Raw genomic sequence first — 72,089 nt, 5'->3', positions numbered from 1 at the left:
AGACACTACCAGAGATAATGTTTTACCATCTATCTGGGCATCCCTTACCTCAACCAAGTTGACACAAAAAATTTACCACCATACTACCTATGTAACATATGTAGGTAATTATAAAGAAATGTGTGTGTGTGTGTGTGTGTGTATGGCATTCCTTTATTTTTTCTTTAATTTCATTTAAAAATCATATGTTTAACAGAAAAGAAAGCAGTAAAAGGGAAACAGAGGAATAGCAAATATGTGAAACATAGGAAACAAATAGCAAAATGAAGGACATTGATTCTTCATATCAGTAATTACATTAAGAGTTAATGGATTCAATGATCTGATTAAAAGAGGGAGATTACCAGATTGGATTTTAAAAAAAAAAGATCCAGCTATATTTTATCTATAGGAGACAAAGACATAGATCAAAGGGAATCAAGGACATAAATACTTGTACAGTAAAAGGTTGTAAATAACTAAACCATGCAAACAGAGAGAGCTGAAGTGGCTATACAGTTGACACTTGAACAAAATGGGTTCAAATTCTGTGGGCCCACATATACATGGAATTTTTTTCTGTATTCCAATAAAAATATTGTGAAGTTATTTGGAGATTTGTGGCAACTTGAAAAAGTGGACTAACCATGTGGCCTACAAATATCAAAATAATTAAGAAAAAGTTAATTATGTCATCAATGCATAAAGCATGTAAAGGCTGGTTTATCACTTACTACCATGAAATATACATGAACCTATTATAGAAAGTTAAAATGCATCAGAAACTGCCATTTGCAGTTGCAAGAAATATAAACAAATGAAAATATACAGTAGTAAATCATAGCTGTATAAAATGAACCATAGTACCTACTGTATATTGTAATAATTTCATAGCCACCTCCTGTTGCTTTGTGGTGAGCTCAAGTGTTGCAAGTATCTGCTTAAACTGCCCCATGAAACTGATGGTCTCCAGATGAGCAGTTCATTTCTCCAGTAAACCGTGTAACACAGTAAAGAATAGACTCTGGTGGTTCTTATGTATTTTTCACCATATTTGGTGTAATATAGTTAATCATGGGACCCATACAAAGTGACACTAGTAATGCTAAATGTGCTCACAAGAAACAGAAAAGTCCCAGCATTACAAGAAAAGGTTGAACAGTTGAACGCGTACTTTAGATGGAGTCTGCAGCTGTGGTTGCCCACCATTTCGATATAAATGAATCCAGTGTAAGGACTGTTGTAACAGAAGGAAATTAGTGAAACCACCATTACAGCTTCACCAGCAGCTGTGAAAATCTTGCACATTTCGCAAAATATCTTTTTATTTCATTCAAAATGCAGCTTTTAAGAAATTGCAGGATTTGCTACTATAATTGAGGCATACCTATGAACTCTAATACAATTTGAGAAAAAGCAAAGTCATTATATGACAACTTAAAGGAGGAGGAAGGTGAAGATCTAAAATTGGGGAATTTAATGCCAGCAAAGGATGTTATGATACTTTTAGAAAGAAGTTTGGGGCTGGGCGTGGCTCATACCTATAATCCCAGCACTTTGGGAGGCCAAGGCAGGCAGATCACAAGGTCAGGAGATTGAGCCATCCTGACCAACATGGTGAAACACCGTCTCTACTAAAAATACAAAAATTAGCTGTGTATGGTGGTGCGTACCTGTAATCCCAGCTACTCGGGAGGCTGAGGCACGAGAATTGCTTGAACCCAGGAGGCAGAGGTTGCAGTGAGCTGAGATCACGCCACTGCACTCCAGCCTGGTGACAGAGTGACATTCCATCACACACACACAAAAAAAGCTTGACTTAAAAAATGTCAAGACAAGAGGAAAACCAGCTTCTGCCAACAAAGAGGCAGCAGACAATTTCCCCGATGCTATTGAGAAAATAATTATTTTGAGTAGAAAGGATACCTTCCAGAAGAGGTTTTTAATGTAGGTAAAGGTACCCTATTCTGAAAAAAAGGTCACAAATTACATTTATTAGTAAGAAAGAGAACGCTAAGTTTTAAGGCAGGAAGAGATAAGCATATTCTAATTTTTTGTGCATATGCAATTGAGTTTATAATCAGGACTGCCTTTCTCTATTAAAGCTTGCTAGCTTCCGAGACTTGGGGAAAAAATAAATACCAGCTGCCAGTCATTGGATTGTATAACAAGAAGGTCCAGACAAAACCCCTCTTTCTGGATTGGTTCCATTGTTGCTTTGTCTCTGAAGTCAGTATGTACCTTGCCAGTGAGGAACTGCCTTTTGAAATTCTTTGATGTTGGACAATTTCCCTAGCCACTCAGAACGCCATGAGTTCAACGCAAAAGGCATACAAGTGGTCAACTTGCAACCAAATACAGTATCTCTAATTCAGCCTCTAGCCTCTAGATCAGGGGGTCATAAGAACATTTAAGGCTCACTACATGCAGTGTTCTGTGAAAAAGATTTTCGATGCTGTGGGAGAGGGCCACAATATAGAGTACGCCATGAAAGCCTGTTAGGCGTACACCATCGGAGATAGCATCATTGTTACAGAAAACGCCATGAAAGCCCATCAAGACTGAAACAATACATTTCTGCAAGGGAAAATTGTATCCAGATGATGTACATGACTTCACGGGATTTATGACAGAGCCAATCAAGAAAATCATGAAACAGATTGTGGATATGGAAAAATAAAAAAGGTACAGGGTGAAGGGTTTCAAGATATGGATCTCAGAGGAATTCAAGAGCTAATAGACACATATCAGAGGAATTAATGGAATTAATGTCTTCCATTAAGAAGACAACTTAATAGAGATAAGTGTTTTGGAACCAGTGCCAGTCAATGAGGATGAAGTCGTGGAAGAATGTGTAGAGGAATTAGTGCCAGAAAACATATTGACATTAGCCAATCTGGCAGAAGGGTTCTGATGATTCAATCTTGCTTTTGTGTTTTTTTTTGCAACATGGATAACGGAGCCTTGAAATTAAAGGGAAGGTGAAAGAAGAATTGATACCATATAGAAACATTTTTAGAGAAATAAATAAAGCAGAAGTGTCAGAAAAATTACAATGTATTTCTGTCAAGTTACAGTGTGTGCCTGCCTATCTTGCCTTTCTTTCTACTTCATGAATGTCATTTGCCTTTGCCACCCTTGAGACAGCAAGACCAATCCCTCCTCTCCTCCTCAGCCTAATCAACATGAAGGAAAAGGTGAAGACCTTAATGATGATCCACTTCCACTTAATAATAAATACATTTTCTCTACTTTATGATTTTCTTAATATTGTCTTATCTCTAGTTTAACTCTGATGTAAGAATATGGTAATACATATGACATCCAAAATATGTGTTAATCAACCGCTTATATCATTGGTAAAACTTCCAGTCCACAGTAGGCTATTAGCAGTTAAGTTTTGGGGAGTCAGAAGTTACACTCAAGGTTTTGACTGTGCAGCTGTTGATGCCCCTACCCCTCATATTGTTCGAGGGTCAACTATATTAACACCAAACAAAAATAGACTTTCAGATATGGAATATTACAAGGCAAAGAAATAAGGCCAGGTGCAGTGGCTCATGACTCCAATCCCAGCACTTTGGGAGGCCGAGGCAGGTGGATCACTTGAGGTCAGGAGTTTGAGACCAGCTCGGCCAACATGGTGAAACCCAGTCTCTACTATAAATACAAAACTTAGCCAGGCACGGTGGCATGTGCGTGTAATCCCAGATATTCAAGAGGCTGAGACAGGAGAACCCCTTGAACCTAGGAAGCAGAGGGTGCAGTGAGTGGAGATCACACCACTGCACTCCAGTCTGGGTGACAGAGAGATACTCTGTAGGGGGGAAAAAAAAGAGAAAGGAAGGAAGGAAGGAAGGAAGGGAGGGAGGGAGGGAGGGAGGGAGGAAGAAGACAAAGAAATATATTTTGGTGTGATAAAAGAGTCAACATGTTAGAAAAATATACAATTAATAAGTGTATATATACCTGAGAATAGAGCCCCAAATTCAAGAAGCAAAAAGTACAGATTAGAAAGGAGAAATAGACAAATCAATAATTATACTTAAAGATTTCAGTGATTCTATTTCAGTAATTTGTAGAACAAGAAAAAGTCTGTAAGGATATAGAAAACTTAAACACTGTGAATCATCCAGATCTGATATTTATTAAAGACGCCATTAAAGAAAGAGAGAATACATTCTCTTTTCAAGTATATGTTGAATATTCTCTAAGCAATACCATATGTCAGGCCACAAAATAAGCCTAAATACATTTTTATCTTTTTGTCTTATATTATTGTAAAATAGCAGCCTTCTTTTGGTAGTATTCACATGATATATTTTTCCATTCTTTTGTATTTTTTATTTAAATTTATTTAAATTTTGGGATACATGTGCAGGATGTGCAGGTCTATTATATAGGTAAACATGTGCCATGGTGATTTGCTGCCCCTATCAACCCATCGCCTATGTATTAAGTCCAGCATGCGTTAGCTATTCTTCCTGATGCTGTCCCTCCCCCCTGCACCCCACCTCCCATCATGCCCTAGTGTGAGTTGTTCCCCTCCCTGTATCCATGTGTTCTTATTGTTCAGGTACCACTTGTAAGTGAGAACATGCAGTGTTTGGTTTTCTGTTCTTGTGCTAGTTTGCTGAGGATAGTGGCTTTCAGCTCCATCCATACCCATGCAAAAGACATGATCTCATTTCTTTTTATGGCTGCATAGTATTCCATGGTGTATATGTACCACATTTTCTTTATTTGGTCTATCATTGATAGACATTTGGGTTGATTTTGTGTCTTTGCTATTGTGAATAGTGCTGCAGTAAACATATGTGTGCATGAATAATTATATAATAGAATGATTTATATTCTTTGGGGCATATAACCAGTAATGGGATTGCTGGGTCAAATGATATTTCTGGTTCTAGGTCTTTGAGGAATTGCCATACTGTCTTCCACAATGTTTGAACTAATTTACATTCCCACCAGCAGTGTAAAATTGTTGCTATTTTTTTCACAGCCTTGCTAGCATATGTTGTTTCTTAACTTTTTTTTTTTTGAAACAAATTTTGTTCTTTTTGCCCAGGCTGGAGTGCAATGGAACAGTGTTGGCTCACTGCAACCTCTGCCTCCTGGCTTCAAGTGATTCTCCTGCCTCAGCCTCCCAAGTAGCTGGGATTATAGGCACCCACCACCATGTCTGGCTAAATATTTTGTGTTTTTAGTAGAGATGGGGTTTCACCATGTTGGCCAGGCTGGTCTCGAACTCCTGATCTCAGGTGATCCACCTGCCTCAGCCTCCCAAAGTGCTGAGATTACAGGTGTGAGCCGCCACACCCAGCCTGTTTCTTGACTTTTTAATAATCGCCATTTTGACTGATGTGAGATGGTATTTTACTGTGGTTTTGATTTGCATTTCTCTAAAGATCAGTGATGTTGAGCTTTCTTTCATATGTTTATTGGCCACGTAAATATCTTCTTTTGAGGAGTGTCTGTTCCTGTCCTTTGCCCACTTTTTAATGGGGTTGTTTGGTTTTTTTTCTTGTAAATTTAAGTTTCTTGTAGATTCTGGATATTAGACATTTGTCATATGAATAGATTGCAAAAATTATCTCCTCTGCTGTAGGTTGTCTGTTCACTCTGATGATAGTTTCTTTTACTGTGCAGAAGCTCTTTAGTTTAATTAGATCCTAGATCTCATTTGTCAGTTTTTGCTTTTGTTCTAATTCTTTTGACATTTTCATCATGAAATTATTGCCCATGCCCATGTGCTGAATGATACTGCCTAGCTTTTCTTCTAGGGCTTTTATAATTTTGAGTTTTACATTGAAGTCTTTAAGCCATCTTGAGTTAATTTTTTCCAGTTTTAGTTTTCTGCATTTGGCTAGCTAGTTCCCCATGCACCATTTATTAATCAGGGAATCCTTTCCCCATTGCTTGTATTTGTCAGGTTTGTCAAAAATCAGATGGTTGTAGATGTGTGGTCTTATTTCTGAGTTATTTATTCTGTTCCATTGGTCAGTGTGTCTGTTTTCATACTGATATCATGCTGTTTTGGTTGCTGTACCCTTGTAGTTTGATTTAAAGTCAGGTAGTGTGACACTTCTGAGTTTGTTCTTTTTACTTAGGATTTTCTTGGCTATACAGGCTCTTTTTTGTTTTCACATGGATTTTAAAGTAGTTTTTTCTAATTTTATGAATAATTGCAATGGTAATTTAATGGGAATAGCACTGAATTTATAAATTACTTTGGACAGTGTAGCCATTTTCACAATACTGATTCTTCCTATCCATGAGCATGGAATGTTTTTACGTTTGTTTGTGTCCTCTCTGATTTTGTTGAACAGCGATTTGTAGTTCTCCTTGAAGAAGTCCTTCACTTCACCCTGGACAGAAATTCCAACACTATGTTGAATAGGAATGGTGAGAGAGGTATGCTTGTCTTGTGCTGGCTTTCAAGGGGAATGCTTCCAGCTTTTGCCCATTCAGTATAATATTGGCTGTGGGTTTGTCATAAATGTATCTGATTATTTTGAGGTATGTTCCATCAATACCTGGTTTATTGAGAGTTTTTAACATGCAGGGATGTTGAATTTTATTGAAGTCCTTTTCCGCATCTATTGAGATAATCATGTGGTTTTTGTCTTTAGTCCTGTTTATATGATGAATTACATTTATTGATTTGCATATGTTGAACCAGTCTTGCATCCCAGAGATGAAGCCAACTTTCTCATGGTGAATAAGCTTTTTGATGTGCTGCTGGATTCAGTTTTCCAGAATTTCATTGAGGATTATTGCCTCAATGTTCATCAGGGATATGGCCTGAAGTTTTGTTTTTTTGTTGTATTTCTGCCAGATTTTGGTATCAGGATGACACTGGCCTCATAAAATGAGTTCAGGAAATTCCCTCCTTTTCAATTGTTTGGAATAGTTTCAGAAAAAAATGGTACCAATTCCTCTTTGTTCCACTGGTAGAAGTCAGCTGCAAATTGTCTGGTCCTGGACTTTTTTTTTTTTTTTTTTTTCTGGTTGATAGGCTATTTATTGCTGCCACAATTTCAGAACTTGTTATTGGTTTATTCAGGGATTCAGCTTTTTCCTTTTTCAGTCTTGGGTTAGTGCATGTGTCCAGGAATTTATCCATTTCTTCTAGATTTACTAGTTTATTTGCATATAGGTGTCTATAGTATACTCTGAGGGATATTGCCTTTCTCATTTTTTTATTGTATCTATTTGATTCTTCTCTCTTCTTTATTAGTTTAGTTAGTGGTCTATTTTATTAATTTATTTCAAAAAACTAGCTTCCATTCTTTTTTTAACCTTTCTGTATGTTGATAATTAATATGCGTCTCTTGTAAACATTTTTTCCTATTCAGTCTGAAGCTCTGTTTACTAACTGTATTATTATTCCTTTTACAGTCATTACATATCATGAAATCACTGACACATTTGGACTTAAATGTATTGTGTTAGGATTTGTTTTCTTTTTCTCTTATTTTTTACATACCTCCCTTCTCATCTTTTTGCTTTATTTTAGATTAAATGTTTTTATTTTTCATTTTTTTGTCAATTTGTTACATATACATAATCTTAATGATTATTTTAGACGTTATAGTTCAAAGAAAATGTAAAGACTGTATAAAATTTTAATTGATCTTTGTTTTAATGTTTTTATTGTTATGTATTTTAATTTATAAATGTTTTAAATACATAGACATTATGGTTGTTAGTGTGAACAATATAAATTATTAATGTACTTGCCCATGTTTTTATCTTTTCTGGTTTTTTAAAATGTTTAAAATTTCTGTTTCTATCTAGGATGAATTTCTCTTCTACCTACCTAACTCCTTTTTATTTAATTCATTTCTTTTAATTCAGGTGTGCTTGTGACAAATTCTTTCTTTTTTGCATTTCTAAAACCATTACTGTTTCTGCCTTCTTTTTGAAAGGATATTTTCCCTGATGAAAGAATTTTACCTTGGCATTTGTTTCCTTTCAATATGTTGAAGGTATCTTTCCATTAATTTCTATTTTCCTGCTGCTAAGCAATCAATCACTAGTCTTATTGCTAGTCCTTGAAAATAATGTATCTTTTTACTCAAACTCCTTTTAAGACTTTTTCTTTATATCTTTCTTTTTCTGTTGTTTTATTTAATATGCCTACATGCATTTTATGTATCAGTGAATATGTATTTTTACTGTTGGTAGGTAACTCAGGGTGATTCTTGAATTTTTGTCTTGATGTTTTCTTGAAGTTTGAAAAATTCATGGCCACTACTTCTTTGTATATTGCTTCTGATACATTCTCTTTCTTCTATTAATCTGATACTCTAATTATACATATGCTACACCTTTTAACAGGGTTTTATATGCTTCTTATGCTCTTTTATACATATTACACTACTTTGTTCTCTCTGTGTTTCAATCTAGATATTTTTTACTGATATGTCTTCCAATTCACTGATTTTATCTCCAGTTATTTCTAATGTGGTGTTAAAACATGTATTAAGTTCTTAGTTTCACTTACTATATTTTATACTTCTAGTGTTTTCACTTTATTTTTAAATAATATTTCTCATTCTCTGCTGTGATTTGAAAATTTGTCATCTATTTTATTGATATAATAACTATAGTCCTTTTTATTGCTGCATAACAAATGAACATATTTAGTAGCTTTAAATGCCACACAATTTCCATTGGGCAGGTCTTCTAGGCATGGCTTAGCTGGGTTCTCTGCTCAGAATCTCACAAACCAGCAATTAAAGCAACAGCAGAGCTGTGTTTCTTCCTGGAGTTTGGCATCCATTTCGAAACTCATGTTATTGTTAGCAGAATTTAGTCCCTTGTGGTTATAGGACTGAGGTGTTTTCTCTCTGGCTGGCAACTAAAACTACTCTTAGTTCCTAGATGTTGCCTATATTCCTTGCTACATGACCCTGTTACAAATTTTCTTAAAATATGGCTGCTTAATTCTTTAAAGCCAGCAACAAAGTATTCTTGCTCCATTCTGTTATGATAAATTCTTATATAATGTTATGTAAACATAGGAGTGAGACATATCATCATCATCATCTTTGCCATATTCTACTGAACAGAGGCAAGTCAGTTCTGCCCACATTCAGAGGAAGAGAATACATGGGCGTGACTCATTGTGGGTCACCTTAGAATATGTCTGCCACAGTCATATTTATCTTAAATTTGTATCTTATAACTTTAATATAATTATTTTATGGGCTTTTTTTTTCATTGAGTGCTTTTTAAAAAACAATTTCTTGAGTCTTAGATCTTTGGTCTTTTATCCTGGTATGTCTGGTGCATTTTTGTTACATTTTGGACACTATGTCAGAAATCCTCACATTTTCCTTAAAAGGGCCAGGTAATAAATAATTTAGGGTTTGTGGGTCATACATAAGTCCCTGTTGCAACTATTAAATTCTGCCATAGTAACACAAAAAAGCCATAGATTATACATAAGTGAATGAGTGAGGTTGTGGTTCAAAAAAATTGCTTTTTTGTGTGTGTGCTTACTGATATTTGAATTTTACATAATTTTCACACGTCACAAAAATTTTTTTAAATTTGTTTTCAATTATTTAAAATAGTAAAAACTATTATACCCCTTATAGCCTATGCAAAAACATGTAGTAGACTCATGGGCTGTAATTTTCCTAGTCCTGTACTATATGAAAACATTATAAAGACAAATTGATACTCCATATTATCTTCCTCTAGAGAATATTTTATTTTGCTTCCTGACAGGTAATTAGGTGCAAGATCATATTGATTTAACTAGAAATTAAATTAATTTGAAGTTTTATTCTTTGTGAGGGGTTCATTTATTTCCACTTTACCTTTTCACATAGAGTATAACCCTTAAGCATATGGAAATTTCCAGATACTCTGCTCAGTTTATTAGTTCTTTGGCCAAAGACTACAAATAACAAATTACAATTCCTCAAGGAAACTGCAAAGAAGTGAGTGTCAAGCTAACATTTCCATATATTCTTTCTTTCTAGAATCTTGGCTCCTCAACTATTCACTGACTTAGTAGCTCCATCCATGTATTATGGTCATTATAGCATTATTCCAGAGGTGTAGGAAAACTAATTCTATCCTGCGATTTTGTAGGGATATGAATAGTAGCAGAATGAAAAGAATGCTGGTAAGGAGTCACTTATTCCAGTTCTCTCACTTGTCTTCAGTTTCTTCGCTTGTAAAATAGGGATAATAGTGTTGATGTATATGTCTACTTTATCATGTTATTGTGAGGTAACAAAACGAAGTGAAGGCTGCAGAGTAGGAGGCAAAATCTGGTAGATCAGCCGCAGCAGCAGCAGCAGCAGCGCCACCACTACCACAGTATTATATCATCACTCATAGATGAACACACCAAGGCCCAGATAAGTGTCAGTCTAAATTCTTGAAAAGTTAGTCACAACTGTGGAACTAAAACCTGGGTAAGCCAAATAACTAATCTTATGCTTTTTTCATCATTGCCAACATGTTTTTTCAGGTTGCTATCACTTGCAGTACCATCCCTGAACACAAATACAAATGAAATTCAATATTATCAGTATAGCCCAACTTATGAGGCCAGGTTTCATTGGTTTTAGTCCTAGTTTCCCATTTATCAGCTCAGTGTCCTGGGAGAAATTATATGACATCTCTGCATCTGTTTTCATCTAAAAAATAGTACAATTGTTCTATCTTGTAGCTTCATTGTTAGGATTAAATGAGTTAATATGTGTGCATTGCATAGTTTAGTACCTAGCATATAATAACATGTAATCAGTATTTTTTTTAGAAGTAGCAGTTCTAGGTTCACTGAGAGAACAAAAGATGGATGACTAAAAGTCTCGATATCTAAGGAGCTGACAATTGAGTTAGCGACCTAAGACCAATGCAAAGATATAATTAGTTAAAAATGTGGGACAACTGAGTGCCAACTTTTACATATCTTTCAACTATAGACACTCATTACCATCTATTTGGGCTCTGGATAATGAGATGGATTTAATATGCAGAAGGTTATCTGGCAAGGCTGAGGCCTTGGGACAAACTGAGCTGAGGGCTCCTCAATGAATGGATATGTGGCAAGCAGTGCAGAGATGAGAAAGATCGGCTTAAAAGTATGAAAGCTCATACAATAGAATTGAGAGACTTTAAACTACTTCTAGCATCAGACTCTATGAAGGTCAGCCCTCTCTATGAGGCTCCATGTGTAAACCCTGCTTGTTAATTGTTGCTTCTATGTTCTCATGTGTGAAGAGTTACTCCATAGGCCTTAAGCTTCCCTCCCTTGGCACCAGAGAAATGGACAAAAAAAAAATAACATGAATGTTAGCAGGACTATGACCCACACTAATAAGGGAAATAAGCTTTTTCATCCCAGAGACTGTCCCTAAGAGCCAAGCCAACTCTGTTCTTCAAAGTGTAATTCTCAGGATTAGAAAATGAGCTGCCTTAGTAATGAGGTCTCCAGGCGCTCTGCTGTTTGTATTGTGTCTTCTGCCATTATCACTTGGGAATAGTAAGTGTTGTTTTGGAGACAGAGATATCTAGCATTGGGGACAGACAATTTGTACCTTATTAAAAAACACCTAAGCCAAAGTTAATGCTTTGTAAGCCAAAGTTAATGCTTTGTGACCCAAAGATGAAATTCTTCCAGGGGATGGGCTTGTGAGAATCTGGGGGAACTTAATGTGACTTCATGACTGGGATCAGGCACAGCAAGACTGAGATAGGCATTATTTCCTTCCTCTCTAAAGTTTCTTGAGTTATCACATTCTTGGTACTATCTAAAGATTAGCCAACAAAGGAGGAAGAACTATAACTCTGCTCAGTATGACATTGGTGACCCTCTGCTAAGGAAATTCATAGGCTCTTCAGTACATTAACGTGATTCTATAAAGTAATTGTTAGTAAAGTAACTGATGGGTTTTAAATAATTTTAGAAAGGGCATTGACAAAAATCTGAGAAACATTGTATAACTATCGGTTAAAAAAAATCCTTAACCTATGATTGCAGGAAGTCAAATTTCCAGAGTGGTGGATATCATTCAGGCACAAGCACAACTCTCTAGAAGACTCAAGAAACAGGCTACGTGGTAAGTTTCGCTTGCTTAACTGCTGGAATGGGGAACGTTTATTATAGTGCATACTGTTACCCTACTCAGTGGGGAACATGGACTCTCATAAGAAAGAATGTGATTTCCAAGAAGTTGGAAATGTAGATGAATAGACTGATGTAGAGAAGGGGGTCATAAAGCCCTTGGAAGGCTGTAACTGGATCCTCTACCAAAGGCCATTCAGGAGTCTAAGCTTTATGAGAAAAAAGACCATCTTGGGTCATCTTCTTTTCCTTAGCACTAGCGCAGTACTTACACTTTGGGACTTCCCTACACATTGAACTCTTGAAGAAATTGTTTTGCTTGGCAAAACCAACAACGATTTTAGTTTAAGCAAATTGAAATACACAGGAGACTTGGTTTAGAGTTCAGTGTTTGCTTTATTAATATATAATTTTGTGTATTTATATGGTACATGTGATTGTTTTGATATATACAATGTGTAATTATAAAACCAAAATAATTAGAATGTCTATCACCTCAAACATGTATCATTTCTTTGTATTGGGAACACTTCTAATCTTCTCTTTTAGAAATTTTGAAATATGAAACACATTATTATTGCCTCCTGTACCATCGAGCATCAGAATGGATTCCTTCTATCTAACTATTTGTCTGTACCTGCTAACCAACCTCTCTTCATCCACAACCTCACCATTTTCAGCTTCTAGTAACCATCATTCTCTTCTCTACCTCCATGAGATCAACTTTTTAAGCTCTTGCATGTAAGTGAGAACATATGATATTTTTCTTTCTGTGCCTGGCTTATTTTGTTTTAAAAATTTATACATAATAGTTGTATGTATTTACAGGGTACATGTATTTTGGTACATGTATAGAATAAAAATGTATGGGAGATTTTTTAAAATTCAGGAAACAAGAGGATAAGTAAGTTTTCTTCTCCAAAGAAAAAATGTAAACAGTACACTCATCTGGGATTGGGTCAGGAACAGGACTGTTTCACATTTTTTTGTAATTTATTTGAAAGTGAGGAAAGGCAATACAAATTTCAAAGTCAATGAGATTACCTGAATTTTGAGGTTTCGGTCTCTCTGTACCCTCTCTACATTTTTATCTCTCATTTTTCCCTCCTCACTACTCTCCTAGACCTTAGATAAGTGACCCCATCCTTGACTACATTTTAAACTTCCCCATTCCACTCTACATCCCTTTACTGATTATTCTCTTGGATGGAGCTGGGATAGCATTTTTGGGGGGTGTTACCGGTTTAACTAATGATCTGGAGAAGAGGGAAGCAAATATTCGAGGCCACAGACATGAATAAGATCTTCTAGTTGGTCAAATGAAATTATATTTTGAAAATAATGTGAACTAATTTTACTGTATGCAAGTATAAAGAAACTGTGATTTCACAATGATGGGCTCCACACTATCAATTACAACCCAGGCAAGGGATCTAGATGTCACTGCAGATTGTTTCTAGACATATTAGTTGGATGAACTACTATGACTCGAGGGAGAAGTAAAGTATTGGGCATCGTCAAGAAAGGGATTAGAGGATTAGAGGCAAAACTGAAAATTATATTCAATTTAATCCACACCTGTGTTAGGATAATACATGCAGCAGTGCGTGGATTTGGTCAACACACTTCAAGAAAGATTTTAAAAGAGCATAAAAATGTCCATATGAACAACTGGAAGGGAAATTATAACAATTATAAAGTTAAGACTAGAATAATCACATATTTGTTTATAAATCCAGAAATATTAGATTGAAAACCCTTCACCCCTACCCCTGATCGTCTTAGAAATTTAAGCTTGCTAATTGGGGGAAAACAAAAAAGAAATAACCGTGACTTCTAATAACACTGGTATTTATTGAGAGTTTTCTATATGTCAAATCCTAGGTCAAACTCTTCAAACAAGTAACCCATTTAGTTTTCATGGCAACTGTGTGAAATATTAAAATACTCAATTAACAAATGAGTTAAATATTAGGGTTAAGATTCCAAGGAGCTATTGAGGAATGTATGCAGGAGAGCTCTATGAACAGGGTTTTGAAAAAAGTGTAATGTCAACATCCGGGAAAAAGACTAATATCAACCAAAATGAGACCGATTCGTTGGGAGGCCATTGTGGTGATCATAGAGGATGGTGATGGCAGTCAGTAGCTGGGTGTTGGTGAAAAGCATGAAAAGGAGGGGACAGGAAGAGAGAATTTCAGGAGGCACTGTCTTTGTGTGGAAAAGGGAAGGGTGGTAATCAGGACAGTCCTCAGCTTTCTGATTGGACATAATGGTTAAACATGGTGAGTTTTATTAGGAGTACATGTGGGCTTAAGGAGCAAGGTTAATCTGTTCCAGTATAATCTCTCATGCTGGGTCTACTTGAGATAAGACAAAAAGAAGGTGGATCAGCTTATTTCTATCCCCAGCACAGCTTGGAATATGCATGATTGAAGCGAAAATAGGGTGATTTGTCCTTCTCTGATTAAATGAATATTGTCTTTGCTCTCATACTAGAAAAACCTATTCCCACGCTCAGATGCATTTGCCAGCTTTTCTACCTATGGTTAGAATTCAAGGAGACAATCTAAATAGTGCAGTGCTATATCAAACCATTTTTCATGATTCTAGAAGATATTTGTTGCAAGGTCTCTAGAAAAAAAAAATCAGTAGAAGTGTTCCCTTTTCTACTCTTTGATGGTCATCACTGGGAATGTTAGATGCAGGGCTTAGATAAACAAAGACCGGGACCTAGGGTTCTGGGAAGGAGAAGCACTCAGGACTCTCATGGAGCATTTGGCACTGAAAACTGCTGACGGTGTTAAAAGGATATCAGTCTCACATATTTTATCCTTCACTATTCCTCATTGGATCTTTGGGAATTCAGGAGTGTGCTGAGAAGGAACTCTAGAGCTGGGCACATTTGATGTATTGCCTGCTTCTTCCTGGACCTCGACCCACTTCTTCAATGGCTGGGTAGTTGTTTGTTTCTTTTTTTAAACAGTTTTATTGAAGTACGATGGATGTATAATATACTTCATATATTTAATGTATACAACTTAGTGAGCTTGGCAATATACATACACCCATGAAACCATCATCATAATTAGGGTAATAAACACATCTGTCACCTTTAAACACTTCCTTGTGTCCCATAGTTTTTTGTTTTGTTTTGTGGTAAGACACTTAACATGAGATTTGTTAAGATGCTGTCATCTTAACAAATTTTTAAGTGCATATTACAATATTGTTGACTATAGGAATTATGCTGTACAGCAGCCCTTTAGAATTAATTCATCTTGCCTAATTGAAATTTTACATGAATTGAACAACCCCCCAATTCCCCTTTCCTGTTTCCCAGTAACCACCATTCTATTACCTGCTCCTATGACTTTGACTATTTTAGATACCTCATATAAGTGGAATCATGCAATATTTGTCCTCCTGTGACTGGCTTATAACACTTCACGTCCTCCAGGTTCATTTCTGTTGTTGCAAAGAACAGAACAGTTCTTTTTTTTTTAAGGCTGAATTCATTCATCTGTCAGTGGACACCTGGGTTGTTTCCACAACTTGGCTATTGTGAATGGTGCTGTAATGAATGGAAATGCAAATATCTCCTATAGATTATGATTTTAATTCAGGTACATGAGAAGATTTTCAGCGTCACTAATCATCAGGGAAATGCAAATCATCGCCACAATGCATTATCACCACAATGCGTTTTCACCACATAACAGGGTGGCCAGTATTTAAAAAACAACTATTATCAAAAGATAGCAAGTGTTGGTGAGGATGTTGAGAAATTAGAACCCTTGTGTACAGTTGCTGGGAAGGTAAAGTAATGTAGCCGCTATGGAAAACAGTATGGATGCTCCTCTGACCTCCATATGATCACACTTCAGAGGAAGCACACCTCTGGATCATATACCTCTGCATATATGATAAAAAAAAAAAAAACAAAAATAGAACCAGGGAGCTGTTTCTACAGACCTCTTTTAGTTTGTTACTGCTTTCTGACCTCTATCTCTGCTCTCAATCCTACGGTCCTACAGTAGCCTTCTATGCTTCCGAAGAAGAAGGTGGGCACAGATGATTATTCTGAGCAAATGGCCAACAACAGCTCTAGGGCATTGCTCACAGGATGGACATGTTCTTCAATGAATGCCTTGGCCCAGCCTGCTCTGTTTCATGGTTAACTCATCACACCTTTCTTTCCTCTGCCCAGCTCTTTCACACCTAGACCTACCTCAATGGCAAAGCCGAATTCTACTTTTGTGACTGAGTTCCTTTTTGAAGGTTTCTCCAACTTCAGGTGGCAGCACAGACTTGCCTTCTTTGCCGTCTTTCTAACTTTGTACCTGCTGACTCTCTCTGGCAACGTGATCATCGTGACGATTATTTGCCTGGACCATCATCTCCACACACCCATGTACTTCTTCCTGAGTATGCTGTCCATCTCTGAGACCTGCTACACGGTGGCTATCATTCCCCGTATGCTTTCTGGTCTCTTGAATCCTTACCAGCCCATTGCCATCCAAGGCTGTGCCACTCAGCTCTTCTTCTATCTCACTTTTGCCATCAACAACTGCTTCCTTCTCACAGTCATGGGGTATGACCGCTATGTGGCCATCTGCAACCCCCTACGGTATTCCGTCATCATGGGTAAGAGGCTCTGTGTCCAGTTGGCATCTGGGTCACTGGGGATTGGCCTGGGCATGGCCATTGTCCAGGTAACATCTGTGTTTGGCCTGCCCTTCTGTGATGCCTTTGTCATCTCCCACTTCTTCTGTGATGTGAGACCCCTGCTGAAGCTGGCCTGCACAGACACCACTGTCAATGAGATCATCAACTTTGTTGTCAGCATCTGCGTCCTCGTGCTACCTATGGGCTTGGTCTTTATCTCCTATGTCCTCATCATCTCCACCATTCTTAAGATCGCCTCAGCTGAGGGTTGGAAGAAGGCTTTTGCCACCTGTGCCTCCCATCTCATAGTGGTCATCATCCACTATGGCTGCGCCTCCACCATCTACCTGAAGCCTAAATCCCAGAGTTCCCTGGGACAGGACAGACTCATCTCAGTGACCTACACTGTCATCACTCCCCTGCTGAACCCCGTTGTGTACAGCCTGAGGAACAAGGAGGTCAAAGATGCTCTGCGCAGGGCTGTGGGGCAAAATGAGGAGAGGTTGTAAAGGCTTTTTCTTTGAGTTTATACATATGTGTTAATATTTCATGCTCGTTCAATAATGCCCTGATGTATTGGATCAGGAAGATTAGACTAAATTGAACCGAGTGCTAAAATTGGAAGTTTCTGTTTGAGGTTATCATGATCTTCTACGCTCTGCTCTAGAACAGTTGGAAAATAGTTCGGCATACACTTATGAATGTAGATAAAAATGCAAGCCTGGATTGTGCATACCTGATGCACTCTCGTACACATAAACACAGCGACACATACCCTGAGAATATTTCAAGTTATGTAACTCCATTAACACATTAAGTCCAGCAGGGTTCTAAAAAGCTAATGAGCAAAATGTTTAGAAACCACTTCAGAAAGATTTTCTAGTTGACTGTTAAGGGTGTCAGAATAATTTATGCCACATTTTTAGCAAATAAGTTAGAAGATACACACATGTATGCATTTCTGTGAACATTGAAGGCTTTCTTGTAAATAAAAAAAACAAGCATACCTAAAAAAGCTAGAGACAGACCTTCCAAGTTGATGGAACTGCTCCAACTGACCCGGTAGTAAAGAGTGTAGGCCGGGCACGGTGGCTCACGCCTGTAATCCCAGCACTTTGGGAGGCCAAGGCAGGTGGATCACGAGGTCAACAGATCGAGACCATCCTGGTCAACATGGTGAAACCCTGTCTCTACTAAACATACAAAAAAATTAGCTGGGCACGGTGGTGCGTGCCTGTAATCCCAGCTACTCGGGAGGCTGAGGCAGGAGAATTGCCTGAACCCAGGAGGCGGAGGTTGTGGTGAGCCGAGATCACGCCATTGCACTCCAGCCTGGGTAACAAGAGCGAAATTCCGTCTCAAAAAAAAAAAAAAAAAAAGAGTGTAGTTGTAGGAAAGGCAAAAAGCATCAACTACAGAGAACACAGACTTGAACTGTCCATACTCCTGAGATGCCCAGATCAGAAAACTCAGACAGAAAAGAAGAACTTGCTGAAAAGGTTAACACTTTTCATACATTCAACACAAGAGTTAAAAGGATGGAGGTTGAAAGGTTCAGCAAAAGTATAGTTCATTTTGCCAGGTTGACATAAAACTCTCTGTAATAGTGTTATAAACATAAGTACTTTAACTACAGCTTCTGAAAAGAATTATTAATGAACAGAAATCTGATGCATGACTTAAAATTTTTCCAGTGAGCTCCTAAGCCTGCAGGGGTAAATTTTCAGAAGTTTTTTCTTTTATACTCCCAACTTTAAACCTGAGTTATAAACAGCATTTTATGTCTGAGCATCACAGAAAGTGAAAATATATGTTCTGGTGAAAGGAAGGATATTCTGTCTCTCATCTTTCTACTGCACTCTGGCCTTCTATACTGAAGAACATGCGTACCCTGACTTTCAAATACACTCCTCCAGGATCCAGAATCCATCTAATCCGATGGAGTCACCCTGCAGAGGCAAGGTATCACTTCTGATAGTATGGTAAAGTCTGCAGGATGCTGAAAATGGGACAATTCATTTGAAATAAATTCTTTAAGTTAACATGTCTTGCTTTGCCAAAAAATTGTCATGTGAAGTCTGACTGGGGATAAAAGATATCTTTGTTTTAGTGTCCAGATTTCTAGAAATGATATAATTCATTTCTTAGTAGTTCATGCTTAGTAGTTCTGCTTAATGTAATTAGCAGCCACTGGGTAAAGGTCTGCTGGCCAGTGCCACACTGTCTTCTATCTGAAGTTGTGTTTGGTGAATGCTGTAGCACATCACCTGGATTGCACTCCTTCAGAATCCACACAATCATTCCTCCAGCTGCTGGGAGTACCTTGCACTAATGGCTGTCAGTTGAGTTCCTCTTCAAAATTGTCCTTGTTTTATTTTATTTATTTCTTTTTTGAGATGGAGTCTCGCTCTGTCACCCAGGCTGTAGCGCAGTGGCACGATCTCGGCTCACTGCAACCTCCACCTCCCGGGTTTGAACAATTCTCCTGCCTCAGCCTCCTGAGTAGCTGGAATTACAGGCACCTGCCACCACACTTGGCTAATTTTTGTATTTTTAGTAGAAACAGGGTTTCACCATGTGAGCCAGCCTGGTCCCGAACTCCTGACCTCAGGCAATCCACCCAGCTTGTTAAACAGCCGCTTCTTCCAAGGTCATGCTCCCTTCTTAGGGATACACTACCTCCAGTAGTTTGTCTATTTAGGGTATTGCTTGGCCTTAAGACAACCAGAAAGGGCTCTCTCAGCTCCAGAGGTTTTTGCTTGACTACATCACATTTCAACGTTTTAATTTTTGCCCAGTACTGTTTTCTTCACTTCTTCACAAGTATAGATGCTGAGAGCTAATAAACCTGCTGTGTTCAAATCTCTGTCTCGGTGTCTGTTTTCTGAGGACCTCACCCTGCAACGTTTTAGGATCTCATTTCTAAAACCGCCATTAATGCAAGTGAAGAATTCAAATTTTTCAGTCTTGATATATTCAAGTAAAGGCAGATCAGTAACCCCTATATTTTAATTTAAAATCATTTTATTCTATTTATTGTACTATATTTACTGTGATTCAATTTAGTTGGCAGCAGTGCAGGATTATCTTCTTGGAAACGGGTTAAAAAATTAAAATCTGAACTTTTCTCAGAATCCATAGGAAGTCATTCTTTCATCTTCAAAAAATTATCTGTGAGCAGTTTCCATTTCATTGCAGCCTGCTGCTGCTTCTTTGCAGAGAGATTGCTGGCTGTTGTCAATGATACTTGAAAATTGAAAATAACAGGAAAGACTTAAAGCGGACTTATGTCATTCAATTTTCGAGAAGGGGAAGAGTGTCATTGTCATAAGTAAAATATATAAGTGAGTTTGATTGTTGTGCTGAGCACATTAATAGGGTAAAAGGTTTGTGGTGGGAATGTTGTAGTGGTCGAGGAAGTTCCAGATAGACACTGGGCTTGGTAAGTAGCTGTCCAGAGCTGGGCAGATCAGCTACAGCAGGAAAACAGCCCCACTCTCTGAGATTATCTAGAGTCCTAGGCTGGCAGGTGCCTCTGCTATCCTCAGTGTAACACTTTCATCTCTGGATTGTCACTATTTCCCATTTAATGAGAAGAGGGAAAGAGCAGAATTGTCTTCAAGTACTCAACTCACCAACATGCTGACAAGATATGTCATTTGTCTGAGTCTCCGCTCTGAGAGTGCTCACAGGGGATTGTCTTCCATTGGCCACCAGTGGGGAGGTACTGACTTGCTTTTCAAAAAATTAGCCCCTAACTGTTGTGAGTTCATGACGATTCTTGTCTACCAGTTTGGAACAGTGATCCATGGGAGAGCAAATTTTACTCTATGAACTGGTCTTAACCAATTTGGTAAGAGACAGGAGGTGACAGAGGGGGCAACAAGGGTGAATCTAGAGTGAATTATTTCTATTCCAATCATCTTTATGACATATGTACTCCATCTCTGGGATAGCAGAAAATATTTCATGTGTAAAGGCATCTTTATAAATGCCATAATTGAGGGGTTCACAAAATACTCAAGCCCTGACTCTATGTTCCAGATTCCCTCTGGAGCAAGATCAATGACTATCAAGAAGAAAATGGGTACAGATTAATGTGTAGGTCTGGTACAAATGTGGGATTTAGATTCTGTACATAGAAGAGCACAGCAAAAAAAGAGACCAATGTGTGGAGGATGAAAGAAAAAATTACACTGGAGCTTCTCAGGGAGTGTATTCTAAGCCTTAGTGCCTGGATAATTGCTACATATGAACTTAAATTAATGAATTAAAAAATATCTTGGCTCCAAGGGACCTTCGAGACCACCTCCACCAGACTCCCAGTTTTAACAAAGAAGAAATAGAATCTCAGAGACTGGCAAGTAACTTGGCCCAGTCACAGCTAGTTAGCAGCTTGAGTATCCAAATCTGTGTTTTGTCCATAGTCCCCTCAATCTTGCAGTGAGGAAAAAGGAGAAATAAAAGTGAATTGTGATTCTCAAGAACCTAGAAAATCTCTCAGAAAATGTGTCTCAAGCTGATTAATCCTGGACTTTCTATCCATATCAAATATCTCTCATTTTTTAACTCTGAATCATTGGCCTCAATCCCTTCTCTGAAATAAAGGAGTAAATTGCTGTTTAGCCTGTTGCCTGGAATGCTGATGTGCTATGTAGACCATTGGGGAGAAAGGTGTGGTGGAAAGGCTGGTCCCAAAGCTAAAACCTAAGATAGACCTTGTGGAGGTGGCAGCAGAAGCATCCTGAAGCGACACCAGGGAATCTCCTAGGAAAACTTTGCCTGGCCTGTTGTAGGAGAGATCTCCTCTCCATTGGCCAGACTTAGTTACTACATGAGGCCAAGTGACAAGGGTATTCACAGGGAATCTGGCCATTTCTTGCCTCTCTGAAATGATTTTTTTTTTAAGTGTAGGAGAGTTTGAAGAAAGGTAATACCAGATCCCTATTCAAAGTTTTTAAAAGAACAGGAAAACGTTTCAGTCATTTCCCTCTTTTTTGTGGCCCAGAAACATTCCTTGGAAAAAATGGGACTTGTGGGTCTCATGGATATTTCAATGTTTCTCCGTAGACACTCACCCTCATACTATTAATTGTTCTAAGGCACAGGTAACCTACAGGAATTCTGATCTCTCACTGATTTTCATGAATCCAGGGCCAGCACTAACAATATGCTGCCCACCTTCCTTAGTATAAATCTTTATACTAAGTAAAAAAAACTAAGCCCTGAGTATAATATTTCTGTGGGCAGGCTCATGGGGGTAGGGGGTAGTGGTGGCAAAAACTAGTCTCATGTAGGTGCTGAAAGTTCCTAAATTTGTATATATCTTTGCAATTAACAAAAAACTTTCAAATAAGCTTCTTATTTGATTCTCAGAACTCTAAGAGGTGGAAAGGATGATTATTATCATTTTTTTTCACAAATGAAATACCATGGATGTGTAAGAAGATTTTCCCAAATTACAAATCTGTAAAGTAGAAGAGTCAGGATTTGAATTTATGTCTTTTTCTGTATGGTTTAGTCTCTTTCTAATGGATGGCTTTGTAGTAGGCAGACAGTTGGCCAGGTGCAGTGGCTTACACCTTTAATCCCATACTTTGTGAGGCTGAGGTGGGAGGATGGCTTGAGGCTAAGAGTTTGCAACCAGCCTGGGCACCATAGCAAGACCCCACCTCTACAAAAAATTAAAAAACAAATCATAGGTAGAAACTTAATTCCATTTATCCCATGATAGAAGACTGAGCCTCCAATGAATGTGACGAGGACAAAAAATGAAAGGGAAAATAAACCAAAACTGTCTAGTTTTTTTGCCCAAAATCTTATTCAGTCCTGGACTGTTTTCAGAGCTGAGGGTTTTGGTTATTATTATTTGCTGGAATTTACCCAAAATGCTTGGTTCGGGTGCTATATAAAGATACAAGATGTAAGTTCAAGATATAAATTTGGGAGGGGCAAAACAATCAGAGAGGAATCCTGGACTCTACTTTATCCTGAGAGACCAATGTCTTGAGATTGTCCCTGATTTTGCCAAGAACTGAAAGTTCGTACACAGTAAGTTTAAGAGAAAGCACTCACTGGCATCCTACTATGTCTTTCCATTCCTGGATCAAACTTACAACAGTCAAGAGAGGACATTTCTAATCTAGAACTTCACGGTTCTTGCCTTTAGAAGAAAACAAACAAATCAGCAAGGTTTGAATACTTAGAAGCATTTTGTCACATGGCTTTATTTTATTGAAATTGAATTTCTCGTTTACAAATGCTAGTAAATGAATCTATTCGTTCTCTCATTTATTCTACCAATGTTAATTGAGCACTTTCTGTTACGTGCCACTTAACCAGTTTCAGTCAGTTTAATGAAGCATTTCTATAAATCCATGAGCACAGACATTTCTATGAATATTGTAAGCTGTGTTTAACAATTAAGTAGTAATTGCTGATGCTGGAAAAAAATAATGTTGCAAATATTTCTTGAGTGATTATATCAGTTGTTTATGGGGTTTGGCTTAGGATGTGGGCTCAGAAGTTTGAAGCCTTTCCTGTTTCTCTTAATCTTCAAGAGAAATGTGACCTGCTGCTGAGTCGAGATAAATAATCCCGTGTCCACAACAAACAGAATCGCCACCAACAATGGTATAAAAAATTGTAGCCAGTACTTGTCACGTTGAACTGTAGTAGAACACAGATGCAATGAGAAACGTAATTCATATTGGGAACTGAAGAATGAGGTTCAGAGGTTCACCTCCCTAAGAGAAGGACCTTCATTTTTAGCATGAGGTGGCATCCAGAAGCACAAAGAAAACACTCAGATGAACACTAGGTTGAGTTGCTCTGTTGGTGCTCCCTGGAGCCATAGAGGGTCCTGAGCACTTCCTCATAACGCCTATCTAACAGTTACTGTAGCCAGTGTGCCCAAGGGGGAAGATCATAGGAAAGACATCCCCTTTTGGAACTGACAAGACCAGCATTCACATAAAATTAGGGGTGGAAAGGAGATAAAGTGAGGGCAGGGGTCATCGGTGCCTATTACTCAATTAACTAATCATCATTTCTTACATGCTTGTTAGACAAAATGAAGAAATTGCACTAAATTGCCTTCCAATTCTATTATTTTGTGGTTCTGTTAGTCTGTTTATATACTGTACTAATTTTTGTGATTATTTTCAAATTATGGAGCCTCAGAGTAATACAGCCAAAAATCACTTAAAGATCACCTAGACCAGTGATTCTCAACATTGGCTACACATTTCCATTTTGTGAAAGATCTTTGAAAAATACTGACACCCAGGCTGCACTCCAAACCAATTAAATCAGAATCTCAAGAGATGAGACATGATCATCAATACATTTTTTTAAGTTCTCAAATGGTTATAATGTACTTTAGACCAAATCTTGTGTTTTACAGATGAAGATACTGGAATCCTAGATAAAAGTACATAGCACTTTGGTCTCAAAATAGTTAACAGAGAACTGCTAGGGCTTAATTCTGTATTTTGACCTCATGCTTTTTTTTAGATATTAGTATGTACAAAGTGTGTGAAGAAAAAGTCTAATTTTTTCCTTGCAAGGAGAATATTTCAAAGGTTCCCTCTTATACAGAGTTTGCAGTCCACCTGCCTACCCTCTCCATATCAATTCCATTCCCTCCTCCCTCAATACAAAGGCACACAGCTTACTAACTTGCTGGTTTTCTTTCCCAGCCCCCCTATGCTGGAATGAACTCCTCATGCTCTTTACATCCTTTTTTCATTCAACTTTGAAACTTTTTTCCAATTTGATAAATATATAAGTATTCTCCCCAGGAGCAACAGATGACTTTGAGATCAAAATAGTAGTTACAATCTGTTATGCTTGGGTAGCACTTAACAGTTTACAAAGGCATTTCACAAATATTACCACATTAGTCTTCATAAAAATTCCATGGTGTAAGCAGGTATTACTATCACCATTTAACAAGTCAGGACTTAGAAACAGACATTTAGATATATACTATCACCCATATCTCCTCATTGTAATTCTAGTAGCCTTTCCAGTGTATCACAGGTGCCCCCCCTTCTACAAGCTGCAACCACTCAGGCTCACATGTCCTCTCTTCCTTCCCCACTATGGATGTCTTTCCTTTCCTTTACCAACTCACCTTTTATTACAGTAATGTTGAGGGGCTCAGAGGTATGGTCCAGCTGCCACATTTTGCCCACACAGTAGTACATGCCACTGTCTTCAACTGTGGCATTTGTAATGGAGATATTGTGGTTCTCATACCAGTACTTGAGAACTTCGCCATTTTTGTAGTAGATCACCTTGGACACATCCCAGTTTCTCCAACCATGGCACCTGATGAAGAGGGACTGACCCTCCATCACCATCTGAGCAGAGGTCTGAAGGAGCAACCAGTCTGAAGAACATTTATTATGTTATTTATTTAACAGTAAATGAATGAATGGATAGATCAAAGGGAGCCATGCGTAGATCATGTGTCAGAAACTACAAGTTATCATTAACCCACTTTTTGGCTCATAAAGTGAATTTTTAAAAGGCACAAAATAGTGCTTAGAGCCTGTCTTCTATATTGATAAAGCCTTTCTCCTCCTGAAAAGTCAGTCTGGGGCCACAGAGCCTCTCAGACCTCCCTGCTGAGTCTGTACATGGAACGCTTGAAAGCCAGAATTCTTTTCATATCTGTTGTTGCTAGTTCTAGTTAGTTAGGTGGAAATAAACAGTCTTTTTCAGAGATTGTGGCTTAGGAGAGTATCTATTTTGTCCTCTCTTACCTTATAGAAACTTCCCAGTTCTAGTTTTAATTATAGTTATCACAAAAACTTCTTCAGAACATGAACAATTTAATTGTTTGTGTAATTCTTTATTTAATGTCCTCTTCCCATATAGCTATATGCTCTAGGAGGTCAGGGGCCCTGTCTAGTTCTGTGTACTATTCCCAGTGCAACACAATACTTGTTGGTAGGTACTCAACAAATATTTGTCCGTAATGAGTCAGTAAAAGACAAGAATCACATTCTATGGTTAATGCTTTTGTAAAAATTGAAAAGCATGAACTAAAGGAGAATTTTGAAAGAAAATATCGCTAGCATAACAAGCACATTTAATTTAAAACCAATCCTTGGACTTCTCGAGAACCTACTCAAAGAAATAAGCTATTCCACATTGCTTTAGTTTGTGTCTGGAACTTACATAGAGAGGTTGAAATATCTCTTTTCACCCGAGAAAATAATATAGAGTCTAAAAATGACCTACTGGTCACTATTCGAAATAATTAGTTTGTTTACTCAACATTTGCTGATTAAACCACATGTGCCTAAGCATGCTATACTAACTGTTGGCAGGAGGAGAGTGATAAAGATGAAACAAGCGTGAAATATGTTCTTTCTTTTGAGACGGAGTTTCCCTGTTGTTACCCAGGCTGGAGTGCAATGGCACCATCTCGGCTCATTGCAACCTCTGCCTCCTGGTTCAGGCAGTTCTCCTGCCTCAGCCTCCTGAGTAGCTGGGATTACAGGTGGCACCACCATGCCCAGCTAATTTTTGTATTTTTAGTAGAGACGGGGCTTCACCTTGTTGACCAGGATGGTCTCGATCTCTTGACCTCATGATCCACCCGCCTTGGCCTCCCTAAGTGCTGGGATTATAGGCGTGAGCCACCACGCCCAGCCAAAATATGTTCTTAAGTAACACTAGAGGACATGAGGAATGTATCCAGGTATGTTTCATAACGAAGAATACAACCTCATATTCCGGTCATGGCATATGAATTATGCAGAGCAAAACTTTAAGTTAAACATTTTGATGCTATTCCAGATATATATACAGCTTTTTGAAATGTTCACATATATGTCATGCTGTTTGACCACATAATATATACCTGAATCTAGGCAGAAAAGATAGAGGAAAATAGGGTGGAGGGACAGTATTGAGAGATGACTAAAATATTGAAAGAAGGCATATGGGTAATCAAAAGGAAAGTGGGTAGAAGAAGAGAGATGCAGGGGTCCTAAGTGAGAGGCCTTGAATCCCACTCTGGTGTCCTAACCTTTGGAATAAGTTGTTTTTCCCCATCTTTAGATGGGCCATTCCTCATTTCCATATCCCTGGCACTTACCACTGAAGACTCCCAGGTACACCGGTTCGCTCTCATTAGATTTTGGACTCTGACATTTGTATTGTCCACTGTCCTCAAAGTCAGCATTTACGATATTCAAACCTGAAGTTGTCACATCTAAAAAACTGCCATTGTGGATCCATTTTGTGGAATTGACTTCATAGAGATTGTTCCCCTTACATGTAAGAGTCACATTCTCTCCTTTAAATATCCTATTCCATGGAGGGTTCAAGGAGACCGTAGGTTTCTGAAGGGCTTCAATAAGATAAAAATATGAAGAGATATAGAGAGAAAAAGTCATTGAAAACTGTCCAGGCTTAAAAGTACAAATGTAGTAGTATTCAGACAACCAGTGGTCAGTCTGTCCTTGTACTGTTGGTGATAGGACCCTGTTTTGATTTTTAAGAGAAGGATTAAAGAACTGAGAAAACAGTAGTGTGGCCCCAGGGAATGCTCAACATAGGAAGAAAGACAGGACACATATGCAAGAGATGTAAAAACAAAGAAACCAATTGACTATGTGATTTGAGCTGACTCACTCTACTTCTGTTAATTTCAATTTAGTATCTGTAAACGAGGACTGCAATCTCTTTTCAGGTAGAAACACTATCTGCCATGTTCAACCACTGCTACATTAAATATTTATTGTGTGAATGAATGAGTGAATTATGGATGAATAAAGTTATTGGACTAGATGAAATATAAGGTTTTCCAAACTCTAAATATTTCTATTTAATTGTAAGTATATACAGAGTGAAAAATATATATCAGTTCTGGAAAGTAGTGAGAATCACTAAGAGAATCAGTCTTGAATGGCTTCCTGGGACAAGGGGATATAGTGCAAATTTGAACAGAGACCAAAGAAGTAGATACATGGTGATAACAAAAGGACGACATGGTCAAAAGAGAACTGGACTTGGATCCAGGAAACTTATGTTGGAACCCAGTTCCTTAGCCATGTAACCATCACTGAGGTTAAGCATCCTCAATCATAAATGGCAATAATAATAATAATGTAACTATTGGGTGAGATTATGTGAAAGTGTCTAGGAGAGGAGAGGAGATGTGTGTGTGTGCAACAGACATGGTTGTTGACTGAAACAGAGGAGTGACTTGAGAGAATGCAACAAATCAGGGAAAAGAAGAAAGACAAGGCAAAGTGGAGACGGAAAGTAGGCTGGCCAAGGAACAGATTCATGCTCGTTAGAAAGCAGAAGTGTTGGGATGAGAAAAAAAAATAGTGAGAAGAGAGCGATGCCCAGACATGTTGAAACACCAAGGGAAGAAGAACAGAGGACTCACCAGCTAACACGCCATCTGGAGCTGCAAAAGTCGGAGAGGATACGTTAGTGTCCATCAGTCTTCTGTATCTCCAGAAAACTAGAATCTGGGTGTGGGGATGAGATCTACCTCCACGGAATTTTAAGAACCAACCATCTTTTCAGGAATCAGAATCAGTGGAAGAGAGAGCTCCTCTATCCCCATTTCCTTGATAGGAAATTTGCACTCTGAAAGATGCCAGGGCAAATGCAAGGAACCAAGCTTTGAGTCCGGCTCCCTCCGTAGGTGTTGCTCAGCCCACTTGCCTCTGCTTTCTAGTTTGCCTCCACTACAGAGTCCCTGGGAAATGCCCCATAGTTTGCACATGTCCTAGAAAAAGTCACCACCCAAACAGTGAAGGTTTCTACCTCAGCTGCTCCCCACATTCATTTGGGCCTCTCCAGAAGTGGTAATCGAATCTCCACTTACCGAAAAGCAGTAAGGCTACACACAATAGAGTAGGGGATTCCATGAGAGGAGCCATCTTCTTTATGGGCTCCTGGTACTGACTGTACTGGAGAGGTCTAGGGCTTCAAATATAGGCTTAAAACCAAAAAGCAGAAGGAAATGTTTACTGTACCATATCTGGTTAACCCATCAGCTGTGCCTGGTTTTGCTTCTTTCTTCAGAGATAATATTCAGGATGGTGCCAGACTGGGCAATTTAATATTTACCCCCTTATTCTACTCCCTATCCCACCTCCACATGTATCTGGTGAGAGAGAGGCATAGGTCTGGCACAGTCACAAGCCTTTCTTAATCTGTCAATCAGTGTACAACTATTTAGTTTACAACTTAGAAAAGTGGGGTGCAAGGGAGAGCAGAATAAAACAGCAGCAACTAATGACTAAATAACAAACATATGCCAGGTGTTATGCTAAATAAATCTGATATTTTATTTACTTGTCACAATAATTCTACAAAGTAGGTGCCATCACTATATTTCATAAATAGGAAAACTGAATGTTAGTGAGGTTAAGCGACTTGTCTTAGGGTGCCACCTATCATATAACTAACTTGGGGTTCAGACACATAAAATCTAACCGCAAAGTCAAACTCTCAGTCATACGATGCATGTTCAGGAGCACGGCTAGCAACTGCCGAAATTCTTTTGAGATTCACCAGAGCTACCAACACTTTCCTTATTTAATTTCCTGCTGATCGGTTAGTCCACAAATCCACAAATTTTCATCTGATTCACTGATGATCCGCTATTTGAGCAGCCAAATGGGAAACATTTTCAGAGACTCCTTTTTCTCTACTGTGCCCTACTCTGGCTCAGACACAGGAAGGCAGACATTAAACCATTACTTACAGTGATCTAGGCCATATAGTTTATTTTATTTTACTTCCTAGCTTTTGTTTACTTTTAGTGTTATAATTTTCCAGCACAGTCACCCTTTCTCCTTTAAATACAAAGCAGAACCTTTCTCCAGGATTCCTTCGACTAACTTCTGTTTTTTGGCTCTAGGTCAAGGTTGGACCTTCTTCCGGTATCTGATATTAATAATGAGACATTTACAGAGTTTTCATCGTTATTAATGATGAAATAGTGGTTTGGCATTAATGATGTCTATAGCGGTTTGTCATTTGCAGAGATTGCTTTTACATGAGCATTATGTTTTATCTTTACCAAAACTCTGAAGAAGACAGGGACAGCACAGTGAAACCCACTTCACATCTGAAGCACTTGAGGCACGATTCTGTCATGCCGTGCTTTTCCTCACAGACTGCTGAATGAAGTCTCTTGAATGAAAGCAAAGTCATTCCACATGAAGATCTAACCAAAAACTTCTAGCTTTCTATGGAATTAGAAAATATAGGGCTAAAAAAGTTCATAAATAGGAATTTAAGTTTCTGATGAGGAAGATTAGGTACTGAGCCCAGGTCATGCTATGTTTTAGTGACAGACCTTAAAGGGAGAAGCAAGTTATTTTGAAAAGTACAAGTTGATTGTGTTTAAAGCTCTGAATTCAAATATTCCTAATCTTTATGTGACTAAAGGTTACCTGTAAAACAGGGACAATAACGGGATCCAGGTCATGGTTCTATTGTGAGATTTAATAAGATAAAGAAGTAAAATGTATTGCAAAGCATCTAGAATGGAAAGGATGGTCAATAAATATATCTTCTGCCTTCTTTATTACCATTATTAATTAAAGACTTGTAGGAGAAATATGAATTTTGACTGGATTAAGGCTCTTGTCAACCTATATAGTATGCTTTATTTGATAAGGAGCATCTTGTGCTAGTTTAATCTATCTACACAATCTCAATCCTCTCCATGGTTATGAAGAAGAGAGCATAATCAGGAAAGAACAGAATGCAGAAAAGTTGTTGGATAGGATTGGAGAAGAGAAGGAGGAGGAATTAAGGAAGATGTAGTTTTTGAGATGTTGTCAGAGGGTAATATTTGAATCCCTAAACCTTGGAAGAGAAAAGGAAATATTCTACTTTATCACTTTGTTGAGATTTTGTCCAGGGAATATTTTGGTTTCCTTTTTCCTAGGACAATGAACCTGCTATCAAATTGTCCCTCAGAGTTAGTCATTTCACCATGACTCAAGTAGTTTATTTAAAGGATTCCTCTGAGGTCACTGTCCAAATAGCTCCCACTTAGATGGGAGATGGTGCAGGGCTCACTGAGAGGTACTGTTCCTAGTTCGGAGCATATAAGCTTTGGAGTTAGAGAGGACACTGTCATTTCTAAAGCTTTCTGAAACGTTGGCTTTATCATTCCAAAGCTTTTGCTTAAGTGTCCAGTATTGAAATAAAGGAAGTTCTTTGGTAGCTGTAACAGCAAAAATTTAGCAGTCCGATAACACCAGCTCATCAAAGCCTAAAAAGTAAACGAAACTACTCACCTTCCCAGCCCATGCATCACCCTCCCCCCAAAAAAGCGAACCATTAACATCAGCATCAGAAAGAATGAGCCATACCCTAATTTCCATAGCACGTAACTACAGGTACCCAAAAGAGCAGAACAAGAATTCAGAAGGAACACATTAACACCAAGATTAACCAAGAGCTCTATTCCGTCCTGGAAGAACGAGTTGACACGCAGTTGAATTCCACATATTTTTTAATCTTATATATATATATTTTAAAAAGTCCTTCAAGCTTCATATCCATTATCTGGGGGGAGTGTGCTGCTAAGTTCTCATACTCTGCCTGTCCACATCTGGAACGTGGGTTCACTGAAATGAATAGGGTGTGTCTAAGTTTCACTTCTTGCTTCTGATTCTGGACACACAGATACTCAACACATAAAAGTCCTCACTATGCCCAAACTTAGACCTGTTATTTGACGTGGGAAGCCTTAATCTATATTTCATTTTGCAGCAGTATAAAAATGAAACAAATGGATGTGCATGAGTTATAGGGACTGAGTACTGTGAGGTGCCCCTGCAGCTGGATCTAGGGTGAGAGGCTTTTGGCAGGAACTTCTGTGTTTTGGGACATGGCTGGCAGAAGGAGGATCAAGGCTCGGTGTATACAGTATGTTGGCCTTTGTGACCTTCTCCAAAATAGGGAAGCAGAAAACCCAAATCAATCTGCTGGCTTCTTTCTCACTCTCAAAGTTCTCTAAAACCAGGTGAGGTCCATATAAAATTGAATACAAAATGATGAAAGTGCAAAATGCCTGTCTGCTCATGATGTTTATGTACATAATAAACGTTAATCTCTCCCTGAGGATCAAATACAAGGTTAACTATGCAACATGTCTTATCTATTTTCTTCCTCCTACCAACTCTATGCAGTTAAGAATAAGGAAATTAAACCATGAAGAGGTTAAGTACCTTGTCCAAGGGCACACAGTTGCTATCCAAAGGATTATAAATCATTCTACTATAAGGACACATGCATGAATGTTCATTGCAGCACTGTTTACAATAGCAAAGACCTGGAATCAACCCAACTGCCCAGCGATGATAGACTGGACAGGGAAAATGTGGCACATATACACCATGGAGTATTATGCAACAATCAAAAATGATGAGTTCATGTCCTTTGTAGGGACATGGATGAACCTGGAGAACATCATTCTCAGCAAACTGACACAAGAACAGAAAATGAAATACCACATGTTCTCACTCATAGGCGGGTGTTGAACAATGAGAACACATGGACACAGGGAGGGGAGCACTACACACTGGGGTCTGTTGGGAGGAATAGGGGAGGGACAGCAGGGGTGGGGAGTTGGGGAGAGATAGCATGGGGAGAAATGCCAGATATAGGTGAAGGGGAGGAAGGCAGCAAATCACACTGCCACGTGTGTACCTATGCAACAATCTTGCATGTTCTTCACATGTACCCCAAAACCTATAATGCAATAAAGAAAAACTTAAAAAAATAAAAAAATTAGAATTTTAACCTGGCAATATGGCTTAAGAGCCCACGCTCATGACCAGATAGATAGATGATGATGATGATAGACAGATAGATACATCATAGATAGGTGAAAGATAGATAAAGATATCTTTATTCATTGAGTCTGTGCATTGTGATTAAGTGCATATGGATTCATAGTCCTCATGCAGAAATTCCTTGGATTCCCAGGTTCCATAACCCACACGTAGGAAACCACTGTTCTGGACCAACTTCCTGTTCTATAAGTTATCTTTGTTGATTCAGGCAATGACGTCTCAACTCAGCCACGCAATGTTGGCACTGTTGGCATGTTAGCTATGTCTATTTCATAGACATGCCTAAAAAATAGAAAGAAGACATGAAATCTTTTTTTTTCCTGTATGTTATTAGGGCCAGCAGGGTATCGGCTGCGTTTACTTTCTTTTGCCACCTTAAACAGGAGTTTCTGCTCAAGAAAGAGCCTCAATAGCAGGTGCTGACTGCCTGTTAGATTTTCACAAGAAAGTCAGGGGCTTTAATGTTTGTTACTTCCTGTCTTGACTTGAATGGGTCTAAAAGTAGTAAATCCAAAAGAAATAAACGGAAACTTCCAGGACTACTAGAGAAGGGAGTGAAAAGCTAGTTTCCTTTAAACAACCAGCTCTCATGTGAACTCATTAACATGGGGAAGGCACCAAGCCATTTGTAAGAGATCTGCCTCCATGACCCAAACACTTCCAACTAAGTCCTACCTCCAACATTGGGGACCACATTTCACATGAGATTTGGAGGGGACAAAACATCCAAGGCATATAACTGAGCATAATCTACACTCTTTTATAGTGCATAGGTGTGAGCATCTAGATATCCAGCTGCCTGTCTTCAAGATAATCAGCCACTCACACTTTGCCTATAAAGTATCTTTGGGTGTCTTGTAGTTAAGGGTACAGTTTGAACCTAAAGTGGGCTCAAAAAAATTGATCATGACCTCTGCCTTATAAATAGTATATTCCAGCCAAGAAGCCCAAAAGGCTTCAAACTTACCTTCATATCTTCCAACTGATACAGATGTTAAGTGAGCTGACATTTTTTTCAGAATGGGGAGAGCAATAGTATAAGCCCACTGAGGAAGATCCTTAGAAAGTGGTAGTATACAGAAGTTTTGCTTTAAAAAAAAATAATTGAGGCAGGATTTTACTATGTTACCCAGGCTGGTCTCTGACCAGTAGGCTGAAGTGATCCTCCCACCTCAGCCCCCAAAGAAGCTGGGATTGCAGGGATGTGCCACCATACCCAGCTAAAAAATTTTTTAAAAATAATACCAGAATATTAGATTAAATTTTTAAAAATTAAAAGAATAAAAATAAAAATTTAGCCATAGATATTTTCAAAGAAATTAAGTACAAGATTAATTAAGAGTCCAGACTAGGAATAAGCTCTCAAGTTTGAGTCTCAGCTGTGACTACTCAATCTCTCTTTGCCTCAGCCTTCTCACCAGTAAAATGGAGACCGTAGTGGTACCTACCTTAAGGGTGGTTTTCAGCATAAAATGAGTTAATGTGGTGAACTGGTTAAGACAGAGCATATGTTAGTTTTCACGACTATTATAATTATTTTGCAAGAAGCCTTTGGTTAGACTTGAGAGCAGCAGAGAGAGAGCCTCCTTTCCCATGCTCCTGGTCTGTCCTTAGGATGAAGAACCTGGAAGGCTACTGGTGGGTCCAGAATGCAAAACCTTGTTCTCACAGTATGCAGCCAGGATCACACAGCAGCAGTCATGTCAATGAGGTAGACATCATCACACACATACGCATACCCACACCTCCAAAACACGCATGCCTGCAGCAGAGGTGGGGTTAGGAAGTTTGAAGGTCATTTCCAGGTGTGGTACTAGACAGAAATCTCCATTGTGCAAAGTCAGCCCTTAAGCCAAATGTACTACAGGCCAGGTTTATTTTATGCTTCTTTACAGAATTGCAGTTACAAAATGGAAACAGACATCTCTTAAAGGAATCCTTTTATGCTGTTAGCAGATAAGGACAAGAGGTCTTAGCCCAGACCAGGACATTTGCATTTTAATAGGCAACTTTTGAAGACCTAATTTTTCAGGACCCTGGCTAAACGGTTTTGTGACCCATGTGTTTCTTGTGGGTGAGAGAGGGTATGAGTGAGAGTGGGAACAGTGGGAGGAGCAGGAGGCATTCTGAACCTTTGTAATCATACTCTGTTACCACCTACAAAAGGCCCTTAGGAAATATGAATTTATGTGTGAGAATTATGTGTGTTTATTGAGGGTTGCTTGTTTCAATGATGGGTATACAGGAGACATTTGTAGCATTAGCAGGCAAACAAATGCCCTGCGATACCAAAGGCAGCCTTGCATACTAAATAATTGGCCTGATTCTGCACATCTTTTCAATGTGCAGCCAGATATTTTATAATTATCTAAACCTTAAACATGACTTTGAAAAATAAACACAAAAGCATCTTTTGCACTTCTCATATATACTGGATTTTACAGAAAAGAAACTGCCATGTATATTGAGGAAAGATTATTCTTGGCTTTGGCTAGAACAATATGCTTGCATTTTTCACTGTTTCAGAAAATCAGATCACCTGTAGCCGCACCGTTCATAATAGTTGTGTCACCAATACCTCATTCTCCTATCAGTCTGTTTTTTGTAACACATTCATCAAGGACATAGTTTCTTATTATAAAGTTATTTCACTTTATTTTTTCTTTATATTAAAACTGGGAATTTTATTGATTTAAAAAATACATGTGTGTGTAGATAGCAGAGGTGGATTCAGTTTGAGGGTCTGAAATTCATACAATTTAAAGGGTCCTCCTTAAAAAATTGAGTAGAAAATGTTGAATACAATATTAGATATTAGAATTACTATTTAGAACAAGAAAATTAATCACAGAAGATTACAAAATATACCAACTAACAAATGACATAAACATTATAAAATCCATCAAAAAGTAAATATTCATTTGTTGCTAGATATCCCACTATCCTCTTTTTCAACATATTGTTGTTACATGCTATTTGAGATCCTCTTCATCAGAGATATCATAATATTATTTTTATAGGGAAACTTGAAATATAATTTATTCTTTTCTCTAGCATCATTGATCACCATTTATTTCCTATTAATGGTAGCTGGGGGTGCATAGAATATGCAATTTCACAGCAATATTCTCACTATTTGTAGTATGGTTACAGGTTTCTGCCTTACAAACACAGGAATAAATGCATGCTATCAAATGTGATCTGATAGGATTGAAAACCTCTGCTAAATTCTGAAGAAGAAAAAAGGGCCAGAGAAAGATGAGAATAGGGGTCCTGAGCATACACAGTTTCCAGTGACATTCATCACAGGGTTTCCTTTGGCTCTTCCAAAACAGGGAACACTTGCAGATTATTGTAGAGGTTCAAGAAAACAAATGAATATTGAGTGTCTGTGATTAGAACATTAAACTGACTATTAGAAATAGATGCAGTGACAAAACGTCTGGCACATGTTGGTGGCCATTCCCATAGAAGAGTGTTTCTTATAATCAGGAATTTGGAAGTTTTTTACTTAGAAAATTTGTAAATTTTTCATTAGTGATAAACTAATATAAATATTATGGATCATTTGAATGACTATTTCATAACCAAAAATTCCATCTTTGTTTCAACATCATTTACATTTTTTTGTTTGCAATTTACAAGTGACTGACAAGTTAAAGTCATGCTGCACCTATGAATGAATGTTGTTCAAATAGAGTCAAGTGCTCAGAAGAAGAAACTGACACAGGCCTGCTGTAGAATAGGCTGCCAAACACAAATCAACCCTCTTTATCATAGGTAATAGCACAGTCATGTTGCAGAAAGATATATGAAGAAAATCTTCTCTGCAGGACCCAAGGGGCAACAGTTAATTAGAAGTCTATAATAGAGATGTAAAATAAACAATGTTTTATATTCTCAATTCCTGAATTGAATGTATACCAATCAACGATATATTTCAATAGTATCATGATGCCAATTTATCTTTAAGAGAAAAAGACAACTATACAGAATTATCAAGGGCTATCTTATTAAAGTTAGCATATGAGCATAGTTTCCTGGTAGAATTTTGACTAATTATATTTTCTAATTTTTCAGAATGAGCAAACTATGTCTTGAAGTTTATTAATAGCATTTTTTACAATATACTTTTCCAAAAAGGCAATCCCCGAGCTTTAATTATTATGGACAAATAAAGAAATGACTTAAATGTAGATACAGACCTGTTACTTAAACTTTCTATCACTAAACCTAACACAAAAATCTAGTTTCAGCATAGGAACATTCTTCATCATATATTTTCATTTCTTTGTTCAACAAGTACTTATATTCCAAGCACTAGGTCATTTGCTGGTGATACAAGAGAGATAATAAGCAGACAAGATCTTTTCCCTTGAGGAGTAGACTTTCTGTGGGAGAAAATAGAAAATAAGTAAACAGGGGCCGGGCGCGGTGGCTCACGCCTGTAATCCCAGCATTTTGGGAGGCGGAGGTGGGTGGATCACGAGGTCAAGAGATCAAGACCATCTCGGTCAACATGGTGAAACCCCGTCTCTACTAAATACAGAAAATTAGCTGGGCACGGTGGTGCGTGCCTGTAATCCCAGCTACTCGGGAGGCTGAGGCAGGAGAATTGCCTGAACCCAGGAGGCAGAGGTTGCGGTGAGCCGAGATCGCGCCATTGCACTCCAGCCTGGGTAACAAGAACAAAACTCCGTCTCAAAAAAAAAAAAAAAAAGAAAAAGAAAATAAGTAAACAAACAGAACAGTGACAGCTTGTGACTAACGTTTGTAAAAAGTAAATAATGTTGCTCTGTAGACATACAAGGGTAACTTATTTTAGATTGCGTGGTTAAGAAAGGCCATTCAATGAAAATGACTTTTTTTTTTTTTTTGAGATGGAGTTTTGCTCTTATTACCCAGTCTGGAGTGCAATGGCGTGATCTTGGCTCACCACAACCTCCGCCTCCTGGGTTCAGGCAATTCTCCTGCCTCAGCCTCCCAAGTAGCTGGGATTACAGGCACGTGCTACCATGCCCAGCTAATTTTTTATATTTTTTTTAGTAGGGACGGGGTTTCACCATGTCGACCAGGATGGCCTCGATCTCTTGACGTCGTGATCCACCCACCTCAGCCTCCCAAAGTGCTGGGATTACAGGCGTGAGCCACCGCGCCAGGCCGAAAATGACTTTTAAGCAGAGACTTAAAGCATGAGATAGAATGAAAGAAGACATAGTCTGGAACAAGAACATTTCAAGCCGTGGGAAGTTCAAAATCCCCATAACAAGAAAGACTGTGGAGAATTGTAGAAATTAAGAGAAGGACATCAGGACTGAAGCATAGCGAGTAGGAAGGCCAATGGCATAAAATGAGATTGGCAATACACAGAGGAGCCAGATCATGAGGGCCTGATAGAACATGAAAAAGTGTTGGGATTTGATTTGAAGGCTAAAGAAGAGTCATCGGACTGTGTGATGCAAAATAATGTACACACACACACACACACTCACACACACACACACACACACACACGCACGCACGGTGTGTATGTATATGTATCTATACATGTATATATTCCCTTAATACAGTTTGATGGCTTTCATGTATGTCTTAGTCTTTTTTCTGTGGCTATAAGTGAATACCTGAAACTGGAATTTATAAAGAAAAAAAATTATTTCTGGAGGCTGTGAAGTCCAAGGTCAAGGGTCCTATCTGGTGATAACCTTCTTTTTTAGTGGGGACTCTCTGCAGAGTCCCAAGGTGGCACAGGGTATCACATGGCAAGGGGGGTGCTGAGCATGTGAGCTCAGGTCTCTCTTTCTCTTCTTTTAGAGCCACCAGTCTCACTCCCATGATAACCCATTATTCAATCAATCTCTTAATTCATAAATAGATTAATCCATTCATGAGGATAGAGCCTCTATGAACCAATTCCTCTTACAGGCCCCCCTTCTCAATACTGCCATATTGGAAATTAAGTTTCAACATGTGCTTTGAGGGTATGAAAACTCAAACCATAGACATGTACATGTATATTATATGTGTATACACACACACTCTCAATGTCTACCTATGTATCTATATATAGATATATATGTAGTCATGTAATCTATATGTTTTTTGAGCAGATATCGGGAAATGGTTAAGAGTCTAAATATGATGACAGATGGTCTAGAGAAGTGGTAGTGAAGGTAAAGAAAAGTTGATGGGTTTGAGATATATATTGGGGGTGATACTAATGGGACTAATTGACAGATTGGAGGGCACAGGAAGTATAAAATATGATTCCTAAATTTCTGGCTATAATAATTGAGTAGACAGTAATTATGTGGTGAGAACTGAGGAAGTACTAGATTTAAGGGAAGTACTAGAGTTGGGGGAGAAATCAACCAAGTGTTCCAGTTTGAAAGTGTTTTAGTTTGAAGCATCTTTATTATATCTAAGTGTTTGTGCTAAATACGCAGTTACAAAAAAAAAATGTTGGGAGACCAGTTGAAATGTCTTCCTTAGAGATATAAAGTAGAGAATCACCAGCATAGGTTAAAGTCACTGAGTAAGGTGAGGTCAGCTGAAGGGAGAGAAAGGTAAGTTAAGCAACAGAGAAAGTCTCAGAGCAGAGCTCTAAGAAATGTCAGTATCTTGAAAATGGGTATCAGAAGACCCAGAACAGAGACTAGAGAAAACAACTGGTAAGGTAGGAAAACTCTCTGGGAATTATGTCACGAAAGCTAAGAAAAGAGTACAATTCTAGAGGAAACGGTTAATTATATTGAATCATGTTGAGAGGCGAAGTAAAATGAGAGAATACAAGTATCCTTTGAATCTAGCAATATGGAAGATTTGGGGACTTTAACGATGGCAATTTCAGTGGAGTAATATGTGTAAAAACCAAACTGAACTGGGCTAAAAAAAAAAGTGAATAGGAAGTGAGAAAGTATAGACAACATGTGCAGACAGTATTCTGAGAAGTTTTGCCATAGGGTGGTGGGATAGGAATATGTGGGATTAAGGGGAGATTTTTGTTTTACATAAGATGCTGGGTTGTATTTGTTAGCTAACAGAAATAATTCAGTCAGCACAGAGGGAATAAGGGAAGTATAAGTTAAATAATTGAAGAAGTTAAGTCTTTGCATAATCAAGAAGGGAGAAATGGTTTTCACTCATCTAATTTAAATATTCCTTGAGTATAACACAGGTGTTTCTGCCATAACATGTAACACACATTTATTTTCTAAAGTTGTTTTGCATTCTGCAAAAAATACACTAAAAATATCAAGTCTCTGAGAGAAAAAAAGACTATCACAATTTATGCAAAACCTGTAACCACAGCACTAACATAAACATTAGTATTTCTACTAAATAAACTGTGCAGTTAAAACGATATGTTAAATTTGTAATAAAATTAACAGTAAACATAGGATTTGATCTTTTTCAATGTTTGGTGAAAGAAGATGACAAAGAGAAAATACATAAAAGCAAGGAAAAACCATAGAATAAGCAGGCTCAAGATAGACTTGTGGTAAAACTAAGCCAAGTAAAACCTTGAAGTGAATAGTTATCGTGTAGAATATTCTATTTCTTGCCATGTTCCACTGTGCTAGTAAGATGTGTGTTAGCTGTTCCTTGGTAGTCCAAAATATTAACTCGCTAGAAAAAAAAAATCCTGTCTCAACCAACTTCAGTGTTATATTGACATTATTCCTTGGCTTGCCAATAACATATAGGCTAATTTGCATTTCAGAAACATACATTATATCAGAGAAACTGCAATGTATTTCTTGACTTGTTAAGTGGCTGCCATGTGCATAGCAATATATGGAATACTACATTGAATACAAAAATGCAAAAAAAGGGAGTTCCTCCAAACCACATTGACTTTATTAAAAACTTGATTTCTGTAGGCAGAAACAATAATGGAGAAACTAGGGTGTGTTCTAACAAAAAAATAAGCACAGAAGAGCAACAATGGTAATTGTTAATATTTTTTGAACACTCACTATATTCAGGAATTGTGATTTATCCCATTTAATACTCACAGGAATCCTATGAAATAGTTACTATCAGCGTATTTTAAAAATCCTTATTTTTAATGAGGTAGAGAAGTTAAGATGATACAACTAGTGAATGGCAAAGTCAAGATTTGAAGCTTAGAGGTCTGAATGATAGGGATTTTAAACAAGGTGCTCCAACACTTTTGCCACAACCTTTAGGATAACTGAATTATTCCCTCCAATAAGTTGAGAGCTTATGGTCATCTTCTGCCTTAAACTGCTTGAGGCAAGATACTGATAGAGACTCTAACATTGCTAGAGTTTGCAGGAAAAGGCAGGTTAGAAGTGATGGACCTGAGAGAGAGGGTTCTAGAAGTTAGCCTCCATTGTGTGGCACTTACTTAAGTAACCTCTCGGTTAGGTGGGCATAAAGGAAAGTGACATGAACTTAAGCCATTTTGTCCCTCTCCCTCAAAGGGGACACTCTTTAGATGAGGGGAGCTTTAATAACAAGAAGCTGTGGAGTGGGCGGCCTGCAATGAGAGCCGAGGAAAGCAGAATTGATGGAAACATAAAAGAATAGGTCATTCTTTTTGCTGTGCAGATTGCATAGGACGTAGGTTCTTCTGAAGAACCTATAAAGGTATTCCCATGAGAGCACCTACATTTGAATCACTCCAAATGAGAAAGAACAATGAATAAGGCTAGAGAAATGGTGACAACAAGCAAAAATGTTATACTACCCTAATCTGACCTCCACTTATGAGGTAGTGTTCACACACAGGAGCAGCAGTTAAAATAAAACAAGGAGTTGACAGCTAATACACCATGGAGAGTTGCTTTATTCTTCATTCTCTCAAGGAAGGAGCTGATACTGGAAAGAGGGAGACATGTGAGTAGTGTGGCCATCACCCTTTACCTCCCAAAACATGACAAGTTGCTGGAGCCATAAACTTACCCTATGCTCGTGGTAGGTGAGTGGAGAATGCTGAGACTGAAAAAAATTTTGAATAGAAGAAAAAATTAAATGGATTAATTTTATCAAATCAGAATTAATTAGATTTGATTGCGTCTAATAACTCCAATGGGACTGTTTTCGAAACATAAAGTGATTAAAAGCTTATAAAATTGGTCTAAGAAGTCATTAAGGGAGCCTCCTACCCAAGAAGAATGGGTCTACAGTAGTAGCAGTAATTTTAAAATTGAGGATTTCATGTTTACACCTCACAAGTTGAGACTTCTTTCAACACAGTAATGTGTATGAAATGAAAAGATTGTGCTACAAGTGTGCTAAGGTCCTCTGCAGGTCCAAAATCTAGATGTTTTCTGGCTATTAGAATTGCAGGGGTTCAAGAAGATAACAGCTCAGTTACTTGGACAATTTGATCCCAAGGTGGCTTCCAAAGAGTAGAGACTGCTGCTGGCTAGTTGATGAGTCTTTCATTCTCCTACCTGGCCTGTCAGGCTGACAGTTCAAGATCTATAGTAACCTTGCCTTTTGTGCTTCTGATTCTGAGCTGGCAGAAAAGAAAGAGCAGCAGGAAGTCCCGATATATTTGAAAGTGGAAGTCAAAGAAAGGAGTTGAAAGCAGAATAGTGGAAAGATGGTAGGATTGATGCTAACCATGGGATATTTGCTGTAAGTGACTTGGGGAAGACATGTTATTTCCAGTTTCCTAATCAGTTTTTATCATAAGTCCTAAAGTATTAGGAAAAGTTTTAAAAAGGAAAAGACCATAGATATAATCAATTTAAATTGCTTCATTTTAGGGATTGAGAAGCCCCAACCCCACAGAATGTTTTGTGAGAATTATAGATCTAAGCAATTAATTATTGGAAAATGCAGTACTAAATTATGAGGCTCCTGTTGTTTCTGCGGCTGCTTTAGTTGAAGATACAGGACTGAGGAAAGGATGAGAGAACAAGCGCTTTTAAGGATTATTATAGTCCAACCTGGGTAGAAAAGCAATAAAAAAGTGAACAAATTATTGGAGAAAATATACCAGATAGTAACACAGAGAGAATTAAATGATAATGATGTAATAGACTGAGTGGATGTTAACTTAAATATTCGGGTTGATCACATGCTGAAATGACAACAGTGCAGTAGAGCTCTTTTGACAACCCAGGTTAACCGAATCACCAGAGTAAATAACAGTCACCATCCCCTCTGCTGTGAAGACTGATGGATGCACACTACATTCTAAATGATCACATCTGGTAAACTCCTCTCTAGTAGAAACACCAGGAGACAGTAGTGTCACAAAACCGAGGCTGAAGAGCATTTTAAGAAGGAGAGTGATTAATAGTGTTAAATGCATCACTTATCAAGTAGGGAAATAACTAAGAATAGTCCAATGAATTTAGTAATTAGAAAAATCTTGGTGTAGATGATCCAGGGACCGTGTCGCTACCATGCAGGCCCTAGATGTCAGTGGTAAACTCACTGGAGCTGACCAGTCTCTGAGACATTACTCAAACTTACAAAATAACTTAGAATGTGAATGAATTCATTTTTAACAGTAAATGTACCAGACCAGTCATTTCCTTATGGCTTTCACTTTCTGGTAGATGTAAGCAATTCATATATTAAAATGAATGCCAGAAGATTACTTATTGTTCCCATATTACTCTGCTGTTGCCTATCATAGCGTGCATCACAACAAATGAAAATTGCGTCTTTCCTGGTCTAGCTCCTTATCACATCCTTATTGAAGTCAGTGACTATATTTGTTTGGTTCATTGCTCTTTTTTTTTTTTTTTTAGATGCATGCCCGAATGATTTCTTTTTTAAATTCTTATTTATTTCTTAATGTATACGCTGCTGTCTTTTTTTCTTTTTAATTGTGCTTTAGGTTCTGGGTTACATGTGCAGATCATACAGGATTGTTGCACAGGTACACATGGCAATGTGGTTTGCTGCCTCCATCCCGCTGTCACCTACATCTGGCATTTTTCCCCACATTATCCCTCCCCAATCTCCCCACCCCTCTGCTGTTCCTCCCTTGCCCGCCCCCAACAGACCCCAGTGTGTGATGCTGCCCTCCCTCTGTTCTCATTGTTCATCACCCACCTATGAGTGAGAACATGTGGTGTTTAATTTTCTGTTCTGTGTCAGTTTGCTGAGAATTATGGTTTCCAGATTCATCCATGTCACTACAAAGGACACAAACTCATCATTTTTTATGGCTGCATAGTATTCTATGATGTATGTGTGCCACATTTTCCTTGTCCAGTCTATCGTCGATGGGCATTTGGGTTGCGTCCAGGTCTTTGCTATTGTAAACAGTGCCGCTATGAACATACATGTGCATGTGTCCTTATAATAGAATGATTTATAATCCTATGGGTATATACCAGTAATGGGATTGCTGGGTCAAATGGAATTTCTATTTCTAGGTCCTTGAGGAAGTGCCACAGTCTTCCACAATAGTTGACCTAGTTTACACTCCCACCAACAGTGTAAAAGTGTTCCTGTTTCTCCACATGCTCTCCAGCGTCTATTGTCTCCAGATTTTTTAATGATCACGATTCTAACTGGTGTGAGATGGTATCTCAATGTGGTTTTGATTTGCATTTCTCTAATAATCAGTGATGATGAGCATTTTTTCATGTTTGTTGGCCTCATATATGTCTTCTTTTGAAAAGTGTCTGTTCACATCCTTCTCCCACTTTTGGATGGGTTTGTTTGTTTATTGTAAATCTGTTTTAGTTTTTTGTAGATTCTGGATATTAGCCCTTTGTCAGATGGGTAGATTGTAAAAATTTTTTCCTATTCTGTTGATTGCCAATGTACTCTAATGATTGTTTTTTTGTTTTTTGGTTTTTTTTGTTTTGTTTTTGTTGTTGTTGTTGTTGTACAGAAGCTGTGGAGTTTAATTAGGTCCCGTTTGTCTATTTTGGCTTTTGTTGCCAATGCTTTTGGTGTTTCAATCATGAAGTCCTTGCCTATGTCCATGTCCTGAATGGTTTTGCCTAGGTTTTCTTCTAGGGTTTTTATGGTGTCAGGTCTTATGTTTAAGTCTTTAATCCATCTGGAGTTAATTTTAGTGTAAGGTGTCAGGAAGGGGTCCAGTTTCTGCTTTCTGTACACTGCTAGCCAGTTTTCTCAATACCATTTATTAAATGGAATCCTTTCACCATTGCTTGTTTGTGTCAGATTTGTCAAAGATCAGATGGTTGTAGATACATGGCATTGCCTCCAGGGTCTGTTCTGTTCCATTGGTTTATATCTCTGTTTTGGTACTAGTACCATACTATTTTGATTACTATAGCCTTGTAATATAGTTTGAAATCAGGTAGCATGATGCCTCTGGCTTTGTTCTTTTTGCTTAGGATTGTCTTGGCTATGCAGGCTCTCTTTTGGTTCCATATGAAGTTGAAGGTTGTTTTTTCCAGTTCTGTCAAGAAGATCATTGGTAGCTTGATGGGCATAGCATTGAATCTATAAATAACTATGGGCAGTATGGCCATTTTCATCATATTGATTCTTCCTAACCATGAGCATGGAATGTTTCTCCATCTGTTTGTGTCCTCTCTTATTTCATTGAGCAGTGGTTTGTAGTTCTCCTTGAAGAGGTCCTTTACATCCTTTGTTAGTTGTATTCCTAGGTATTTTATTCTCTTCATAGCAATTGTAAGTGCGAGTTTGCTCATGATTTGGCTCTCTGTTTGTCGGATATTGGTGTATAGGAATGCTTGTGATTTCTGCAAATTGATTTTGTATCCTGAGACTTTGCTGAAGTTGCTTATCAGTTTAAGGAGATTTTGGGCTGAGATGATAGGGTCTTCTAAATATGCAATCATGTCATCTGCAAATAGAGACAATTTGACTTCCTCTTCTCCTAATTGAATACCCTTTATTTTTTTTTCTTGCCTAACTGCTCTGGCTGGAACTTCCAATACTATATTGAATAGGAGTGGTGAGAAAGGGCATCCTTGTCTAGTGCCAGATTTCAGAGAGAATGCTTCTAGTTTTTGCCCATTCGGTATGATATTGGCTTTGGGTGTTTTATAAATAGCTTTTATTATTTTGAGATATGTTCCATTGATACCTAGTTTATTGAGAGTTTTTAGCATAAAGTACTGTTGAATTTCATCAAAGGCCTTCTCTGCATCTGTTGAGATAATCATGTCTTTTTTATCTTTCGTTCTGTTTATGTGACTTGCATATGTTGTACCAGCCTTGCATCCCAGGGTTGAAGCTGACTTGATCGTGATGGATAAGCTTTTTGATGTGCTGTTGGATTCAGTTTGCCAGTATTTTGTTGAGGATTTTCACATCAATGTTCATCATGAAAATTGGCCTGAAATTTTCTTTTTTAGTTGTGTCTCTGCCAGGTTTGGGTATCAGAATGATGATGGTCTCATGAGTGAGGGATGATTCCCCCTTTTTGTATTGTTTGGAATAGTTTCAGAAGGAATGGTACCAGCTCCTCTTTGTACATCTGGTCGAATTCTGCTGTGAACCTGTCTGGTCCTGGACTTTTTTTGTTTGGGAGGCTATTAATTGCTGTCTCAAATTCAAACCTTGTTATTTGTCTATTCAGAGATTCAGCTTCTTCCTGGTTTAAGCAATACCATTCAGTACATAGGCATAGGTAAGGACTTCATGACTAAAACACCAGAAGCAATGGCAACAAAAGCCAAAATAGACAAATAGGGTCTAATTAAACTTAAGAGTTTCCGCATAGCAAAAGAAACTATCATTAGAGTGAACTGGCAACCAACAGAATGGGAAACAATTTTTGCAATCCACCCATCTGACAAAGGGCTAATATCCAGAATCTACAAAGAACTTAAACAAGTTTACAAGAAAAAAACAACCCCATCAAAAAGTAGGCAAAGTATATGAACAGATACTTTTCAAAAGAAGACATTTATGCAGGCAGCAAAGATATGAAAAAAAGTTCATCATCACTGGTCATTAGAGAAATGCAAATCAAGACCACATTGAGATACCATCTATACCATCTCACCCCAGTTAGAATGGTGATCATTAAAAAATCAGAGGTGACAGATGCTGGAGAGGATGTGGAGAAATAGGAGTGCTTTGACACTGTTGGTGGGAGTGTAAATTAGTTCAACCATTGTGGAAGACAGTGTGGCGATTCCTCAGGATCTAGAAGTAGAAATACCATTTGACCTAGTAATCCCATTACTGAGTATATACACAAGGGATTATAAAACGTTCTATTATAAGGACACATGCACACATATATTTATTGTGGCACTGTTTACAATAGCAAAGACTTGGATCCAACCCAAATGCCCATCAAAGATAGAATGGACAAAGAAAATGTGACACATATATACCATGGAATACTGTGTAGCCATAAAAAAGGATGAGTTCATGTCCTTTGCAAGGACATGGATGAAACTGGAAACCATCATTCTCAGCAAACTGACACAAGAACAGAAAACCAAACGTTGTATGTTCTCACTCACAAGTTGGTGTTAAACAATGAGAACACATGGATACAAGGAGGAGAACATCACACACAGGGGCCTGTTGTGGGGTGAGGGTCTAGGGGAGGGACAGCAGGGGGTGGGGAGATTGGGGACAGCTAACTTTAGGAGAAATACCTAATGTAGATGACGGGGGTGGGAGGAATGGATGCAGCAAACCACCAAGGCATGTGTATACCTATGTAACAAACCTGTACATTCTGCATATGTACTGCATAGGACTTAAAGTATAATAATAATAATAATCATCATCATCAATGCAGTATTAGTTTCTACACTCCAGCAATCTCCAACAGTCAGTGGGCAAATGAAAACATCTCCTTCACCAGTGACTTATATTTCTAATGAAACCCTTGAGACCACCCTTTAGGTTCTATCTTCCTTACCTCTTGGTAGCCTGGAGGAATTCTCAAAAGGGATGGTCTCAGGAGACTTGGAGCAGGAGGGATTCTCTTCTCCTTGGGGAAATTAAATATACACAGCTCCTGAAATCTGCAGTTTAAGAGGCTGTATTTTTTCCCTGGGCCCCGTCTCAGGCCAAATGAACCAATGCCCCTGGCCTCAAGGAACATAGCAACAATTTGAGGCTCTCTTTGATATTAGAGAGAACTGGATTTTTCTCATTTTGTGTGTTTTTGTTTCCCTTGTAAATGCCTCTTGAACACAAAGTTTTTTCACCTGCTTTCTCTGAATAGACTCAATCCTTTCATGCCTTTTAAAGATCACTATCTGGAAAGTGCTTCCTTCTCCTTCCTATTACCAAGGTCAGAAGCAGCAAGTGCTGTTGGCAGAAGTAAATGAAAATGAAATACCATGTGCATTTTTCAAAATCTTACTATTTTCCCTGTATAGTTTGCAGTATTTGATTGGTTATATTGAATCTCATGTCCATTAATATTATATTTCTTCATGCTTGTCTTGCTGTGGTAATGGATTGAAGGACATGAAATTTAGCAGAGACATAATAATGATCTTCAAATATTTGAGATACTATCATATTGAAGAGAAAATAGAAAGTGCAATGATGTGGGAGGTGGTAAGTTGAGAGGAGATAAATATCGAGTTGATAGGAATTAATATTTTCTAAGAATTAAAGTAATCAAGAATAGAATTGATGATAGTACAGTTATATTAATCTATATAATGAAATAGTATGCACCATTGGAAATAGAAAGAGTGAGATAGATCACTGTACTATTATGGAAAGCAGTCAAGATATAATACATGGGAAAATGTAGTTGTGAATTGGTATGTACTGCCTAATTCCATTTGCGTAAAATTGAAATGATACAAAAATATGCATGATTGTACATAAAATATTTCTGGACAGAAACAGCAATACCAACAACAAAAACTCATGATTCGTCTTTACCTCTGGACAAGAAAATGCAGAGAAGGAGAAAACAACTTTTACATTTATATCCTTCTGTACCCATGGTTTTCCTTCTATGAGCACTTTTAAAATTTAAAAAGCCTAGTTTTATTTTTCCAGAACACTTTTAAAATTTAAAAAGCCTAGTTTTATTTTTCCAGAAGAATTTGTATCTAAAAAAAAAACAGAGAAAATGCTTATTTATAAGGTAATGAATTTCCAGTCATTGGAAGCACTGAAGCAGAATTTGAGGGACTGTTCATGAGGAATGCTGTGCTTTTAAAATTACCACCTAATCTAAGGTCCTATGATTCTGTTATATTTCAAGGACTGAAAACTATGAAACACCTGGGCTCTTCCAGCTTGCTTCCAATTGGAAAGACTTGAACAATGAAATGAATAATTTTAACCTCTTTCCCAGAATTCATTGTCAAGTCTAGGCAGAAAATGATTTCTCTAAAAGAACATTTTTAAAAAATTTTTAGGGGTAGAAATATTTTTAGCTGATGATCCAAAATACGAGGGAACAGAAAGCGTTGCAAAATGCTGTTTTTCTCAGTGACAAGGATTCCACAGAAGGAAGCTGGCATTTCGTTTCGGCTTTTATGATCCTGCTAATCTAGTGTTATCACTCCTGGGGGCTTCTGCTATCTTGGTGAGTCATTGTTTTCCTAAGGGGATGATGAGAAAGGAGTTGCAATTGCAGGAATGCACAAGCTTAGTGCAACCTTTTCTCTTCTGTCACCTATTTATTTTTTTATTCCCCTTAGCGTAGGTAGGATTGACTTTCTAGTTACATAGACATCTGACATTCATCTTGTTCAGTAATACATCATGAATATCAGCTACATAGGAATGGTGAAGAACTAGCCCATTACTACATCTTCAAGGAAAATCAACACATATTTTGCTTCATATTTTTCTCAATATTTTGAAACTATTTAATATTTTTTGATTTTTCAAAATCTTTAGTATGAAAATTCCAAAATTTGCCTTCATTCAAGTACTTGCATCCCACTGTAGTAATTGTCAGCATTAACCATTCTTATAATATGGTTTATTATAAGTTTTGGCATTGATTTTTAATGTTTAAATATTTTATCAAATATTAGATGCATAATATATCATTATGTGTATATTAAAGATTTATGACATTATTTTTAATAGAGAAGATATTAGACAGATAGATATTAGACATGATAGGTGATAGATTCTCCATACACTACTCAAAAAATATATTTTTAGCATTCGTTATATTTATTTTTTTAATGGCATGTGTGCCATTGAATGTTTTTCCTTCCTTGTTCTTCTCTTTTCTGCTTCTTTTCATTTTACAAACTTGCAGTCTATGTATCATTTATTTCTCAATCGATCAATCTACTTATGTGGTTTATTTTTTCAAGTTAGCGCTTTGTGGATTCTTAATGGCAGCATAGTTCCTATCAGATGGATGTTTTATAATTAATATAATTATTCCTTTATTCATTTACATTGTTTCTAGCCTTCACTGTAATAAGTAAAATAAAAATGTTTTTATATATACATCCTAATATGTATCTCTGATTCTTTCCTTAAAATAAATAATTGGAAGTGAAAATATCAAGCCATGAAGAATGAACATACATTGTCACTAAGGTAATATTTATTTATCTAGAGGAAATATTCTAAGATTCTCCAGTTTTTTATTCTTTCCCAATGTAATCTCATTCTCAGAGCAAGTGAAATGCATTAATTCTTTTCAAAAAGAGTAACAAAAAGTATCTTCTTTCTCATTTATTTTGTGATTATGATGCCTCTTAGACACTTGTGATATAGGGCAAATCACACTAGCCTTAGAATGTCGAGCTTATTTGTGCAATCATCTAACCCTGGGTGTTTTAGCAAGAGAAGGATAATAAGTACCTAATACATAGGTTTTTTATGATGTTGCATAATACATGCAAAAACTGTATAAACTCCAAAGTGCCATAAGAACTATTTATTATTGTTGTACTCTTTTTGAAAATGAGAGCTTTTTGATGCCCAATAACTCCCCACATAGGGGACAGAGGGAGAAATGTATAAACTAGTTTCCCCAAAGTTTATAATTCTGAAGAAATTGGAAAAGACAGTTTACTAGTGAGCCAGAATACCTGTGAAAATTCTCATCTAAGTACAAGCTAGAAAATGCATAGAAATAAACACAGTCCATGAAACAAGCTGCTGGGAATCACTTAGCAACACTATGGGGAATTGGATTGACAGTTTGCATTAGTCCCGAGAAGACTTTCTGAGAAGGAGAAGACTCAAGTCAAGCATTGAAAAAAGAGGAACATCTCTTGTTTTAAAAAATAAGGGGGAAAGTGCATGTTTGAAACTGTTTGGTGACTTGTGAAGAGTTCGTGAAACATGCAGACAAGTAAACACTTATGTTATGTTGGAGGAGAGGGTATTGTCTTATTTGGCAACCCAGAAAGAAAGATCTTTAAAAAGATAATCGAAACTGTGGTTTAAACTAAGTGGAAGAGGTTGCAAAATTTGTTTTAGATAAACAAAATCTGAAACTGTAACCTAAAAGAAAATTTCTTTCAAATTCAACTATGCATTTCCTATTTCTTTAGCCAAGTGTTTCTCTAGCATTTATGTGCTAGGTCACCAGGAAATCTTTTTCAGACTTACCCCAGGTGTCTTTTCTTCCATTTTTTTCACCCCTATTTATTCTTCTATGCCCATACATATATATATATATATATATGTATGGCCATGCATGAAATTGTTTTCTTATTGTGTTTTTTATCTACATCTATAGGTGAACAGTCATTCCCATTAACTTGGCATTCATCCAGGAACAGAATCCTTATTATCTCCTTAGAGGATTCACCTGCCCAAAGCGTTGGTCACTGATGTTCTGACTAATTGACCTGTCGCCGTATTTTCAATCTGTTTCAATCAATTATCCAATGAAGAGGGAGAACCACACAGTGGTCAGGGAGTTTGTTTTCCAGGGTTTCTCCAGTCTTCATGAATACAAGCTCACCCTCTTTGTGGTATTTCTTACCTTGTATCTTTTAACCCTGGCTGGCAATGTCATAATTGTGACAATTATCAGCACTGATCGTCACCTTCACACCCCCATGTACTCCTTTCTTAGTATGCTTTCCACTTCAGAGACTGTGTACACCTTAGTCATTGTACCACAAATGCTCTCCAATCTCTTAAGCCTAAGACAACCTATCTCTTTGGCTGGCTGTGCCACCCAGATGTTTCTTTTATTACCTTGGCCATCAACAACTACTTTCTGCTCACAGCAATGGGGTACGACCGCTATGTGGCCATCTGTAACCCTTGGAGGTATATGAACATCATGAACAAGAAAGTATGTGCCCAGCTGGTATGTGTGGCCTTCAGCGTTGGGCTGCTTGTGGCCGTAGTTCAAATTTCAACTGTGTTCAGGCTGCCTTTCTGTGATAAAGAGGTGGCCCATTATTTATGTGATATCCTCCCAGTTATGAAACTTTCCTGCGTTGATACCACTCTACATGACATAATTAAATTTGTTGTTAGTTCCCTGGTTATTGTGGTACCCATGGGTTTGGTCTTCATCTCCTACATCCTCATCATCTCTACCATCCTCAAGATCACCTCTGCCAAGGGCCGGAAAAAGACTTTTGCAACTTGTGCCTCCCACCTCACTGTGGTTATCATCCACTAGGGCTGTGCCTCCTTTGCCTACCTCAAGCCCAAGACAGAGAATACCAGGGATCAGGACCAGCTGATTTCAGTGACATACACCATCTTTACTCCACTACTTAATCCTGTTGTGTACACTTTGAGGAACAAGGAGGTCAAGGATGCCCTTCACCATGCTATTGGCAAAAAGCCTTTTGCCTAGGATCTTTGGTAGTTTGACATATAGTCTATCATAGTCTGGGAATTTTTGTAAGCTCAAGAAAATTGAATCCTATCGTTCATCCTCTAACCAAAGAGAGTTGCAAAATTTGGTGGTAATGCTGCATTAAGGAACCAAGAGTGTCTGTGGCTTGACTTCGTTTTCACCACCGTTCTCCTGTACCTTCTACTAACCTCACCGGTTACCACAGGGGGAGTGGTCAGTTGCTGCTCATTGGTGGTGCAAAGCTGTAGGGAATTGTAGGCAAGGAGTAGCTGATTGTTATCAGTTTGTCGATAGCAGAAAAGTGGGTTGCATAACACCTATTTGAAGTAATAGGTTGACAGGTCAACCTAAATGTCACATAGAGATTGAGCTCTGAAACTTTAAAGAGGACACGGTTGGTATACAGGATGTGTTAGAAACACAGTCAAATCCACCTTCCCACTTATTATCACTTTCTACTTTGAGCCTTGGCAAGAGCAGCAGATCTTGACATTCCAGAAAAAATATTATTAGCTTTAAACATTCTCATCTGACTTGGAGACCCATGAAATTGTTTTCCAATTCTGTTGATGCTCACATTAGAACTATTTCCTCGGTGAGTCTCTGTTACCAGTATGTTCAGTGTTAGTAGGCAACATGATCATATCCAGCCTCTGAATTTCACTGCACTTATATATGCTTTCTGTGAGAGTAACACATGAGATACTGAATTCACAAGTATAAGGATTTTTTGTTTTTTGTAATTGAGTTTATTTTTTAATTTTTATTTATTTTTTAATGATTATCTCTGAGAGTTTATTTTTTTCATTTTCCTCATCTACATTTTCTATGTTTTCTAAAATCATCACGTGTTGCTGTATAATTTTTTTAATTAAAGTAAGATAACGGTAGAAATTGGCATGAGTTAGCACTGGATGTAATCGGGAAACCTCCATAATCTCAGTTTCCTGGGAGCATAAATTAAACATATGTAAACATAATAGTGAATTAGACATAAAGTCAAAGGTAGGCTAGGGTGAATGCAGGGAGATTCCACAATGCCAGGTGAACAAGTTGGGTCATTATTCTGTAAGCAGTATGGAACTTTGACACTTTCTGTTCACAGAAATGGCTCTAATACAGTTGTTATTTAGACAGATATTTGATGGGTAGCACAGGGCTTGGTAATTAATTGGCTTTGTGTGAGCTGGACTCTGGACTTGTGCTCTAGCAGCCAGGCAAGAGCTAGTGTTGACCAGGGGTCCCCAGTCCCCTGGAACTAGTCCCTGGCATGTAAGGAACCAGGTCACATAGCAGGAGGTAAGGGGTGGGCAAGCCAACAAAGCTTCATCTGTATTTACAGCTGCTCCCCATTGCTCACATTACCACCTGAGCTCTGCTTCCTGTCAGATCAGCAGTGGCACAGCATTCTCATAGGAGCACAAACTCTGTTGCGAATTGCACATGCAACGGATCTAGATTGAATGCTCCTTATGAGAACCTAACGCCTGATGATCTGTCACTGTCTCCCATCAGCCCCTGATGGCTGTCTAGTTGTGGGAAAACAAGCACAGGGTTCTCACTGATTCTGCATTATGGTGAATTATATAATGATTTCATTATATATTACAATGTAAAAATAATAGAAATAAAGTGCATAATAAATTTGATGTGCTTGAATTATCCCAAAACCATCCCTACCACCCTGGTCCATGAAAAAATTGCCTTCCAAGAAACCAGTCCCTGGTGCCAAAAAGGTTGCAGACAACTGCTGTTGACTCTTGGGAACTTGACATGGACACTTTTTAGAGGACAGAAGAGTGTTAGCACATGTGAAGTTTACACAATTCTTGTAAACTTCAGATTCCCTAGACCAATATTACATTTCAGAGACCAAATTTAACAAGGCAACTCTGAATCCACATAAATGCTTAGTAATTTGAGGTAAATAAATTAATGTTGTTGAGGTTGTGCTTTGATACTGTCAAGTTTTCCTTTTCACAATGAAGAATTCCTGTGGTCCCAGCTACCCAGGAAGTTGAAGTGGGAGGATCTCTTGAGCCCAGGAAGTCAACACTGCAGTGAGCTGTGATCATGCCACTGCACTCCAGCCTGGATGACAGAGCAAGACCCTGTCATGCTCCAAGTAGTAGGCTAGGTAGAGTGCAGACATTAGTTAGTCTTCCTTTCATATGGCTAGTTCCTTCTTGTCCCTCTAAAATTTGTTCAAATGACTCTTCACGCAGGAAGACTTCCTTGATCTTAACTCACTCTGCCCTTAATTGAGTTTATTTTTGTCACCTTCCAGCTGTCTTAGATCTGGAAATAAGCCCATGATTTTCATTCTTCTCTGTGTAGAACATAATCTGATCTATAACTTGCCTTTACCATTTTCATTTCTACAAGGAAATCCGTGCCTTGCCTTTACCCTATTAACAGAAATCCATGCTTCAAGACAAGCCATGCCTTGCCTTTACTCTTTTCATTTCTACACGGATGCACTTATTTTCTGTATATAGTGGGGTACCTAATTTAAACCCTAAGTTTAAACACTGTTCTAAACAAGAGTCTGGGAGTCTACCAACTCATATTGTTATTGCCTTCAAAAGGAGAAAGTTATTTTGATTTGTGAGAAAGGAATAAGATTTTAGAATTATTTGACCTGGAAGAAAAAAGACAGAACTTGCCAAATGCCTTCGGGTCCATAAAGGGCTGATGAAAAAAAAAAAAAGCTATCTGTATCTGTCACCTACCAAAACTGTCCAAGTGTTACCATTGAAAATGCATTGAAAGTGCCTGTAAAACAAAGGACCTGGGTATCCCTAAGGGTGGAAGGTCCAAGAAGGGAAACCACGTTTATGAAACATTGCCTGAAAGAGTAAAAGATTTGCTCCTTCAGAGCTCTACCTGTAAGGGAGCGAGTTGAGTGGGAATGAAGACAGATCTCCAGGGCAGCTTGTTGTTGCCTTTATCTAGGTGTTTTTGGGGATACCTCTGAGTCCTTTCTGGGGTGAATACAAAGGTAATACTCTCACAACCCTGCTCCTGTGAAAACCCCTTTTGAGACTCCCTCTTTGGGATTCCTGCTCACTGTATCAGCCCACTTCTGAAAGCCTCTCCCAGTAATTACATCAGTTTTATAGGCTGCTGAATGTGAATGCACAGAATCCCCACAGGACTTCCCGCAATGGTACGGGGCTCTGTAAGATTGGTGACCAGTACTGAAAGTAGTGTGTTCCCCTGAGTTCCTGTAGTTTAACGTTGCAGAAAATTATGGTACAATTCACCCAAAGTAATTTTTGCAACAATAAATAATGTGTATTGAAATCCTACTTATCCCTTGTCTTTTTAAAGTATAGTTTACACTATCTTAACAGAGCCTGAAAAGGGAAACAAAATCAATGCATTTAATTTCAAAGAATATGTGATTATCACAAAACACGAATGATGACCAAAGAGAATGAGACTTAAGCCCACACCTTGGGCTCAGTTACCATATAGCCATTATCTCCATAGATCAGGGTGTGCCAATCCTGGAGGCTACCACTGTAACAGGTGGCACACAGCTCCTTCAGAGGGAGCACCTGATCCCACAAAAACACGTCCCATATCTCCCCAACCAAGGATTGATTTGCATCAAAATGTCCCACAAAGGAATCCTGCTCTTGTCCCAGGATGATCTTAGCCTCTACTCCCACAAAATACTACTTCCATATACCCTTCCTCCCCACCAGCTTCCCATTTACCCAGAGTGCAGCAATTCCAGAGGCAGACTCCAAGCTCACACTGACATGGGTTGGAGCATCAAGAGTTCAGGGGCATGGGGCGGGGTGGGGGGGGCATTGAAAGTGACCTCAGCATTTCCAATGTGCAGCAGACACATTCCATTTTGTTGATAATGAGAAGCAGCTCATTGTCCCAGGACTGAGTGCTATAGAGGAGGCTGTAAGGGCAGGTGAAATCTGTGAAGGTTTTTGGCACAGCATGAAGTTCTGCAGGGGCTTCTTCACCTTAGGGATCAGCGGCACATAGACGGTAGCTGATTCCTGAGTGAACATAAATCCCTTCCCTCACATGTCTGTGGAGAAAAGACAATGTATAAAAAACTCAGTGAACTCTCTTGGATTTGCTTTCACTGTGGACCCTAGGCTGTCTCCTAACAGAGTGAAGTTAGCACGCTAGAGCTTGCTAAGTGCCTGGAAGTGCATTATGTCAATAACTGTATAAGCAAAATACCAGTGTTAAAAAGCCATGTTTTGGTCCACTTGTCCTGTTAGAAAGGTAAATTAAACATGTTCTGTATCAACTCCCAGCTCCATCTTCCTTAAGGATTTTATCCAGATAAAATAGCAAACATGAGTCACAGAAAACGAAACACAGCTAACTCACTGAGTGTCATGGGTAGTATTTCATTCTCCCACCACTGCTCAGATTCTGAGATTCTCCCATGGCACAGTTGCAGCTGAAGTTACATAGACTTTTAATGGCTCATCTGGATCCCTGGCTTGGCCATGATGAACCAACACTTGGTTCAGTGCAAAGTGGTCAGTGCAAAGTCTGAGGAATAGAATAGGGTGCAAACCACATGGCCCAGACCATTATGGTATCCTTGCTTTCCTCTCCATTCCGTTTGCTCTTGTATCCAATCCAGGCAGGACCACTTTTCCACTGTTTACGTGCAGTTGAAACACTAGGATCATGGAATTACTTATCATTGACTTATTTCCTCTTAAGATCCACAAGAGAAGAGAAAGGCTTAATCATTATAAAATCAAATATTTTTCTTGCTTAGGAAAGCAAATTTAACAAATACTATGGCCTAGAAAATAAATTAGAAAAAAAATGACTAACTGAATTAAGGGAGGCAGAACCTAGAAGCACTCTGCAGTCTTAAGTTAGTTTTGCTTCATTGCAGGAAATGGAAAAACAGCATGAATTCCTATTTCCTTAGATACAGAGCTTTTTAAGAATGCTCACCCTGGATGAAAAATAGTAACAGAGCACTTAACAAGAAGAAACTAGGAAGAGACGACACACTTTAATAAAGAGAGAGAAAGAGGGAGAACTTTAGTCACTACAACAGGAACTAGGAGGATGGAAAAGTAAACCATGCGTTTGTACACTGTGATCTAGTTATCCATCTGGTTGTGATTTATAACCTTGTCAGTATATAAACCTGGAGCAAAACAGTATGCTTAGCCAGAGAGTGAGATTTTGAAAAACTCATTACTGATGATAATGCTCTAAAGAAATGATGTCTCAAACTTGAGAGGATGAGGTTGTCCTTAGTGGCATAAAAAGGAAGAAAAGGGTACTGAAACATTAAGGCTCTTTATGGCTAATAAAAAATAATTTTGTAATTTGTACACATCACAAAGTACATTTTGCCTTTAATTGATCTCACCCAATCTTCATGACAACTCTTTGCTAAATGGATGTTGGTTTCATTCCCACTGTGTAGATGACAACACTGAGGATCAGAGTTCAGCAATTTCACAAAGGTTATTCAATTCAGTTTGGTAGAAACTAGTTCTCTGATTTAAACTCCAACCACTTTTTAGATTTCATATTTTCTCTCATGTTATCCAGACTAAGCACTTGAGAAGGATCAGAAAGAGGATGCTCCAACCACTGTAACAAGTTCTCTTTTTCCAGCCATTACTGCATTATCTCTTCTTATCTTCTCAGCTGAGAGGTAATAACATTTCCATACAACAAGCAAAGCCAGTTTTCCTTTCTCCAGCCCTAAGAGTTCCTTATGTGTGGCACATCCTTATTCATCAGCATCTGTGGTAGTTCTAAAAATATGTCAAAAAATAATTCTCCTCCCATTGGTTGTGGTCTGACACACTTCTTTTTTTTAATTTTTAGTTCTGGGATGCATGTGCAGAATGTGCAGGTTTGTTACTTAAGTATACATGTGCCGTGGTGCTTTGCTGCACCTATCAACCCATCATCTAGGTTTTAAGCCCTGCATGCATTAGGTATTTGTCCTAATGCTCTCCCTTCCCTTGTGCCCCATCCCCCAACAGGCCCTGGTGTGTGATGGTCCCCTCTCTGTGTCTATGTGTTCTCATTGTTGAACTCCCACTTTATAAGTGACAACATGCAGTGTTTGGTTTTCTGTTCTTGTGTTAGTTTGCTGATAATGATGGCTTCTAGCTACAACCATGTCCCTGCAAAGGACATGAACTCATTCTTTTTTATGGCTGCATAGTATTCCATGGAGTATATGTGCCACATTTTCTTTACCCAATCTATCACTGATGGGCATTTGGATTGGTTCTAAGTCTTTGCTGTTGAAAATAGTGCTGCAATAAACATACATATTGCATGTGTCTCTATAGTAGAGTGATTTATAATCCTATGGGTATGTACCCAGTAATGGGATTGCTGGGTCAAATGGTGTTTCTGCTTTTAGATACTTGAGGAATCGCCACACTGTCTTCCACAATGGTTGAACTAATTTACATTCCCACCACCACTGTAAAAGTGTTCCTATTTCTCCACAGCCTCACTATGCTCTGTTGTTTCCTGACTTTTTGATAATTGCCATTCTGACTGGCATGAGATGGTATCTCATTCTAGTTTTGATTTGCATTTCTCTAATGACCAGTGGTAATGGCATTTTTTTTCATATGTTTATTGGCTGCATAAATTTTTTCTTTTGAGAAGTGTCCTTTGCCCACTATTCAATGGGGTAGGTTGGTTGTTTGCTTGTTTGTTTTGTAAATTTGTTTTAGTTCTTTGTAGATTCTGGATATTAGCCCTTTGTCAAATGGGTAGTTTGTACAAATTTTCACCCCTTCTATAGGTTGTCTGTTCACTCTGATGATAGTTTCTTTTGCTGTGCAGAAGCTCTTTAGTTTGATTAGGTACTATTTGTCAAATCTGACTTTTGTTGCAATTGCTTTTGGTGTTTTTGTCATGAAGTCTTTTCTGATGCCTATGTCCTGAATGGTATTGTCTAGGTTTTCTTTTAGGGTTTTTATGGTTTTGGGTTTTACTTTAAGTCTTTAATTCATCTTGAGTTAATTTTTGTACAAGGTGTAAGGAAGGGGTCCAGTTTCTCTTTTCTGCATATGGCTAGCCAGGTTTCCCAGCACCATTTATTAAATAGGGAATCTCTTTCCCATTACTTGTTTTTGTCAGGTTTGTTGAAGATCGGCTGGTTACAGATGTCTGGAGTTATTTTTGAGGTCTCCGTTTTGTTCTATTGGTCTATATGTCTGTTTTGGTACCAGTACCATACTGCTTTGGTTATTGCAGCCTTGTAGTATAGTTTGAAGTCAGGTGGTGTGACGCCTCCAGCTTTGTTCTTTTTGCTTAGGATTGTCTTGGCTTTACAGGATCTTTTTTGGTTCCATATCAAATTTAAAGTATTTTTTTCTAATGCTGTGAAGAAAGTCACTGGTAGCTTGATGGGAATAGCATATAATCTATAAATTACTTTGGGCAATATGGTCATTTTCATGATATTGATTCTTCCTATTCATGAGCATAGAATATTTTTCCATTTGTTTGTGTATTCTGTTATTTCCTTGAGCAGTGGTTTTGTAGTTCTCCTTGAAGAGGCCCTTCACATCCCCTGTAAGTTGTATTCCTAGGTATTTTATTCTCTTTGTAGAACTCCCATTGTGAATGGGAGTTCACTCAAGATTTGGTTCTCTGCTTGTCTATTTGTGGTGTGTAGGGAGGCTTGTGATTTTTGCACATTGGTTTTGTGTCCCAAGACTTTGCTGAAGTTGCTTATCAGCTTAAGGAGTTTTTGGAGTGAGACAATGAACTTCTCTAAATACACGATCATGTTGTCTGCTAACTGAAACAATTTGACTTCCTCTCTTCCTATTTCAATATCCTTTATTCAAATTAGGCCTTTAATTCAACATCCCGTAAAGAGCTGAATCCTGACAACCACCACATGAGTGAGCTTGGAAGCAGATTCTTCTCCAGTCAAGCATTCAGAAGAGACTACAGCTCTAATTTATTGACTTCCACCTCATGAGAGATCTTCAGTCAGAATCATTAGTCCTGCTACTCTACATTTCTTGACCCACAGAAGATGTGAGTTAATACATATTTGTTGTTTCAAGCTGTTAAATTTCATGGCAGATTGTTTTAGAACAATAGATTACATATATGCCAACCTTCATTCATACCTTTCTGAAAGAGTAGCAGCAGCAGCAACAAAATCAAAAATAAGTCTTATGCTCTAGTTCTCTTGGAACATGGAGGAAACTTCCGAATTAGCTCATTAGTTTAGTTTCTGCCTCACTGTCATACCTCTCAAGAGAGTGGTGAGGAGCAGGATATCAGAAGATGCCTCTCCATCACACATTCCCTGGGTTTTCAGGAGTACTGACGGGGATAGCAGCAATTGTCACAGTGGAGAGACACTCAATGTTTGGCTTCTTAAATTGTGTTCTTACAGGCGAGGCCTTTGTTCTAGCAACAAAAGACAAAGTTATAGATGGTAAATATTAACTGAACCAGCATATGGTTTAAAAACTAATTTGTTTACTTTTTGATTTATTGTTTCTATTATTTGGTCTTTTATTTCTCTTTTAATTGTTATGTTTCCTACTAAACTGTCCTGTTTGGGTCTCCCTTCCCCATCAAAGAAAGGCTCTGTGTTCTCCTGAAAGACATTTTATTACCTTATGTGTATAAGAAAATTATGGCAGTCTGTTTTAGGACTGTAAGATGAGCATAATTCTGAACCCACAGGAGGAATCAATTTATAGCATGTGTTTAGGGGCTGGGATTTTACCAGTAGACTAAGGACATTAACTGATTTAGATGACTGTGGAGTTCACATAGTTTTGAGATGGAGACATCTTGGCTCATGACAGATTGGAGATCTAACTCTTGTGCTCTTGATGATAAAGTTGCCCAGTTCTCATTACAGGAGTTCCTGGTTGTTGGAAGTTAAAGTGGTGCTCTTCACCTAGAATTGGGCCATAAGCTAGGAAATCAGGGACTCAAATAAGTTGTCTGTGAAGTTGAAGGATAAAAATACATGCATTAAAATAAAGATTGAAATTTAACTACTCTGTATTATCTCAGAAATGTACAAAAATTTCTTTGAGGACTTTGATTTTTGTTTCTGGCACTTAGAGACTACAAAATTTTATTTAATAATATTCATGCTTAGTTTTCAAGTGCGTAATTTACAAGGGTTTAGTTAAGTGTTAACATGTTGATGTACTATAGAATATTTTTTAGATTAAGATATTTTTGACAATCAATATGGAAAAACTTCAGAAATAGAATACATACATAAACTTAAAATAAGATGGAATATTTATAGATATAGACATATGTACTAAGGTATAAACATGCAAAGGAATAATCCATATACACTCGATATGGTAGTTACCTCTGAGAAAGGAGGAAGTTAGGAAGGGGAAAGGATGGGGGTGAATTTCTGACTGTATCTATAAATATTTCTACATATAAAAAAGAGGTAGGAAATAATTATGACAAATATGGCATGGCAAATACATGGTATCAATATATAGTTTTATAACTTTACTCTGAAATTTTTAAATTTTTATATTGTTATTTTTAATTTTAATTTAATTTTAAATTATTTTTAATTTTAATTAAATTTATTTTTAATTTTAATTTAACATGGATTTTCTTTTTTTAAAATATATATTTTTTATTGCACTTTAGGTTCTGGGGTACATGTAAAGAACATGCAGGATTATTGCATAGGTATATACATGGCAATGTGGTTTGCTGCCTCCATCTCCATCACTTATATATGGCATTACTTCCCATGTTATCCCTCCCCAACTCCCTACCCACCACTGTCCCTCCCCTAGTACTTCCCAACAGACTCCAGTGTGTGATTCTCCCCTCCCTGTGTCCATGTGTTCTCATTGTTCAACACCCGCCTATGAGTGAGAACATGCGGTGTTTGATTTTTTCTGTGCTTGTGTCAGTTTGCTGAGAATGATGGTTTCCAGGTTCATCCATGTCCCCACAAAGGACACGAACTCATCCTTTTGTATAGTTGCATAGTATTCCATGGTGTATATGTGCTACAGTTTCCCTGTCCAGTCTATCATCAGTGGGCATTTGGGTTGGTTCCAGATCTTTGCTATTGTAAACAGTGCCACAATGAACATACGTGTGCATGTGTCTTTATAATAGAATGATTTATAATCCTTTGGATATATACCCAGTAATGTGATTGCTGGGTCAAATGGAATTTCTATTTCTAGGTCCTTGAGGAATCACCACACTGCCACCCACAATGGTTGAACCAATATACACTACTACCAACAGTATAAAAGTGTTCCTATTTCTCCACATCCTCTCCAGCATCTGTTGTCTCCACATTTTTTAATGATCTGCATTCTAACTGGTGTGAGATGGTATCTCAATGTGGTTTTGATTTGTATTTCTCTAATGACCCGTGATGATGAGCATTTTTTCATGTTTGTTGGCCTCATATATGTCTTCTTTTGAAAAAGTGTCTGTTCATATCCTTCACCCACTTTTGAATTGGGTTGTTTGTTTTTTCCTTGTATATCTGTTTTAGTTCTTTGTAGATTCTGGATATTAGCCTTTGATAGATGGGTAGATTGCAAAAAATTTTTCCCATTCTGTTGGTTGCTGGTTCACTCTAATGATTGTGTCTTTTGCTTTACAGAAGCTCTGGAGTTTAATTAGATCCCATTTGTCTATTTTGGCTTTTGTTGCCAATGCTTTTGGTGTTTGGGTCATGAAGTCCTTGCCTATGCTATGTACTGAATGGTTTTGCCTAGGTTTTCTTCTAGGGATTTTACAGTGTTAGGTCTTATGTTTAAGTCTTTAATCCATCTGAAGTTAATTTTAGTGTAAGGTATCAGGAAGGGGTCCAGTTTCTGCTTTCGGCACATGGCTAGCCAGTTTTCCCAACACCATTTATTAAACAGGGAATCCTTTCCTCATTGCTTGTTTTTGTCAGATTTGTCAAAGATCAGATGGTCGTAGATGTGTGGCATTACCTCTGAGGACTCTGTTCTCTTCCATTGGTCTATCTCTCTGTTTTGGTACCAGTACTGTTTTGATTACTATAGCCTTGTAGTATAGTTTGAAGTAAGGTAACGTGATGCCTCCAGCTTTGTTCTTTTTGCTTAGAATTGACTAGGCTATGCGGGCTCACTTTTGGTTCCATATGAAGTTGAAGGTGGTTTTTTCCAGTTCTGTGAAAAGGATCATGGGTAGCTTGGTGGGGATAGCACTGAATCTGTCAATTACTTTGGGTGGTATGGCCATTTTCATAATATTGATTCTTCCTTACTATGAGCATGGAATGGTTTTCCATCTGTTTGTGTCCTCTCTTATTTCCTTGAGCAGTTGTTTGTAGTTCTCCTTGAAGAGGTCCTTTACATCCCGTGTTAGTTGTATTCCTAGGTATTTAATTCTCTTTGTAGCAATCATGAATGGTAGTTCACTCTTGATTTGGCTCTCTTTAAGTCTGTTATTGGTGTATAGAAATACATGTGATTTCTGCACATTGATTTTGTATTCTGAGACTTTGCTGAACTTGCTTATCAGTTTCAGGAGATTTTGGGCTGAGACAATGTGGTCTTCTAAATATACAATCATACCATCTGTAAATAGAGACAATTTAACTTCCTCTTTTCCTAACTGAATACCCTTTATTTCTTTTTCTTGCCTGATTACTCTGGCTAGAACTTCCAATTCTATATTGAATAGGAGTGGTGAGAGAGGACATCCTTGCCTAGTGCCAGATTTCAAAGGGAATGCTTCCAGTTTTTCCCCATTCAGTATGATATTGGCTGTGGGTTTGTCATAAATAACTTGTATTATTTTGAGATATATTCCATCAATACCTAGTTTATTGTGATTTTAGCATAAAATCTGTTGAATTTTGTCAAAAGCCTTCTCTGCATCTGTTGAGATAATCATGGGGTTTATGTCTTTGGTTCTGTTTATGTGGTGGATTATGTTTATAGACTTGCATATGTTGAAGCAGCCTTGCATTGCCAGGATGAAGCCTACTTGATTGTGATGGATAAGCTTTTTGATGTGCTGCTGCAATCAGTTTGCCAGTATTTTATTGAAGATTTTTGCATGTATGCTCATCATGGATATTGGCCTGAAGTTCTTTTCTTGTTGAGTCTCTGCTGCCTTTTGGTATCAGGATGATGTTGGTCTCATAAAATGATTTGGAAAGGATTCTCTCTTTGGGGATTGTTTGGAATAGTTTAGAAGGAGTGGTATCCACTCCTCTTTGTATGTCTGGTAGAATTCTGCTGTGAACCCATCTGGACCTGTGCTTTTGTTGGCTGGTAAGCTATTAATTCCTACCTCTACTTCAGCCCTTGTAATTGGTCTATTCAAAGTTTCAACTTCCTGGATTAGGCTTGGAAGTGTGCAAGTGTCCAGGAATTTATCCATTTCTTCCAGGTTTACTGGATTATGTGCATAGAGTTTTTCATGGTAATCTCTGATTGTAGTTTGTATTTCTGTGGAATCAGTGGTGATATCCCCTTTATTATTTTTTATTGCATCTATTTGATTCTTCTCTCTTTTCTATTAATCTGGCTAGTGGTCTATTTTGTTAATCTTTTCAAAAATCCAGCTCCTGGATTTATTAATTTTTTGAAGGGTTTTTTATGTCTTTATCTCCTTCAGTTCTGCTCTGATCTTAGTTATTTCTTGTCTTCTGCCAACTTTTGAGGTTTTTTTTTTATCTTGCTTCTCTAGCTCTTTCAATTTTGATGATAGGATGTTGAGTTTAGATCTTTCCTTGCTTCTCATGTGGGCATTTATTGCTATAAGTTTTCCTCTATACAATGCTTTACATGTGTCCCAGAGATTCTGGTACGTTTTGTCTTCGTTTTCATTGGTTTTGAAGAATGTCTTTATTTCTGTCTTCATTTCATTGTTTATCCAGTCAACATTCAAGAGCCAGTTGTTCATTTTCCATGAAATTGTGCAGTTCTGAGTTAGTTTCTTAATCCTGAGTTCTAGTTTGATGGCACTGTGGTCTGAGAGACTGTTTTTATGATTTCCGTTTTTTTGCATTTGCTAAGGAGTGATTTACTTCCAATTATGTGGTCAGTTTTAGAGTAGGTGTGATGTGGTGCTGAGAAGAATATATATTCTGTGGACTTGGGGTGGAGAGTTCTGTAAATGTCTATTAGGTTTGCTTGGTCCAGATCTGAGTTCAAGTCCTGAATATCCATGTTAATTTTCTGTCTCATTGATCCGTTTAATATTGACAGTAGAGTGTTAAAGTCTCCCACTATTATTATGTGGGAGTATAAGTCTCTTTGTAGGTCTTTAAGAACTCGCTTTATATATCTGGGTGCTCCTGTTGGGTGCATATATATTTAGGATTGTTAGCTCTTCTTGTTGCATTGATCCTTTTACCATCATGTAATGCCCTTCTTTGTCTCTTTGATCTTTGTTGCTTTAAAGTCTATTTTATCAGAGACTAGGATTCCAACTCCTTCTTTTTTCTCTCTCTCCATTTGCTTGGTAAATCTTCCTCCATCCCTTTATTTTGAGCCTATATGTATCCTTGTATGTGAGATGGGTTTCCTGTATACAGCACACCAATGGGTCTTGACTTTTTATCCAATTTCCAGTTTGTGTCTTTTGATTGGGGCATTTAGCCCATTTGCATTTAAGGTTAATATTGTTATGTGTGAATTTGATCCTGCCATTTTGATGCTAGCTGGTTGTTTTGCCCATTAGTTGATGCAGTTTTTTCATTGTATTGATGCTCTTTACCATGTGGCATGTTTTTGGAGTGACTGGTACTGGTTGTTCCTTTCTATGTTTAGTGCTTCTTTCAGGAGCTCTTGTAAGGCAGGCCTGGTGGTGATGAAATCTCTCAGCAATTGCTTGTTAATAAAGGATTTTCTTTCTCCTTTGCTTATGAAGCTTAGTTTGGCTGGATATGAAATTCTAGGTTGAAAGTTCTTTTCTTTAAAAATGTTGAATATTGTTGGCACCCACTCTCTTTTGGCTTGCAGGGTTCTGCTGAGAGATCTGCTGTGAGTCTGATGGGCTTCCCTTTGTGGGCAACCAGACCTTTGTCTCTGGCTGCCCTTAGCATTTTTTCCTTCATTTCAACCCGGGTGAATCTGACGATTGCGTGTTGGGGTTGCTCTTCTTGAGGAATATCTTTGTGGTGTTCTCTGTATTTCCTGGACTTGAATATTGGCCTGCCTTGCTATGTTAGGGAAGTTCTCATGGATAATATTCTGAAGAGTGTTTTCCAGCTTGGATTCATTCTCTCCATTGCATTCAGGTACACCTATCAAATGCAGATTAGGTCTTTTCACATAATCTCATATTTCGTGGAAGTTTCTTTTCACTCTTTTTTCTCTAATCTTGCCTTTTTGTTTTATTTCATTGAGTTGATCTTCGACCTCTGATATCCTTTCTTCCGCTTGATCGATTTGGTTATTGAAACTTGTGTACACTTCTCGAAGTTCTCGTGCTGTGTTTTTCAGCTCTATCCATTCATTTATATTCTTTTCTAAGCTGTTTATTCTCATTAGCATTTCATCAAACCTTTTTTCAAAGTTCTTAGTTTCTTTTCATTGGATTAGAACGTGTTCTTTTAGCTCAGAGAAGTTTGCTTTTACCCACTTTCTGAAGCCTGTTTCTGTCAATTCATCAGACTCATTCTCCATCCAGCCCTGTTCCCTTGCTGGTGAGGAGTTGTGATCCCTTGGAGGAGGAGAGGCATTCTGATTTTGGGTATTTTCATTCTTTTTGCACTGATTTCTTCCCATCTTTGTGGATTTATCTACCTGTGGTCTTTGTAGTTGGTGACTTTCTAATGGGGTCTCTGAGTGGAAGTCCTTTTTGTAGATGATGAAGTTATTTCTTTCTGTTTTTTAGTTTTCCTTCTAACATTCAGGCTCCTCTACTTTCGGACTGTTGGAGGTCCACTCCAGACCCTGCTTGCCTGGGGATCACCTGCAGTAGCTGCAGAACAGTAAGGGTTTCCGCCAGTTTCTTATTTTGTTATCTCTGTCCCAGAAGGATACCTGCCAGATGTCAGCCTGAGCTCTCCTTTATGAGGTGTCCCTGATATACAGGGATCAGGGAGCTGCTTGAGGTGACAATTTGTTCCTTATAGGAGCTCAAGTGCTGAGCTGTGAGCTCTGTTGTTCTGTTCAGAGCTGCTGGGCAGGTATGTTTAAGTCTGCTGCAGCAGAGCTCATAGCTGCCTTTTTTCCCCAGGTGCTCTGTCCTGGGAAGGTGGGGCTTTATTTATAAGTTCCTGATGTGCTGCTGCCTTTTTTAAGAGATACCCTCCCCAGTGAGGAGGTAGCCTAGTCACAGTCTGCCAGCAGAGGTGTTGCTGAGCTGCCATGGACTCTGCCCAGCTGCTGTGTGAACTTCCTTGCAGTTTTGTTTATAGAGGTATAGTTAGAACTGCCTCTGTAATGGCAATCTGCCTCAATAATGGCAGAGTGTCTCTGTAATGGTAGACTGCCTTGATAATGGTGGATGCCCTTCCCCCCACAGAGCTTGACCATCCTGGGTCCAGCTGTACTTGCTGTGAAACTCTCAATCCAGAGCTTTCAGATTGCTGGTCTTAGTGGGGGTGGGATCTGCTGAGCCAGATCACCTGGCTCCCTGTTTCAGCCCCCTCTTTTTCAGATGAACGGGCGACTCTTGTCTCCTAGACATTCCAGGCATCAGTTGAAACAGCACCCAGATTTGTGTGAGTTTTTGTGTGGAGACCTGCTGCACCAGCTGAAACAGCCATGCTGGAGACTCGAGGCACTTTTCTGCCCAGGAATCTCCTGGTCTGTGGACCGTAAAAATTTGTTTGGAAATGCAGTGATCACTCACCCTCTGTGTTCTCACTGGGAACTGCACTCCAGAGCTGTTCCTATTCAGCCATCTTGGAGCATCCTCAATTTAACATGGATTTTCTAAGTGATCATTTTTATGCTCCATATTAACATTTTTTCTTTAAAATATGTATTTTTTTGCCTATGACACAGCCCTCAGGAGGTCCAGAGAACATGTGCCCCTCTTTATCAACTTATATTTCAAAGTAAATGTTCCTTATGCTCTATAACTTTAATGACCTTTTATGGACATATATGAAACAAATGTATAACTAAGAATAAAAACAATGTAAAGTATAACAGTCAAAATCACCTTGCCGTGATAAACTCTCCAAGTGGCTGAGTCATGAGCTAGCACTTCTAACCTCCACTAACAGACCTGTTCAACTGATATGCACTTGGATGTCTTTTGTAGGTTCTGTACTAAAGAAGCAAGGTCTCTTCCATTTCAAAGCCCACAGCAACCCTATGTAAGGAATGATGTCAGTTTTCTGAGAAGATAGTAGTCCTTAATATTCACTTTTTCCCACGATCTGGAAACACAGATAGTATTAGAGAGGCTGTACCCTCATGAAGATAACACGTTAGGCTTTCTCAGAGGAAAACAGGAAATGAGAAGTTACAGGAAGTGGGGCAGTCACAACACCTGAAACAAGTGCTCAGGGAGGAAAAGGCATTTATATTCATTTATATTTAAATTAGAACTCTGTCAGCTGGAACAAAGGCTTTGTCCTTCAAAAAAGAGTATAGAAAGCAAGGTAGGAGGTATCTCTCCCTTGCTAGGACTTTTGCAGTCCCCAAGAGTCCTCTCAGCTCTCCATGTTTACTTGGGAGGAATGGCACAGTGAAGAAGGTACTGAGTTCAGTTAGGTGGAAGCTCCCAACCTAGAAAAACAGTGGTAGAGGTAGACTAAAGGGTTCTTTATGGGGAGAGAGAGTTAGGGTGGGAAGAGTGAGAGGTAGTAGAAAATGACAGCAATAATTTTTCAAATACCAGAAATTTTTAGGGCCAGAGAAAGGAGAGCTGGTTTACCTGCAAAAAGGGAACACCATCACCCCTACTTTATGAGACTGAGAAAAGGTTCAAGGCCTATTTGCCAGAAGAAGAGATGATGCTGCAGAAGTAACAGCCTTGGCTAGGTACTTTCTAACTGTGAACTTCAGGAAGTTATATACTTCCATGAGCCTCAGTTTCCTCATTTGTAAGATAAGATTTTTTTTAAAAAAGCTACCTTATAAAGTTTTATAATTGAATGAGATTAATTAAGACATTAGATATTTAAAATGTTATAAAATATTAGTAGTTTAAAAAACTTTAATATTTCTGTACTATCTGCTCAGAAATGAGCTACTCTTTTCCCACACAGTATATTTCCCAAAACAACTACAATTTCTGGCTTTCCTTCAAACTCTTATAAGGAAACAATTAGTAACATAAAAAATAATTAGGATGTTCTGAAAATACCACTCACGATGATGTTTTCGAGAGATAAGGAAAGAAGGGTTGATTTCACCTTTATGTGAAAAATATTTATCAGAATCTTATTATAAGTGGTCTTAGGAAAACTGGATCTCCACATGCAGAAGAATGAAACTGGACCCTTGTCTTACATCATATACAAAAATCAACTCAAAATGGACTAAGGTCCTAAAGGTAAGACCTGACACCATAACACTCCTAGAAGAAAACATCGGGGGAAAGCTGTTGATACTGACTTTGGCAATTATATTTTTGGATATCACACTAAAAGCACAGGCAACAAAAGTGAAAATAAACAGATGAGACTACAACAAACTAAAAAAACCTCCTGTACAGCAAAGCAAACAATCAAAAAAAGTCAAAGGACAGCCTATGGATTGGGAGAAAATATTTGTGAACCATATATCTGATAAGAGCTAATATTCAAAACATATAAGAAACACCCGCTACTCACTAGCAAGAAAAAAATCAAATTTTAAAATGGGCAACGAATCTGAATAGACATTTCTCCAAAGAAGACATAAAAATGACCTGTAACTATATGAAGAAGTGCTTGATATTATTAATCATTGAAGAATGGGAATCAAAACCACAATGAGATGTCACTTCGTATCTGTTATGATGGCTACTAGCAAGAAATGAAAGATACGAAGGTGAGGATTTGGAGAAAGGGGGACCCTTATACACTATTTTTAGGACTATAATTTGGACAAACGTTATGCAAAAAACTATGGCAGTTCCTCAAAAAATTAAAGATCGAACTACCACATAATTCAGCATTCCCTTTCTTGGTATCAGGAAAAATGAAATCAATATCCCAAAGAGATATCTGCACTTTCATATTTATTACAACATTATTCACAATAACCAAGATATGAAAATAGTGTCTGTCAATGGATGAGTATAAAAACTGTGACACACATACATACACAAAACAGAATATTATTCAGCCCTTAAAAAAGGTACTATCATTTTTGACAACATCATGAAGCTAGAGGACATTACGCTTAGTGAAATTAGCCAGATGCAGAAAAAAATATACTGCATAATCTCACTTAGATATTGAATATTTTTAAGTCAAATAAAAAGAAACAGCAAGTAGAGCAGTGGTTAGTTACAATGGGTAGGCACAGGGAGAAAAAGAGGAGATATAAGCCGGAGAGTACAAATATGCAGTTATGTAAGGTAAATAAGTCTAGAGATTTAATGCACAGCAGCAGTATTATAGTTAATCATATTAAATTATATATTGAAAATTTGCTAAGAGAGTAGATTTTAGGCGCTGTTACCACACACACACACACACACACACACACACACACAGGCACACATGTGCGCAAGAGAGACAACTATGGAAGGTGATGGGTATGTTTAGTTGTGTACACGTAGTAATCATTTCACCATGTATATGTAATCAAAATATCTTTTTGTACACCCTAAATCCATACAATAAAAAATGAGGGGGGCGAGGGTAGGAAAAATTTTTCAAAGCAGAGAGGATAATAGTATGCCCCTTCTATATTACTTGCATTTTATTTCCAGCCCTGCCACTGACTCACTATGTAACCTTAAGTCAGCCATTTCATCCCCATGTGTAAATTTTCTCCTCTGTAAAGTGGGATAATGAATACAACTTTCTGTTCTCTCAGAAAAAAAATTATTTCTATGATTATCTCATCTTACAGAGAGGAGAAAAAAAAATCTCACTAAATATGCTTCATTTGAAAGGGAACACATTGGTTTAGCAAATTACAGATGAATGTGTACTTTCAGTCACACCTGGCTGAAAGAAGGTTGTATTCCTTCTATTCCTACTGAACAAAATTAAGTGGATGAGCACATAGTGATTACACACCCACCTCTGCCTTAAAAGGGGGTAAGTTCATGAGATTGAGCCTCAGCCTCTGAGATGGTAGCTTCAAGTACATTGAACAAACAGGAATTTGACCCTTTTCTCATGAACAGGTAACCAGGGATTGGGGAGGATATGACACAAAAAAGTAATATTTATACCAATTAATTCAAGGTTTCTACTTCTTACCCAAAGAGGAATGATAGAGACTCAGGAAAACCAAATCATAGACCAACAGAAATAATCAATACATTTATTTATTATTAGCCACATCCAACTCCACCAGAAGAATTTTTTGAGTGTTAGGGTGAAATACCCAGGGACTAGGTATGGAAAGAAAAAAAGGACAGATAGGCTCCACAACCTTTGTTCATTACACTCCATAAACTAACCTTTTTGATGTCCTTAGAATTGAGTTCACAGAACCCAAAAATTTAGTTAGGGAAAATAATTTACCATATAAGATCTTTCATTGCAATATTATATGTAAATAATACATGTTTGCAAGCCCTATATTTAATAAGCCCTATGTGGAGATAGAAATTAACATATAATCAATAGAAATTTTATAGTATTTCTACTGATTCTAGAGAAATCTTACATATCAACCTCACCTATGGTTAAAGCCTCTTGTTCTAC

The 72,089-nt window shown here is 38.0% G+C and overlaps 2 protein-coding genes and 1 pseudogene across 2 annotated transcripts; 2 read left to right on the top strand and 1 right to left on the bottom strand.

Annotated features, from left to right (window-relative positions):
- The first annotated feature begins 12,958 nt into the window (after nucleotides 1-12,958).
- Nucleotides 12,959-18,572, top strand: LOC100398437 (olfactory receptor 10J3). The gene has a single exon (XM_017966388.4). The coding sequence runs from the start codon at nucleotides 16,312-16,314 to the stop codon at nucleotides 17,251-17,253; it is 942 nt and encodes a 313-aa protein (XP_017821877.3). The 5' UTR covers nucleotides 12,959-16,311; the 3' UTR covers nucleotides 17,254-18,572.
- Nucleotides 18,573-22,997: 4,425 nt separating this feature from the next.
- On the bottom strand, nucleotides 22,998-28,682 carry FCER1A (Fc epsilon receptor Ia). Its single transcript, NM_001267729.1, has 5 exons — nucleotides 28,608-28,682; nucleotides 28,161-28,181; nucleotides 26,859-27,113; nucleotides 24,882-25,139; nucleotides 22,998-23,413 (listed from the first exon to the last, which is right to left on the bottom strand). The coding sequence occupies exons 1-5, from the start codon at nucleotides 28,660-28,662 to the stop codon at nucleotides 23,229-23,231; spliced, it is 774 nt and encodes a 257-aa protein (NP_001254658.1). The 5' UTR covers nucleotides 28,663-28,682; the 3' UTR covers nucleotides 22,998-23,228.
- Nucleotides 28,683-51,212: 22,530 nt separating this feature from the next.
- Nucleotides 51,213-52,694, top strand: LOC108588993 (olfactory receptor 10J1-like; annotated as a pseudogene).
- Nucleotides 52,695-72,089: the final 19,395 nt, after the last annotated feature.

This window comes from Callithrix jacchus, chromosome 18 (assembly GCF_049354715.1).
Source record: "Callithrix jacchus isolate 240 chromosome 18, calJac240_pri, whole genome shotgun sequence".
NCBI classification, from domain to species: Eukaryota; Metazoa; Chordata; class Mammalia; order Primates; family Cebidae; genus Callithrix; species Callithrix jacchus.
This window is presented reverse-complemented; position numbering and strand designations above follow the sequence as displayed.

Coding starts and splice junctions, on each gene's coding strand:
- LOC100398437 (XM_017966388.4), top strand. CDS start 16,312: ATGGCAAAGCCGAATTCTACTTTTGTGACTGAGTTCCTTTTTGAAGGT.
- FCER1A (NM_001267729.1), bottom strand. CDS start 28,662: ATGGCTCCTCTCATGGAATCCCCTACTCTATTGTGTGTAGCCTTACTG. Junction 25,140..26,858: donor GTACCTGGGAGTCTTCAGTG/GTAAGTGCCAGG, acceptor AATGTTCTTCAG/ACTGGTTGCTCCTTCAGACC. Junction 23,414..24,881: donor CAACATTACTGTAATAAAAG/GTGAGTTGGTAA, acceptor GTTCTACTACAG/TTCAACGTGACAAGTACTGG.